Here is a 72,089-nt window from a genome sequence, read left to right as displayed (position 1 = left end):
AGCCATTAAAAACACAATCGGGCCTTTCCGCGGCTCCGGGGGGGAATTGGGGGTAGAGGTCCGAAACTTTCAGCATAGCTTGAGGGGACCCTTCTTGCAAGAACCCCCAAGTTTTGTAAAGATTGGGTCAGGTGGGGCTGAGATATGGGCCCCGAAAGGGGTCCCCCCTCCTTAATGTGCATCTCTGACAATGGGGGTTTGCAATTAGCAGAGCTTGCCACCCACTCCCAAAGCTCCCAGCCCCGACAAACAGCTGAGCTGTGGGGAGCAAGGGCGGGGCAGGTGCGAAGAAGTTTGCAAACCATGCAAAGCAACAGGTTTGCAACCATACAAACCATGCAAAGCAACACGTTTGCAACCATGCAAAGCAACACCTGACGCCTGGGAGTTTGCAAACCATGGAAAGGGACAGAGGCACGCTAAAGGAGCAGGAGGGGTGGAATTTCCCCTTTTGCATCGGACTTGGGACCAGGAAAATTCATTCTTTAAGTCACAATTTGAAAACCAGTTTTGAGCAAGCATCAAAATAGACCTAAACGATCTTATGAATGAGGGAAAACCTGAGGACACACAACTGAAGCCCCAACCCCTCAAACCAGGGAGAGAGAGACTCGAGGGGGCACACACACCCCAGGCAGAATGGGCTAAAGCCCCCTTTGGCTTCCCCCCCACACCCACAGAAACTGCTCCCTCCCCACACAGAGAGAGACTCTGCTTCCCCCCCCCCCACGCGCGCACGCACACACACAGGAGAAAAATTATAGAGAAAAGCCCCAAAACGGGTCTTACTGTGGATGTCTTCTGTTCCATCTTCTTCGCACCTGCCCCGCCCTTGCTCCCCACAGCTCAGCTGTTTGTCGGGGCTGGGAGCTTTGGGTGTGGGTGGCAAGCTCTGCTAATTGCAAACCCCCATTGTCAGAGATGCACATTAAGGAGGGGGGAACCCTTTCGGGGGTCATATCTCAGCCCCCCCTGACCCAATCTTCACAAAACTTGGGGGTTCTTTCAAGAAGGGTCCTCTGAAGTTATGCTGAAAGTTTGGGGGCTCTACCCCCAAAAATGCGCCCCCTGCAGCCACAGAATGGCTCGAATGTGCACATGCACACACCCCCCCCAAAGGGGATCTCTCTCACACACAAACAGATACTCTCTCTTTCTCTCCCCGGGCTGCGCAGCAGCTGGGCTCATTCACTCAATTGCGACTGATTGGCCAGAAGAAGACCCAGCTTGGCCACCGATTGGCCGTGGGACAATGCTGCTTACTAACTGACAGTTATGCTGCTGCGCCAAACCCCGAATTTGCCGAATTTATTCGCCGAACACCCCAAACTCACTGAATTCGGCTCCCCGTTTTCCTGCGTTTTTTTAGTTCGGTTCCATCTGAACTAAAAACCGCCGAATCAGGGGAAATTCGGCTGTTTTTCGGTTCGGGATGAACCAAATCAACAGCCCTACCAGGGAGATTTTGTTTTGTTTAGCTGCAATTGACTAACAGGCAGGATCAGCCCAAGGGTGTTCAGTACTTTAGCCCATCACTCTCAATTTGGCACCCTTCAGAAGAAACTTTTATTTAGTTGGTGATCTGGAGAACCAGGTTTGATTCCCCACTTCTCCACATGAACAGCAGAGGCTAATCTGGTGAACTGGATTTGTTTCCCCACTCTTCCGATGAAGCCAGCTGGGTAACCCTGGGCTAGTTACACTCTCTCAGCCCCACCCACCTCACAGGGTGTCTATTGTGGGGAGAGGGAGGGTGATTGTAAGCCGGTTTGATTCTTCCTTAAGTGGCAGAGAAAGTCAGCATATAAAAACCAACTCTTCTCTTTCTTCTTCTCTTGCAAAGTGACACAAACGAGTGTGCAAACTTGCTAGTTCTCCAGACTCTTCATCAGGCTTAGGTCATGATGTTAAGACTGAGGAAGTGTTCTAGATAACTTGAAAGCTTGCACATGGTTCTGTGTCATTTTGGGTAATCATAATAAAAGGTATTACACCTAGGTTTTGTCTTTGGATAGGATTACCTTTCAGAAAATTGTCCCTTGGACTGTTCAGAAGTATTTTGGAATGCACTTTGGGTGTCTTTGATATAGATTTTCTGTTTTCAGAAGTTCTATGTGTCTTAAGTTTTGCCTCCCCTAAATCTGACCTGTCAGCAGAAAGTTCAAACAGAAAAGCTGTCAAGGAAAACCAGCAAACAGAAATCTGTAGGAGGAGCATGGAAACACTGGATTTACACTCTCTTCTCCTTTTGGAAATTTCAGATGAAATGAAGCAGGCCCCATGAGACAGCAAATTGGGTGGGAATGTGCTGTTTAAGTCATAGCAAGATGGTATCAAGGAGAAGCAATCAGGAAACAACATGATATATTGTCGAAGGCTTTCACGGTCAGAGTTCATTGGTTCTTGTAGGTTATCCGGGCTGTGTAACCGTGGTCTTGGAATTTTCTTTCCTGACGTTTCGCCAGCAACTGTGGCAGGCATCTTCAGAGTAGTAACACTGAAGGACAGTATCTCTCAGTGTCAAGGGTGTAGGAAGAGGAATATATAGTCAGAAAGGGGTTGGGTTTGAGCTGAGTATTGTCCTGCAAAAGTATTGTCCTGTAAGTATCAAGATAATGTGCTAATGAGGGTATGGTATGTTAATATGGAACCATTGTATCCTGAAGTGATCTGTTAATGTGTGTAATCCAAAACTAATCTGTATGGCTATTGTTGAATGTTGTCTTTGTCTGGAGGTTTTTTCAGGGCTTCCTGCCCTGAAAAACCTCCAGACAAAGACAACATTCAACAATAGCCATACAGATTAGTTTTGGATTACACACATTAACAGATCACTTCAGGATACAATGGTTCCATATTAACATACCATACCCTCATTAGCACATTATCTTGATACTTACAGGACAATACTTTTGCAGGACAATACTCAGCTCAAACCCAACCCCTTTCTGACTATATATTCCTCTTCCTACACCCTTGACACTGAGAGATACTGTCCTTCAGTGTTACTACTCTGAAGATGCCTGCCACAGTTGCTGGCGAAACGTCAGGAAAGAAAATTCCAAGACCACGGTTACACAGCCCGGATAACCTACAAGAACATGATATATTCTTAAGGAACTGAGAAAACGTTGCCAACTGTTTTCCTTGGAAGAGTGCCAGTGCTTTTAAAAGATGCACTTGTGGGATAGGCTTGGCACCTGTAAATACTCAGCCAACTAGGCCCTAATTCTTCAATGTCATTTTTAATGTTCCAAACCCCCATTCATTTCAGTGGGAATTGCACAGGGGGAGAACCTCCTACAGGGTTAAATAGGATAGACCTGACCTTACGTACCATTTTGCTGCCCTGAATGGCACACAAAATCTGTGTCCTGATGCGATAGCTCATCTTGCTTCACAGTTGGGCTACCTCTCAACCTCCCTCCCGTGTGCTCAATCCTTGTGCCCAGTCCTTAATCCTCATATGATAATTTTGAGCATGATCGGTATGCCTGATGGTTTTTACTTTTCGTTTGTTTGTTTGTTTGTTTGTTTGCGGGGGGGGGTTGCCATCAAGTCATAGCTCACTTGTGTCAACCACGTAGGGTGTTCAAGGCAAGAGACAAACAGAGGTGGGAGGCTTGCCATTGCTTGCCTCTGTGTAGCAACCCTGGACTTCCTCAGTGGTCTCCCATCCAAATACTAACCAGGGCTGACCCTGTTTAGCTTCTGAGATCTGACAAGATCAGGCTAGCTGGGATATCCAGGTCAGGGCTTTTACTTTGTTGGCTCTTGATATTAACCGAGTACTACCATATCTCTGAATTGCACTAACTGGGAGGTTACCAAGACTGCCACCACTCTGTTCCATGGGAGGCCTTTAGTGCCTTTGACAGCTTCAGATCATGCAGAAAACCTATAGCTAAAGACACCCTTCCATTCTTTGGAACTGGACAGGGTGAATTTCTGCCTGATACTGCGTTACAGATACCGTGGATTGCCAAAAAAAAAAAACAAATCAGTGGGTTATACATCAAATGAAGCCTGAAATGACCCTAGAAGCTAAAATGGCTAAACTGAGGCTGTTGTACTTTGGTCATATTATGAGAAGACAAGAGTCACTGGAAAAGACAGTCATGCTAGGAAAAGCTGAGGGCAGCAGGAAAAGAGGAAGACGCAACAAGAGATAGATGGACTCTATAAAGGAAGCCACAGCCCTCAGTTTGCAAGACCTGAGCAAGGCTGTTAAAGATAGGATGCTTGGGAGGACTTTCATTCATGGGGTCGCCATGAGTCAGAAGTGATTTGATGGCACTTAACACACACACTGCTACAAAAGCAAATTTTGAATTTCTTTTTTGACCAAAGATGGAATTGATTGGAACAAGCTCCAAACATCTGAAAAAGAGGAAGGGAAATGGATTGTTGAGTTCTAGTGAGAAATTGGGGAAAGAGGAATTAAAAGAATGTGGAGAGAAAAGGCAGGAGAGCTCATTGGTTTTGAGCTGAGGGTTGGGCTCCATTTGGGGCTCTGAAGGCCAGACAAGTCCCTTTCCCATCTCTGTCTTCACATGAGAGATGGTTGCAAACGAACTTCTCCAGACAAAGATTGGAGGGAACCAGGGAATCCCCCCTCTTCCAACCAGACCCAACACGGAGCTCAAACAACCTCCAGTCTTCCATGATGCCACCACCACCACCACCCCAAGACTCCTGGTCTACTGCCTCTTTGGGTTGAGCCTTCATCCTGCTAGGAGGAGTCCACTGGGATTGGTACTGAGCCTGGATGCTTGCTAAGGGACAGGAAACAGCATGAAGCTGGTTTAGAGCATACTCTCTGCCAGCCACCACGCCCATCTTCCTCCTTGGTAGTCCTGCTAATCCTTGGGCCCTCTCAATCCCTCCCTCCATTGTGGGTGTGGTGCAGCTGGCACTGGCAAGGAGAAGTGCTCAGTTCAGGATAAGTGTGGAGTGAGCTTTTTGGCACCCTGATGAGCTTTCAGAAGCTGTCTACCTGGCCTCTAAGACTGAGTCAGCTCTAGGGTTGGCAGTCTCCAGGTGGTGGCTGGAGATCTCACACTAGTACAACTGATCTCCAGGTGACAGTGATTAGTTCCCCTGCATAAAATGGCTGCTTTGGAAAGTGGACTCCCACCCCAAACCCCACCCTCCTCAGGCTCCACCCCCAAAATCTCCAGGTATTTCCCAGCCCTAGCTAGCTCTGCTAAGTTTTCTCCACACTGCCATAGATACTGAAACACAAAGAACTGTGTGACTGTAAATCACTGTGTTGTGAGAACTACAGGGATAATACCTTAAGAAACAGCTGGATTGCCTCAATTCAGTTCTCTGTTGTAGATTCTTCTCATTCAGGTGTATCTAATCCTTTCCTATATATTTAACTCAGAATTGATTCCATCCCCCCAAATATCCTCCATGTCTCAGGAGCAGTTCTGATCAGGTTGGGTTGCCGACGCCAGGTGGGGAAATTCCTGAAGATTTGGGCATGGAGCCTGGGGAGGGCAGGATTGGGGGAGGTGATACCCCAGCAGAATATAACACCATTAAACCCACCCTCTAAAGCAGCCCTTTTCTCCAGGGGAAGTGATTCCCTGCAGTCTAGAGATCAGTTGTAATTCTGGGCATTCTCCAGGCCCCACCAGGAGGCTGGGCAGTCTATCATCAGGTGTGTTTTCAAAAACAATCTCAAACAGACCAATGTTATATGAAATATTTTACTTCTACTGAACCACACACAAAGTGGAGCAGTGCCAAATCTCTCAGTCTCTCTTGCATATGACTCCTCATGAGTGTTTTATGTGAAAATAATGCCCTTAAAAGGAATAAGCCAAAAACCACTTCCTTTATATTCCAAGGCAATTTCCTTCATGTTCTAAAACTACTTCCTCTATGGTCCCTGTATATATAAGGAACTTCACCGAGGGTACAATCACAAAGCAGCAATAATGGACCTTCTCTTTGTCTTCTCCTTCTCCGCTGCCATTCTATTCCTTGGAATGCACAGAGGTAAGTGTTGCATTACACTAATGGGGCTGCCCTGGAAACGTGTTTGGAGACTTCAGTTGGTGCAGAATGCTGCAGCTGGGATGTTGACTGGAGTGGGTCATGGGGACTATATCATTCCAGTCTTGGCCCATCTGCACTGGCTCCCAATCTGTGTCTGGGCACAATTCAGGGTGCTGACCTTTAAAGTCTTATATGGCTTGGGGGACCAACATAACTGTAGGATTGCTTATTCCCTATGAGCCTAATCAACTACTACAGTGATCTTCGGAGGCCCTGCTTTGGGTGCCCCAAAGGTGCGTGGCAAACCAAAACGGAGCCTTCTCAGTCATGGCACCAAAACGTTGGAACTCTCTCCCTAGGGAGATTCATCTGTCCCCTTCTGTTGCCTTCTTCTGCCAGCAGGTGAAGACTTTTCTGTTTTGTTTGGCATTCCCTCAGTGATCTCTCCTTCCTGCTCGACTTTTAAATTGTTTTTTATGTTTTTGTATGCGTACACATGAAGCTGCCTTACACTGAATCAGACCCTTGGTCCATCAAGGTCAGTATTGTCTACTCAGACCAGCAGCGGCTCTCCAGGGTCTCAGGCAGAGGTCTTTCACATCACCTACTTGCCTGGTCCCTTTAACTGGAGATGCCGGGGACTGAATCTGGAACCTTCTGCATGCCAAGCAGATGCTCTACCACTGAGCCATGGCGTATTTTTGCTTTAGTTTTGTGTTGATGATTTGTTTTTGTTTGGTTTTAATGGATTCTAAGATGGGATTTTATTAAGCATGTTTTCATTGTTAGCTGCCTTGGTGGCCCTTATAAGGGCAGGAAGGGGAGGTATAAATTTGGTGAAATAAATAATGTCACAGAGTGGCCAACCAGCTTCCTTAGATGGCCAACATACAGGGTATAGAAGCCAAGGCTTTCCCTGATGCTGCCTCCCAGCACTCCCAGCTTACAATGTCTGAATATGGAGCTTCCCTTTATTCACAGTGGCTACTAGCCATTGATGGACCTCTTCCTCCATGAATCTATCTAACCCCCTTTAAAGCCATCTGTTCTCGTGGCCATCACTATGTCCACTGGCAGTGAATTCCATAATTTATATCTGAACTTGCTAGCAGCGAAGGGGAGAGGGCCAGCTGGAGCTAGGGTTCCCAGACCCCCAGCAGGGGTGGGGTATCCCCCATTTGAGGGCTTTCCCCTGGCACCATTCAGCCAGCCAGTGGGAGGACTTACCAGCAGCAATATAAGGACTAGGCATCTGCCACCAGCAATGCGGCGATGTCACTTCTGGCACAAACCAGAAGTGACATCATGTCTTCCTCATAAGGAGCAAGGACTCAGGCCTGTTTGCCCTCATGCCAGCTAAGCTGAAGACCTAATGTGATATTAATACATTTTCCTCTCTAGTCTGAGGCCTGTCAAGACCCCAAGGGAGAGAGACTGGTGGACGTGTCATCTCCACCCAATCCTGACAGTGTGGCAGCTTACTCACAGTTTACTTACTCATTGAGTAAAGAAGTATTTTCTTTTGTCTGTCCTGAATCTGTTTCATATCAACTTAAGTGGGGTCCATCCCATGCTTTATTGGTTTTGTTTTCTTTGTTTTTACTGAGGTGGTTTGTCATTATTGTTTTCACTAGTGTTTCTCAGTTCTGTGTTACTGTCCTAGTTGTGAACTGTTTCCAGCAGATCTGGAGAGACGGCATCCAAACCTTCTAAATATATGTTTGCCTGTGCTATGCTCTTACCCAATTGCATTTCCTGTGGTGGAACGGAGTCATTTACACAACAGTGTGTCTGAAGCAACTTGTTTAGCTTGGCTTTTGTCTTCTTAGGTCACTGTGCAGATATCATTGGAGGGGAACCTTCGGTCCCGCACTCAAGACCCTTTATGGCTGCCTTAGTGAGAGGAAAGCGTTTCCAGTGCGGAGGAACTTTGATCAAAAGAAACTGGGTGCTGACAGCAGGTCATTGCAATGTGTAAGTTTGGAGAAATGTTCCTTCTTTATACAAAGTTTAGGCTAGGGTTACCAACATTGGGTTGGGAAAATTCTGGAGCTTTGGGGGTGGATCCTGGGGAGGGTGGCATCTGGGGAAGGGAGTGAACTCAGAAGGGATGTGATTAGGGTTGCCTGGTCCCTCCTGGCAACCGGTGGGAGGTTTAGGGAGGCAGGTTCAGGGGCAGCGATTGGCGTCACCTAGCAATGATGTCCCTTCCGATTTATGCGGAAGTGCCAGCATAGCGTGGGGGACACTCTAGCACTTGCAAAAACAACCTCTGTGGTTCTCCCGTGAGATGCTGGCACTTCCACATAAACCAGAAGTAGTCAAAAAGGGCAAGAGTCCAGTAGCACCTTAAAGACTAACAAAAATATTTTCTGGTAGGGTATGAGCTTTCGTGAGCCACAGCTCACGAAAGCTCATACCCTACCAGAAAATATTTTTGTTAGTCTTTAAGGTGCTACTGGACTCTTGCCCTTTTTGACTACTGCAAACAGACTAACACAGCTACCCACTGTGAATAAACCAGAAGTGACATCATTGTGCAGGGGATGCTGATCGCTCCCCCTCCCTTCCCCTGACCTGCTTCTGCCCATCGACTAGCTGAGAGTCAGCAGGCAGCCCAACTGCTCAGCAGGCAATGGCCCGCCGTTACCAGGCAATTGGGAACCCTAAATGTGATACGATAGAGTCTACCTGCCTAAGCTGCCATTTTCTGCAGGGGAACTGGTCTCTGTAGCCTGAAAATTGGTTGTGATTCCTGGAGAGTTCCAAGACCCACCTGAAGGCTAGCAACCCTAAGACACATTTCAAGACAGTTAGCCCATCCAGACCTCTTTCTGGCACATTTATTTATTGCGCTGAGTATAATGTGCAGTGAAGCCTCTGGCTCCATTTTGTCCTCTGTCAGGGTTGCCAACCTCCAGGTAGGTGCTGGAGATCCCCCAGAATTATAACTGTTCTCCAGACTGCATAGATAGCTTGCTTATTTGTTTGTTTGTTTGAAATATTTATTCCCCTTCTGGAGCAAGTGGCTGCTTTGTTTTTATTATTATTATTATTTAATTTTTTTCTATTGTTATTAAATTTTTAAACAAAAAGAAAAAACAATACAAACAACAACAAATACAAAAGAAAAAAGTATAACAATATAGAGAACTACATAATAAGAATGATATATCTATAAAAAGATTTAAAAAAATAAAAATTCAAAATACAATCATTACATTCTTATTACAATCATCTTACCCATTTTGTTCCCACCTCCCTCCACCAGTGTACCCTTAGTCACTCCCACCACCGTGTTGAACTTCCGGAGAAGTATCTAAACAGTTTATTACTAGATTATTTTAACAATAATTTATAGTACCAAATTGTATCTACAACTTGTTTACTATATCAATAAAATTCATTTTTGCCAGTTTATCCCAATATGCGAAGGCTTTTAACCACATAATTTTAAATTCTTCCACATCCTTCCCATGCGGGGAATCTGTTAATTTAGCCATCCACATATATAACCATAGTTTTTCCCTCCAGTCCTTAATTTGAGGTCTATTTACTGACTTCCAGGATTTAGCAATAATTATCCTAGCTGCAGCGAAACTATATTGACCTATGACTCTATCATTCTTATTCATATTATCTCTAGGGATTCCTATTAAACAAAAAGCTGGGTCCATATTTACTTTGGTGTTAATCAAATTGTTTGTCTCCCTTACTACTTTTCTCCCAAAAAAATTAATTTTTTTACAAACCCACCAGGAATGCATCATAAAAGTGATGTTAAGTAAATTTAAAACGGGAAATTCTGATTTATGTTGGAAATGTGGATTGGAAAAAGCAAATGGCTGCTTTGGAAGGTGGACTACACTATAGCCTACTGAGGTCCCTCCCGTCCCTAAAGTCCGTCCTCAAAGCTCCAGCTATTTCCAAACCTGAAGTTGACAACTCTATAATTTTCAACATCTGCATGAAACTGCTGGGTGAAGTCATCCAGATATTTGGGCTGGGCTGCCACCAATATGCAGCTGACACTTGGGTCTATCTCATGCTTCTGTCCAATCCCAGGGAAGCTGCAGAAGCCTGACCCAGAGGCTGGAGGCAGCTTTGGGTGGATGTGAGCAAATAAACAGAAGCTTAAATTCAACAAGTGGGTTGCCAGCCTCCAGGTGGCAATCTCCTGGAATTACAATTGATCTCCAGACTACATCATTTTCTTATTTAGCATTTATTTATTACACTTATTTATTACACTTACATTTATTACACTTCTCCTGGGGGAAAAGGGGCTGCTTTGGAAGGTGGACGGCATGGCATTATACTGTACTGAGGTCCCTCCCTAAATCCCATTCTCCCAGGCTACACCTTCAAATCTCCAGGTCTTTCCAAGCCTGAAGCTGGCAACCCTACTGACAAGTTTACACATTGGTGTGAACTTTGGGGTGCAGGCTGTGATAGAATAGTGAAGCCAACCTATGAGTGAAGGAGAATCTGAATACATTTGATGGTGCAGGAAGCGTGATTGATTTGACAACATATCATTCTTAACACAGTGATAGGCAAAGGGCCCTTCTTGAGAGGAAGATTATATTACCTGAAATTATTTATGCAAATAAAGTTCAACTTCCCATTGCCCTTGGTTATTATTCTATTCAAACTTGAATCCTGTATTTTGAGCCAAAGTGTAAAGTGAGCTCTACATCAATAATTGTTTGAAATACATTATCCTGTGTCGTTCAAGTTATTATCCTGTGTCGTTCAAGTTATATGTAGCTGCCCTTCTTGAATTTTCTTCTTTGATCAGTGGATTAGGCTATAGCAGAGGTTGCAGCTAGCATCTGTGGCCTTGATTTTGAAGTCCTGGTGTCAGAGGATATATAATGGATGCTTTCCCATGCCTTTGGTTTCAAGTAGGCCAAAGGATCTTTATGGGGGACTCACCATTACTGATTTTTACTGGGAGCAGCTTATGTAAGGCAACGCTACCCAATAACAGAGGCCAGGCAGGCAGCCTTCTGGAGCACCAGGGCTCACCGGTGTACCAAAAAGCTCACTTCGAACCCATTCATCTCTGAACTGGAGGCTCTTTCACACATGGAAGTCATAGCTTTATGTGTTATGTTGCAGTCCTGAAATGATGAGCTTGATTGCAGCAGGAATGGGACAGGTGAAGGATGCAAGGACATTTTGCCTTGCTTTGGTGATCACTGAGGTCAACTGATCAACACTGCAATCCTATGCAGAATTATCCTATTCTAAGCCCCTTGAATTCAATGGGCTTACACAGGGACCAGTCTGCCTAGGATTGCCCTGGAAAATTTGCTGGGCTATGGCTTTTTTATATAAAGATAGTGAAGATGTTTTATAAACCAGCTACAAAGCCAAGTATCAGTGCGAGGAATTTGTCGCGCATAGAATACTGATGCAGGATAGAAATGAACGGTCAATACGTATTGACTCTTCAAATGTATCCAATTTTTATCTTTCCAGAGATAAGGGAGATGAAGTTATCCTTGGTGTTCATTCACTATCTAAACCTGGGAGAGAACAACAAAATTTTCAGATTACTAATATGTATGTTCACCCAAAATATGTGACGACAAAGGAAAATGACATTATGGTTTTGCAGGTAAACGGAACAATTAAATATTATGTTTATGAGGTTTTTTTCAGTTGTATAGGATGCTTTCTCACTGAAAAGGTTATGTGAGTGAACACCATTAAAATGAGGGTGACTGGTACAAACCATGAATGCAAGAATCTCACAGAAGTGATCTCCCCACATTTTCCTCTCCCACCCCTCCCCCACAGCAGCCCACTGTTATTCCCCAAAAGCCAATATGGAGACTCAGGAGAGACTCAAAGAAATGCCATGTAGCATGAAGGGATCCAGTAAGGAGGAAGAATATACTGGAATCACCCCTTTGCTCTTCCTTCACTAGAAGAGAACACTTCCCATTCTTTTGTGGTGGTCTCAGTATTCTTAAACTTACCTTTACCTGACTCTTCACAAAATCCATCCCTTTACTAGCCATGGATAGACCCATCCTTTATGAATCTATCTAATCCCCCTTTAAAGCTGTCTCTGCTTGTGGCCATCTCTACATCCTCTGGCAGAGAATTTCCCATTTTCTCGTTGTGTATAGAAGTATTTCTTTTTGTCTGTCCTGAATCTACTGCCCATAAACTACTTGGATGCCCTCATGTTCTAGTATTTTAGAAGAAGAAGAAAAAGTTATCTCTGTCTTCTCTCTCTCCATTAGAAGAAGAAGAGTTGGTTTTTATATGACTATTTTCTCTACTTCTTAAGGAAGAATCAAACCTGCTTACAATCACCTTACCTTCCCCTCCCCACAACAGACAACCTGTGAGGTAGGTGGGGCTGAGAGAGCTCTAAGAGAACTGTGACTGGCCCAAGTTCACCCAGCTGGCTTCATGTGGAGGATTGGGGAATCAAACCTGTTTCTCCAGATTAGAGTCCACCACTCCTAACCACTGAAGTTGGGATGTTTTTGTTCCAGTGTGCATCACCTTACACTTACATACGCTGAACTTCATTTGCCACACTGTTGCCCACTCACACAATTTGTGGAGATCCTCCTGGAACTTTCCACAGTTGACCCTGGTTTTTATCTTCCTGAATAATTTTGTCATCTGCAGGCTTTGGTCACCACACTGCTCACCCCCCAGTTTCAGGTCATTTGTGAACAAATTAAACACCAACAGCCCTGATACTGATCCTTCTGGGACCCTACTGCTTATTTCCTTCCATTGCCAAAGCTATCCATGTTTTCCTGCTTTCTGCTTCTGGTCATATAACCATTTTTAATCCATAAAAGGACCTGTCCTCTTATCCCATGAATGCTAAGCTTATTCAGGAGTCTTTGGTGAGGCAGCTTGCCAAAAACCTCTAGAAAGTCCAAATGTATGATGTCCACCACTATTTGTTCACTTTCTCAAGAACTCCAAAAGCTGGTGAAATAACATGCCCATTGCCAATAAACTGAATATAACAAATCAAGCTGTACACCAGAAGCAACTATAAAACAGCAAAAAGAGAAGGAGCAAAATTTAAAGGAGCAAGACCTTTTGTAAAGCCTCAATACTGCTTTGACAGTAAAAACTGAATGGATGTGGTCTGTCCCAGAGAGGGTATTACAGTGTATAGGAAAGTTAGTGTAGGAGCAACCAGTAGCTGGGACTTCCCTTGTTTACAAGCAAACACTGTTGTTCTTTATTATTCTTCAGCTTAATAGAAGAGCAGTGCTTAACCAATATGTACAGACCATTCAGCTTCCCAGAAAATATGATGATCTCACAGCAGGCACACAGTGTCTAGTGACTGGATGGGGAATTTCTGAAAATGGCGGGCAGGTATCTGATACACTTAGTGAAGTTAACGTCGCTGTCGTGGACAGACGCATCTGCAATGACAGGAACCACTACAACTCCCAACCTGTTGTGACAATGAACATGGTGTGTGCTGGCGGATTCGGCAACCAAAGGAACGATACCTGTAATGTAAGAGCATTTGTTTACCAATCCTGATTGCCCATAGATTAAAGATTAGCATTAAGCTGGTATCAAATACATATTAATTAACTTTGAAGCCAAGGGAAAATAGTGATTAAGATGGAAGTTACAACTTTTTTATCCATAAATTCCTGATTGGGGGGATGATTTCCATTTGGGCTTCTGCTTACATGCCAGGTCTGCATCAAGCCCCGCATATCAGGGGAGGGGGGGGAAGTGCCATCAATTGCAGCCAACTTATGTTGACCCCATAGAGATTTCAAGGCAGGAGGCATTCAGAGGTGGTTTGCCATTGCCTGTCTCTGTATAGTGACCCTGGACTTGCCTGGTGGTCTCCCATCCAAGTACTAACTAGGGCTGACCCTCCTTAGCTTCTGAGCTGATGAGATCGGGCTAGTTTGGCCCATCCATGCATATCAGTAGCAACCATCAAAACTAGTTTATACAATCAAGTGATAATAACTACATTTTTGTAATCAAGTGTACTGCTGTATGTGCATGTGATGATAAGGAGGAGCTGTCCAAGCAACCCAACATGCCACTTGGGGCACCAAATGGGCAAAGCATGGCAGCGTGGGAGGAGATCACGGGCATGACTTTTGCCTGCCTTTGCTTCCCACACACATGCTGCTGCTGCCCAGACAACGGGCAGGATGCTGTGATGCTTCCTCTGGAACCTACTTGGATCCAGCCAGGGCAGCAAATAAGGAGGCGTGGGGCATGGTGATCTGTAGAAGTGCTGCCTCTGATGTTTATCTTGGGCCTGACCAGGGTGGCCCAGGGCTTGTACTCTTGGGGCAGCAAAGTGCATTGAACCAACTGCATAAACTGGCCCTGAGTGTACTTTGTATTGGACACAGAAGTCAGTAACAAACTATGAACCTTCTAGCCCTTCTAGTAGTAGATGAATACTTGAATGCTCCTCTGCCCCAAATTTCCCTGCGCACAGAAAACTATCATGTCACAGAGAAAGGTTTAATTAAGCCTTATCTCTGATAGTTTACTTTTAAGCGTGTGAGAGAAAATGGTCAAATGCAAAGTTAATGCATTTGCATCCAGAATAGAAATGAGGTTTTATTAGCTTTTTGAAAGAAGATGGCAGACAGAGGGTGTAGGCTGATCCATCTTCAGAGGTGTTAGCTGATTTTTGAGATTTTATATTATTCATGATTCAAAGAGACTATACAGCAAAAAGTAAGTTCATTTGTCGTGCTTCAGAAGGCGATAAGGCTGAGATAAAGTTTAGCTTTTTGAAAATACTTTCTGACAACTCTGTAAAAACATTTTCAACTACCCAAAAGTATTCAGGGCATCACTAAAGCACTTAGAACATGATTTGTTCCTAACTTTCCTTATACTTGTAACAGAAGGACCAAAGGAGGCGGCAACGGCATTTCAACTCTAGCGGATGATAATGTCAAATGTCTCTCTGTCTTTTCCCTAGGGTGACTCCGGTGGCCCTTTGATATGTGAGGGAATACAAAGAGGTATTACTTCTTTTGGTCGAGAGGGACAATGTGGTGATCCCCAGTTCCCGGGTGTCTATACTCGTCTCACAAAGGACAATCTTGAATGGATTAAGAAAATTGTGTTCTGGTGACCTCGGCAGGTTTGTTCTCTCAATATCCATTAATGTACCACCTTTTAAAAGTTTGTTTAGTGATTTATACTCATCTCATTAACTGATATGTCAGATGTCACAACTACAGTCTATTTTCATAGATGCACGAGGGAATGTGTGTGAGAGAGTGTGTCTCATTAAAGTCTAGGACGCTCCAATAATCGATCAATTGGTTCTGAAGTTCTCTCATGAACACATGAACACATGAAGCTTCCTTATACTGAACCAGACCCTTGGTCCATCCAAGTCAGTATTGGTTCTTGTAGGTTATCCAGGCTGTGTAACCATGGTCTTGGTATTTTCTTTCCTGACGTTTCGCCAGCAGCTGTGGCAGGCATCTTCAGAGGAGTAACACTGAAGGACAGTGTTACTCCTCTGAAGATGCCTGCCACAGCTGCTGGTGAAACATCAGGAAAGAAAATACCAAGACCACGGTTACACAGCCGGGATAACCTACAAGAACCAACGAACTCTGACCGTGAAAGCCTTCGACAATATTTCAAGTCAGTATTGTTTACTCAGACCGGCAGCAGATCTCCAGGGTCTCAGGCAGAGGTCTTTCACATCACCTACTTGCCTAGTCCCTTTAACTGGAGATGCCGGGGATTAAACCTGGGACCTTCTGCATGCCAAGCAGATGCTCTACCACTGAGTCATGGCCTAGCCCCACCAATCTGCCTTATACTGAACCAGACCCTTGGTCCATCCAAGTCAGTATTGTCTACTCTGACCAGCAGCGGCTCTCCAGGGTCTCAGGCAGAGGTCTTTCACATCACCTACCTGCCTAGTTGCTTTAACTGGAGATGCCCAGGATTGAACCTAGGAGATTCTGCATGCCAAGTCGATGCTCTGCTACTGAGCCATAGCCCCTTGCAAGAAGGATTCCACTATGAATCCTTATGTGCTCAGGATCAGATGGGAGATGATAAACTAGAGAGGGCCCATCCTCTCCAACAAACCATTACCCTTCTCTACGGCCTCCACACTCTCCTCCCAGCACCCACCCAGCTTTCATGAGGAACAAGCTGGCCACAGCAGGGTGGCGGTGAGTGTATACACTAAAGAAAATGATTCTTGTAGGTTATCTTTATACACTAAAGAAAATGATTCTTGTAGGTTTAGTGTATACACTAAAGAAAATGATTCTTGTAGGTTATCTGTGTGACCGTGGTCTTGGTATTTTTTGGTACAGCCCGGATAACCTACAAGAACCCATGAACTCTGACCGTGAAAGCCTTCGACAATTTTTTTAAGAAAATGAGATGGCCGAGGTACTTGTAGGAGAACACAGTGGCTGTGGAGAAAGGGAGTAACTCTTTCTCCACAGACATTGTGTGTTCTTTTACAGATACCTTGGCCATTTCACTCTCGCCTCAGCAGCTGCGCCTCATGCTGAGGAGAGAGACCGAAGGTAGTGAGGGAAGCCCTTGCCCTCAGTCCAGATACACAAGGGCTGCCTGTGCCTGAGGTTTCAGTGCTAGTGAGGAGAGACAACGCGACGTGCTCAGAGGTCCTTTAGTAATTTTAAAAGTTGTTGTTATATACTTAATTATTAATACTTATATTGGTGTGGGTGCATTTTGGGTGGTGCATACCACATATAATAATCACACGGATCTTTTAGCTGATGGTTAATGTGAATGTGGCTTTGTGTGAAACATAGAGTGTTTACCATTGCTCTGGCTAATCCAGAATTGCTACTCGAAAATGAAACCACAATTTTGGAAGATTGACAGGTTATGATTGCTTATATTTGGTAGTTTTTTATTTAGCATATTCAATCCCAGCTAGGGTTGCCAGCAGGAGGGTTGGGGGCAGAGACATGGTGGGCCCAGTAATTCCTAGAGCTACCCTATGCCACTTCTGGGTTTTCCCAGAAGTGATGTTGTGGTGCACAGCATGCTAAAAAAAAAATTCTCCCACCGCTGTGGGAACTGGCAATGAGCAAAGACAATAGCTACAGGGAGGCCTCCTGCCATAAGTGAAGGCCGGGCAGCTCCAAATCCCGCCTTTCTTTCATGGAGAACAGGGTGGTATACTGTGTTTTGTGCTCTATTTTATCCTTATAACAACCCTGTGAGGTAGGTTAGGCTGAGAGAGAATGACTAGTCAAAGGTCACCCAGCAATATTCGATGGCAGTATGGGGATTCATGCCTGGGTCTCCTTGATCCTACTGCCATTTCTTAGCCCCTATTACTCATCATATTATGCAGGCTTCCTTTTTCCTAGTGCATCATCTAAAATTAATGTCTAGATTTATTAATGTAATATGTATATTTCATCGGCTCTCAATCTTTTAAGGGAACTCTGAGTTCCATTTGACAGCAGAGAGACATTTGATCAACAACTGTTGTTTATATTTTCAGGGGGAAGCTGCCATTTTTCCCTTCTTCCCAGAAGGCCACAGGAGTAGCCTGACCACACTTCTTCCCAGCACCATTTGATCCACGCAAACCTGCTAGGCACTCTACTTAAGATACAGAGAAGAAGCCTGAAGATGACACTCAGAAACAACTTTTTCTCCCCCCTCCAGCCCCTTTTTAATGCTGATCCTGATTAAGAGTTCTGGAGGCCTCGACAGACTTCCGGATCCGGGCTGAGTCCCGCGGCAGCAGATTGCGCCCTCGGCTCGAGCGCAGCCCCGGGGGGGAGGGAAAATCCCCCCTTTGACATCGGGCTCGCGGCGCCCCCCGGGTGAGGGGGGGATGCTGACTGGCGCGCCGGCAGGCTCTTTGCCCTGGGAGCGGCCGTTGCCTCCACAGCGGCGACGGAACGCTCGGGCGAGTGAGCGGAGGAGCCGGCGCCATTTTTAAAGAGCCGGCGCGGTGCGGAGGCTTGGATCTTTCAAAAGGTTTTCTTTCTTTTTTAAAAAATAAAATTAAAACAAAATACACATAGAGGTGCCTGACAGTAAGGAAACAGTCTGAAAGCAAGCTGGATTGTATTCTGGACTCGCTAACGGACTGAAATTGAAACTTGGATTTTTGCCAGCTGTTACGCACTTGAAATTGCTTGTGCCAGGCAATCTAACACGATTGTGCCAAGGGAAATTCAGAAGGTTGCAATACTGGCAGGAAATAGCTGAATAAACAATAATGTGCTAATGTGCTACTCTATCTGACTATTGTCTAAGGCAAATGATCGCTAAGCTGATGATATAAACTACAGCTCCCCCCCCCACTCCTGTTTTTGTGGATTACCAGCAGCCAAGGTAAATCTGTCGCAAAGGATTACTAAGTGGATGATATAAATTACACCTTCTCTTCCCACCCTCTTGCTTTGTGGATTACAAGTTGTTAATAAGCTGGAATCTATTTGATTATTGTAGACTGTTTGTGGTAAAGGACTACTAAGCTAACGATATAAACTACAATCTCTTTTTCACATCTTCTGCTTTGTGGATTATAAATAGTTTCTGCAAGGGGGAATGGGAGATAAAGACAAAGAGAAAGAAAAAAAAGACTTAGAAAAGCATCCCAAAGGACTTATTAAAGAATCTAAACAGTTGCAGCTTCAACAGTCACTGTTGCCTTACAGAAGAGCCTCCATTCCTAGCCCTGCAGCTTCACCAGCTTCTTCACCAACAGCATTGGTCCCATTATCAGCAAAGATGTCAAAAAAACCGGATGCTACGTTGAACTCTATACAAGATATGCTGGCAAAAACTCTTCAGGAGGTGACAGCTATGAAGCAGGAAATGACTTCAGTAAAGCAAGAGATGACATCAGTGAAGCAGGAGGTAGAATCAGTTAAACAAGGCTTGCTCCAAAATACAGCAGTGATTGGGCAAAACACTGCTGCTATTTCAGCACTGCAAGACTCCATATCAACTCTGACAGTAAGACAGAACAACCTGGAAGAGAAAGTTCAGAAACATTCAAAAGATAATAAAGAAACCAGAAAAAGGGTTGACGGTTTAGAGATGGCAATGGAGGCGCGTGCTGAGAGAGAAGAAAGACAAGACGACCACACTGCAATGTTGGAACTAAAGATAAAGGAGAGCTGGATACGTATACGCGGTCTCAGAGAAAAAGTGGAGGGAAAAGATCTTAAAAATTATTTGAAAGGACTGTTGGCTGATTTTCTTCAGGAGGACGAAATGATTGTTGAAGGAATGATTATAACAGCTTACAGAGTTAACTCTGCATACGCAAAGAAAAACAAAGTTCCAAGGGACTGTTTGGTGCAATTTTTTTCCAGAAGTCATCGGGACCTAATTCTGAACAAGCATTATCAAACTCCACTTACTATAGAAGGTACACCGATGAGACTGATGAAGGAGATCCCGGGAAGATTGTTGAGAAAAAGAAAAGAATTTGCAGAGATTGTGGAAAGACTTAGATTTAATGGAATCCAACACAGATGGGAATTTCCGCTGGGAATCTCGTTTTTCTACAAAGCTAAAAGATTCAAGCTCACAGATACTGTAAAAGCGGATCAATTTTTGAGAAGATATGGAGGGGACTTACGTAAACCACCACAACAAACACCGAAAGAACTTGTGGAAAAAAAGGTTCCAGAAGAAGAGAAGGCCACAGAAGCAAGCGGGGGGGCCAAACAGTCATCGTCGGAAGAGGAAGATGATGGCTGAACCATGTTATAGGGAAAATATTGGAAGGGGGGGAGGGAAGGAAGGGGAATGATTTTAGAATAATAATAAAGAATAGGGTTTGACTGAATATCGAAATGCTCCAAATAATATCATGGAATGTTAATGGTTTAAATTCTCCCAACAAAAGGAAAAAAATATTTTATCATTTACAAAAGTTAAAAGCTAATATTTTTTGTTTACAAGAAACTCATATTTTACCAAAAGATATTGTAAGATTGGAACAGGCAAAATTGGGTAAACTATTTACATCATGTAATGAGAAGAAAAAAACAAATGGTATAGCTATGTATGTTCCCTTAATATTAGAACCCAAGAAGGTATATGCGGATAAGGAAGGGAGGATTCTTTTGGTAGAAATTGTCTCTGGTTTTCAAAAAATTTTGTTAGTTGGTATCTATGCTCCAAATACTAAGCAAAAAATATTTTATGAGAAAATAGCATTGATACTAGCGGAATATGCAAATGATAAGATGATATGGATGGGAGACTTTAATGGGGTTATGGAGCCTAGGTTGGACAGATCCTCAAAGAAGAAAAAGGGTAAATGCGAGGGTAAGCTACCAGATATTTTTAATAATCTTATAGAACAGTGGGAAATGTTTGATATATGGAGATTGTTAAATGGAAAAAAAAAGGGATATACTTTTTATTCATCTAGACATTCTTCTCATTCAAGAATAGATATGTTCTGGATTTCTAAAAGTATTACAGGACGATCGGAAACCCCGGAAATATTGCCTAAAGTATTGTCAGATCATAATGCGCTTTTGATTAGAATTCATCTTGAAGATAGAAGAAATAAACCATGGGGTATAAATGAATATTTACTGAAAAATAAAAAAATAGTGGACAAGTTAAAAGTAGATATACAGAATTTTTTTTTAGAAAACGTAGAGAATGGAGTATCAGATGAAATAGTATGGGATGCTAGCAAGTCAGTAATTAGAGGACTTTTGATACAGCAAAATTCAAGATGGTTCAAAGAAAAGGAGAGGCGAAAGAAAAAGATTTTAGATGAAATTAAACAAGGAGAAAGGCAGCTTAGAAAATTGCAAGATAAATTATTAAAAAAAGAACAGTTGGAAAATCTAAAAAAGCTACAATGTCAATATGAATTTTTATTAACTTCGGAAATAGAAAAAAAAATTATGTATAATAGACAGAAATTTTTTGAACATGCTAATAAAGCGGGTAAATTATTAGCATGGCAAATTAAATCTAAGGAGAAGAAATTACCAATATTAAAAATTAAGAGGGATGGGAAAATAATAACTGATAAACAAAAAATTATGGACATATTTAGAGATTATTATTCGAATTTATATAAACAAAATGTAGAGCTAGAGAGGGAAATAGATAGTTATTTAAATAAATTTAACTGGGATCGGATATCGCAAGAACATAAAGATTTATTGGATTCTGATATAACTATGGAGGAATTAAAAATGGCTATTGGAAAAAGTAAACTAAATAAATCACCAGGAGAAGATGGTTTCACAGCAATTTATTACAAAACTTTTATAGAACAATTAGCTCCACATTTGTTAAAAGTGATGAATCAATGTTTGCAGACGGGGTCCATGCCACAAACCTGGAAACAAGCAAATATAGTGTTAATCCCAAAACCAAATTCAGATTTACTGGATGTTAAAAATTATAGACCAATTTCCTTATTAAATAATGATTATAAATTATTTGTAGCTATTTTAGCAAACAGACTTAAAACTGTATTGAATCAGGTTATACATGAAGATCAGGCTGGCTTTCTTCCAGGAAGACAAATTAATCAAAATGTTAGAATAGTGTTAGATATTTTGGAATATGCAGAATCTACTACTGAACCTATTGCAATTATTTTTTTAGACGCAGAAAAAGCATTTGATAATGTTAATTGGAAATTTATGAAAAAAGTAATAGAATACATGGGTTTCGGAAAAAACTTTCGAACAGCTATTGATAAAATTTATACTCATCAAACAGCTAGATTGTTAATTAATGGGAGTATGACGTCGCAATTTGAAATCCAAAAGGGTACAAGACAAGGATGTCCGTTATCCCCATTATTGTTTATACTAATATTAGAAGTATTATTGTGTAAGATTAGAAACGATATAGAATTAACTGGTTGTAAAGTTGGGAAAAATTACTTTAAGGTTAAAGCATATGCTGATGATTTAGTTTGTTTTTTATCTAATCCTAATGATCAAATTGGAAAATGGAATAAAACTTTGGAGGTTTATGGAAAACTGGCAGGTTTTAAAATAAATAAAAGTAAAACGAAAATATTGGTGAAGAAATTGACGATATTGCAGCAGCAAGAACTATCACAACATTCAGGATTTTCAATTGAATCGAAAATAAAGTATTTGGGTATATGGTTAACCCCTAACAATCTTAATTTATTCAAAAATAATTATGTCAAAATATGGCAAGAAATTAATAAAGACTTAGAAAATTGGAGCAAAATACCATTAACATTATGGGGAAGAATTGCCGTGGTAAAAATGATGGTTTTGCCTAAAATGCTTTTTCTGTTTCAAAATTTACCAATTATAAAAGGGGTTAAAATATTTAAAATTTGGAGAAGAGACATTTTAAATTTTTTATGGGGAAAGGAAAAGCATAGGATTGCATACAATAATTTAATTGAATTAAAAGAAACAGGAGGGTTAGGGTTACCGGATTTAAGAATGTATTATGAAGCAGCTTGTTTTACGTGGTTAAAGACTTGGATATTATTAGAAAATATTAAACTTTTAGAATTAGAAGGCTTTAATCTACGTTTTGGATGGCATGCATATTTATGGTATGAAAAGGAAAAGGTAAACAAAGATTTTAATAATCATATTATTAGAAAAGGATTATTCCAAATCTGGAAAAAATATAAAAAGACTTTGGAATTTAGGACTCCAGGATGGATTAATCCAATTGAAGCATTTATGAAAAGAGGAACCCATCTAAACTTAGACATAGAAAGATATAGTGAAATTATAAAATTTACTGAAGGAGGATGGGAGTTAAAAAGTAAGGAAGAACTTAATATTAAAGATTGGTTTATGTATTATAAACTAAAAGAGATATTTAATAAAGATAATCAATTGGGTTTTAATAAATCTAAATCTAATTTAGAAAAAATATTAATGAAAGGAAATAAAGGCTTGATTGGTAGAATATACAAAATATTAAGTGAAATCAATTTAGAACAGGAAAGAATTAAACCAGTAATGGTGAAATGGATGAGAGAATTAGGATATAATATAGAATTAGATATCTGGGAAAATTTATGGAAAAGAGAGTTTAAATTCACAATTACGAATGAAATTAGGGAAAATTTATATAAAATGTTTTATAGATGGTATATAACACCGGTGATGATAGCTAAAATAAAAAAAGGGGAGACGGATTTATGTTGGAAATGTGGAAAGGAAAGAGGTACCTTTATGCATGCATGGTGGACTTGTAAAAAAATTAAAAAATTTTGGAAAAAAGTTGTTAGGGAAACTAACAACTTGATTAATACTACAGTGAAAAGAAAACCGGCATTTTGTTTAATGGGAATCCCACAAGGAAATTTGAATAATAATGATAGAATTATATGTCAATATAGTTTTGCTGCTGCAAGAATTGTAATTGCAAAAATTTGGAAGCAAGTGAATAAACCTCTAATAATTGATTGGAGAGAGAAATTATGGACATATATGAGGATGGCCAAATTAACGGAATTCCTTCATGGAAAGGATATGGAAGAATTTAAAAATATGTGGAAAAAGGCCGCCTCATATTGGGATAAAATGGCAAAAACGGATTTTATTAAATTATTTAGTGAGTTATAGAAATTAGCAATTTTAAAACATTTTTATATTTTATAGTAATAAATAAGTTTGAAACTGTCATAGCACTTCTTCGGAAGTCAGGTGAAGGGTCACAAAGGGTGGTGGGTGGTGGGAAAAGGGGTATCTTAATAGAGTTAATAGTGATATTTTTAATTGTATTATTGAATATATATGGATACTCCTGGTTTCTTCTTATTGTTACTTTGGTTATTATTATAATTATTGTTTTTTGTTGTTGTTATTTTTCTTTTTCTTATTTTTGTTGTTATAAAAAAAAAACTAATAAAAATTTATAAAAAAAAAAAAAGAGTTCTGGAGGCCTCAAAAGCTTGTACACTGTTGCATGTTATTTTGTCTGGTCCTAATAAAAGTATAAATCATTACACTTTAATCTATGCCATTCAATCTTATCATTAAATAAAATTGTTTTACTGCTCTGCTTTTAAAATAAGCTCATATGCATTGCACACCTTTCTCAGTTTGCTCTTTTAACATCTTTATGCTGTGTATCTGGTCTCTTCCTGTTACACTGAAGAACAGAAGAATCCTGCTGGATGGGACCAGTGATCCAATCCAGCCAACCATGGTGGCCAACCATTTCCATATCTAACAAAAGCCATCTATGTTAGTAGACTAATTCAAGTATCTTATTGAGGGCCCGGCTCATCAGTGTTCTTTAGAGTTTACCTTTAGGATGAAGGTATCTGCATTTGCAATTTAACTAATTCTAGCTTTCAATTTATTTCCTCCTGGGCACTGTTTTCTGTAGTAAAGAGATCAATTATTCTGGGAGAAATCCAAGGCCCACCTTGGGGTACAGAACCCTAACTTAGGCTATCATATAGGCAAAAAAAAATAGAAAGAAAGGTGGGGATCCAGTCCACCAGTATAAGATCTATCACACAAGCCCTCCTATTGGATGAGTATAAATCCACTGGGGCAGATTGTATGCACCCAAGAGTGTTCAAAGAACTTTCTAGAGAGCTTGCAGAGCCTTTGTCCATCATCTTCCAGACCTCTTGGAAGACGGGAGATGTGCCACAAGACTGGAGGAGGGCAAACGTTATCCCAATTTTCAAAAGAGGGAGGAGGGATGACCCAGGAAACTACAGGCCAGTCATGCTGACTTCTGTCCCATGTAGGGTTGCCAGGTCCCTTTTCGCCACCGGTGGGATATTTTTGGGGCGGAGCCTGAGGAGGGTGGGGCTTGGGTAGGGGAAGGACTTCAATGACATAGAGTTCAATTGCCAAAGCGGCCATTTTTCTCCAGGTGATCTGATCTCCATTGGCTGGATATCAGTTGTATTAGCAGGATATCTCCTGCTACTACCTGGCAGTTGGCAACCCTAGTCCCAGGGAAGATACTGAAGCAGATTTTAAAGAGATCAATCTGTGAGCATCTGGAGGACAACTTGGTGATCCGGGGAAGTCAGCACAAATGTGTCCCCAACAGGTCCTGCCAGACCAACCTCGTTTCCTTCTTTGATCGAGTGACGAGCGTACTGGATCGAGGAAATGCTGTTGATGTTGTTTACTTGGATTCCAGTAAACCTTTTGACAGGATTTCCCATGATGTTCTGATGGGTTAACTGTGGACTGGACTCTAGGATAGTTAGGTGGACAGGGAACTGGTTGGAGAACTGCATTTAAAGAGTAGTTGTTAATGGCATTTTATCTGAATGGAGGGAGGGATTCAGTGGGGTGCCATAGGGCTCGATTCTGGACCAGGTACTTTTCAATATTTTTTATAAATGATCTGGATGAGGGGATGGAGGGACTACTCATTAAATTTGCAGATGATATCAAATTAGGAGAAGCTCCCAGACGCAGATCTCCTCACATTTGTCCTTCCCCCAGCCCCTCCTGCTATTCCCAAAAAAGCCAATGCTGAGGTGGGGTTGAGAGCTCTGAAAAAAATGCCATATAGCACGAGGACAGTTTCAAAAGTTAGCTATGTTGGTCTGCAGTATTAGATTTGAGTCCAGTAGCACCTTAGAGACCATAAAGAGTTTCAGAGCATAAGCTTTCGAGAGTCAAAGAGACACAGGTCATTTATGCATGGGAATTTTACCTGAGGTTCATTGCTGACTGGACCCACACTTTCCTGTTGGGAATCTATGCACCAGCATAAAGGACCATAGAGAACTCCCTTTGTCAGACATTTCCCCTCAAGCATTTCCACTCTACTCCAATCAAGCTGATTACAATGTGCCTTGTGCCTCTGCGTCCTTTGCAAGCATTCTTTACAACACCCTTCCTACCTTCTGACTGCACTCTCATGTTGGACTGCACTCTCAAATACACAAAACAGTTTTACTTTTACCGAACCGAGCAGAAAGCAAAGCAGCGTCAACCCTGAGAATGCAAGTCAAGTCTCTCTCTCTTCCCTCCTTCTCAGTTGGTCAGTCTGGTTAATGATATGACAGACACTCTGATCAGAAATCGTATCTGTTTCCAGAAAGCCCAGAGAACAACTTGTGGGTGTTTCATGTGAAAACAATGACCTTAAAGACATAGACACCAAAGACCACTTCCTCTGTATTCCCCATATATAGTAGATCCTTCTCTGGAGGGAACACCAAGTAGCAACAATGGGCCTTTGGTTGGCGTTATCCTTCTCCACCGCCCTTCTTTTTCTCACAATGTACAGAGGTAAGTGTTGCATTACCTTAAATTGTTTTTCTCACTGTTGGACCCCATAGTTTTAGTGTGCAGAGTACAATGTGATATGATGAAACGACTCAATGGTCTGAAGTCCCAATGGGTTTTATAGATGAACAATTATTTGAACTTGTTGCCAAATAATATATCCACTCTATTATGCTGTCTTTCATACATGCCCACGCGTGTGCCATGTGCATGTGTGTGTAAGAGTTACAAGGTTCACACAAAAAATATGGAAGCAATAAGTTCTTCAGGAATAGATTTAAACCAGAGCAATCGGAAGGATTGAAAATACATCAAAATCATCAGGGAAACTGCTAAAACCAAACAGTTTAAGGATTAAATAATAGCACAACAGTCTTTGCCTGGCAGTCTCTCTCTGTCTCTCTCTGTCTCTCGCATGCCACTATATTGGAATTGCACTAGAGGACATTTATACACTCACCTCTATGTGGATGTCCCCCTTTAATCCGGAGGCTTCCTGATTTCCATACAGGGAAAATGTTCATGTGGAAGTGGGCAATCACACTGGCACCACTATGTGCTGGGAAATGTGCTGCTGGAATGTCTGGTGTATGATAGACTTCGGTAGGAAGAACATTCAAAAATTCTTGAGGCCACACAGATTCCTGACCACTAGGGAAGTGCACAAGGGAAAAAATGATATTTTTCAGATCCAGATTTCAGGGAGGGCATAATTATCAGTATCCCAGGTTATTTTGATCTCAAATACCTGTTTTGTATCCAGATTTTGGGGGTGGGTGGGTTAGGAGGATTCTGAAAATATCTGGGCCATTTATCCCCTAAGGAATTTGGTGGCGGGGGTGGGGACGACTAACTGTTTTTTAAGCAAATGACACTGAAATTGCACTGCACCTGATGCTGCCAGTCCACTAAAAAACTCCCAAGTTTCAAGTCGATTGGATCAAGAGGTTCAATTCTATGGGCCCTTGAACATTGTTTCCTATGGGAGGATCCCATGCTTTATCCATGGTAAAGAAGCAAAAAGCCAAATACACAAGAGCAAGCAGCTACCCCTGGCCAAATGCAATCAGAACCAACAATCCCGACAGAACCAAAGGCCGGTGTGGCAAACCTAACACATCCAATGCCAAACCAGAAAATTCAAGCCAAACCAAGGCAAGGGAAGTGACATTACTTCCAGCCCAACAGAGCCAAGGTAAAACCAGAGAATTACAGTAGAACCAATCTTGCAAGCTCCCCTAACATGTGATCCCATTTGCCTAACATGTGATCCCATTTGCCTGTGAGAGCTGCCAAAAGCAAAAATCTTAAAGTCTGGCATTTTCAACACCAGCCCTTGATATTCTTGAGTATTCTTGAATATTTCTGGGAACATTTGGGATCAAGATATTTGTGCAATTCTTAAATATCTATCCAGATCCTGAATATATCCAAATATACCAATACAGTATTTTGGGGTATATTTTCAGAATAGGTACAGCTGAGCGCACATCCCTTCTGACCACTTTTCAGCAGCCTCCATTTCATTCTCAAAGCCAGAATATATGCCCTTAGAAGAACCAGTGATGTTCCACCTTTCAGCAACATTCAGTTACTTTAAACTATTCTGTGTATATACTTGCCTGTTTTAACCTCTAGCCCAGATACATTTTCTGTACTGGAACTGGGTGGTAAATCTACACCACAGTCTGTACGAAGTAGCTGGGTTACCTTGGCTTCTTTCTACTTAGGTCACTGTTCAAGTATCATTGGAGGGAAAGAATCGGCTGCACATTCAAGACCCTATATGGCTGCCTTAATGAGAAAAAACGGTTTATTCTGTGGAGGAACTTTGATTCAAAGAAACTGGGTGCTAACTGCAGCTCATTGTCATATGTAAGTTCGGAGAAAGATTTCATTTTTATACACAGTTCTGCCTGAAGTTGCTTCTCAAGACTCTTTGGCCAATCCAGAAGAAGAAGAAGACAAAGAAGTGTTGGTTTTTATACCCCACTTTTCTCTACTGTCTCAAAGTGGCTTTCAATTACCTTCCCTTCCCCCTCCCCACAACAGGCACCTTGTGAGGTAGGTGGGGCTGAGAGAGTTCGGAGAGAACAGTGACTAGCCCAAGGTCACCCAGCTGGCTTCATGTGGAGGAGTGCGGAATCAAACCCGGTTCTCCAGATCAGAGTCTGCTGCTCACGTGGAGGAGTGGGTTGGTTTCCCCACTCCTACACATGAAGCCAGCTGGGTGACCTTGGACTAGTCACAGTTTTCTGAACTCTTACAGGCCTACCTACCTCACAAGGTGTCTGTTGTGGGGAGGGAAAGGGAAGATGATTGTAAGCCACTTTGAGACTCCTTATAGTAGAGAATCCCAACCTGGAGCTGGCAACCCTAGTTGCTGAGTCTAGCCTGGCAAACAGAAGGAGACTGGGGGTGACATGGGAAGCCATAGTCGGCAATGGCATGATGTCTCTTCCTCAGAAAACCTGGAAGTGACATCACACCTCTTCAGGAACTGCCAGAAATTCTATGGTAAGTGGCTGTTGGGGCAACAGTATGGCCTCACTTTAGGGGAAGTTTCCCCCAGAAGTGACGTTTTTCCCAGAAGTGATGTCATGCCATTGGCTCAAATGCCTTTTTAAAAATTTTCTGCCACCATCTTTCTGAGTGGTGGCAGGAAAAAAGAGCTGGGATGGGGGCTGGCAACCCTAGTTCTATCATATATGTGCAGTTCTAAATGTGAACAAGGATATGTAGAAGGTACTGAAGGAAAGAAAACAAAGATGAAAGACCATGCAAAGGGAAAATTCAAGATACTTAAGGGCAACATATTAGTGAAAGAAATTGGTTATACATGACTATCAATACAGACTAGAAGAGAACTTTGGTTAATACATTTGTGTGTGTATTTTTTGTAAGCCACTTTGGATCCCCATCAGGACAAAATCTGAATAAAATATATTAAATTAAAATCTAAATATTCACTTTTAAAATGTATTTCTTATCTTTCCAGAAAGGAGAGAATAACTGCTGTTCTTGGTGCTCACTCATTATCCAAAAACGAGGTAGAAAAACAGATTTTTAATATTAGCCAAGTTTGTGCCCACCCGAAGTATAACAGCAAAACAAAGGAAAATGACATTATGCTTTTGAAGGTACATTTCAAAAGAGCTTGCAAATGGGGGGGGGGGGTGTATGTTGTATTTATCTTTATGAGTATTTTTCTTTTTACATAAGTAATATGTAAGCTTTTCTGCCCCAAAAGGTTGTGAAAGGGAACTTCATTATAATAGGGTTAAATACTACAAACTACCAGCACATCACATCATGAGACGACAAGAGTCCCTGGAAAAGACAGTCATGCTAGGAAAAGTTGAGGCAGCAGGAAAAGAGGAAGACCCAACAAGAGGTGGACTGACTCGATAAAGGAAGCCACAGCCTTCAATTTGCAAGATCTGAGCAAGGCTGTCAAAGATAGGACATTTTGGAGGACTTTCATTCATAGGGTCGCCATGAGTCGGAAGCGACTTGACGGCACTTAACACACACACACAAGTATAGGAAGCTCACAGGAGCAAATTCCCCCAGTTTTCCCCTTATCCACTTTTCTCAAGATCCCCAGTCTTCAGGGTTGTGGGACTTCACATCCATGGGATTACAGCATTGTTTTCCTTGTTGTCCCTGGCCTCAACAGACAATGGGGAAATTGGAAGAAGCATTCTCTTTTTAGCCCCTCAGTCCTGTTCCTTAAAATTCCATGAAATATGACAGAAGACTGGTAGTGGAAACACTGGATTAAAGACAGAATTTATCTTAATCAGCATGTAGTCAGAGGATTCTATAGGTACTTGACATTCATTTGTAATGGTCACAGCATTCCTGATCTGAACCTTCATTAGTTCTGGTTCTAGGGGAGGGTTTTTTTCTCTCTCTCTTCGTTGCAAAACTGTTTGCCATTTTTTCCTTTTATTTTCCATTATTATTTAGTAAGAATTCAGTAATTATAATAAAAATAAAAGACAATCAATGAGCAATTGCTTTGGCTGCAAAAAGAAAAACCGTTCTTCAAGCCATCCATCAGCCCCCCAGGAAAAGAACTGATAACAATTTTTAAAAAAATTATTTATAACCAACCTTTCTTGCTGAGTCTCAGGGTGGATTTCACAGTGTAAAACAATGCAATCGAATCGCATGAGACATCCAACAAACCATGAAGCAAGCCTAAGATCATAAAAATGAGACACAATACCCAAAAAAGTACCATACAAAGAGGAGTGGAATTACAAAAGTAGAAAGCAATGCAATAAGAGAAAGATATTACATATGGTAAACAGTGGAATAGATTGCAATCATTTTTATTTTTTGCCATGAATTTACAGTCGACTTATGGCTACCCCCTAGGGTTTTTCAAGGCAAGAGATGTTCAGAGGTGGTTTGCCATTGCTGCCTCTGTGTAGCAACCCTGGTAGTCCTTGATGGTCTCCCATCCAAATACTAACCAGGGCTGATCCTGCTTAGTTTCCAAGATCTGATGAGATCAGGCTAGCTTGGGCCATCTGGGTCAGAGCAGATTACCAACATTCTCCATAAAAGATCTCCATTTTATGTAGAAATATCATACCTACTGGGAATAAAAAGAACAGAAAAATTTAATGGGACAGTCTCGATAGTGCTTTGCAGTAAAAACTGACTAAATTAATAAAGTCTGCATGGAATAGACCACATGGAATAGTGCGTGGAACAGTTAGTGTTGTAATAACAAATATCCAAGATCATCGTTGTTCTTTATTATTTCTTCAGCTTGACAGGAAAGCAAAGATTACTCCGGCTGTAAAAATCATCACGATGCCCAGAATGTATGATGATATCAAGGCAGGAACTCAGTGTCTAGTGACCGGATGGGGATTTACTGAAAATAGAGGGAGAACATCTGATTCGCTGCATGAAGCTGATGTCATCGTTGTGGACAGACACATCTGCAATGACCAGAATCACTATAAATCCCGACCTGTTGTTACAAAGAACATGGTGTGTGCTGGTGGTGTCAAAAAGAAGAGGACCGATACGTGTAATGTAAGAGGGTTTTTTTATGAACCAAAGAGAAAGTTGAGATTAAGATTGGTAATATCATTATGTATAGTAGCAATATAAAAGGTAAAGGTCCCCTGTGCAAGCAACAGGTTATTCCTGACCTATGGGGTGACGTCACATCCCGACGTTTACTGGGCAGACTATGTTTACGGGGTGGTTTGCCAGTGCCTTCCCCAGTCATGTTCCCTTTACCCCCAGCAATCTGGGTGCTCATTTTACCGACCTTGGAAGGATGGAAGGCTGAGTCAACCTTGAGCCGGCTACCTGAAACCAACTTCAGTCGGGATCGAACTCAGGTCGTGAGCAGTACTGCTGCAGTACTGGACTGCAGTACTGCAGATTACCAGACTAGATGGTCTGTATAGCCCCCTCCAACTCTTTGATTCTATTATTCTATATCGACAGAGGGAGGCAACATGGTAGGAGGTGACAGCTGCGTTTTGTACCTGTTTTCACTTCGCATTTCCATTTTGCTGCTGCTCAGGTCCATGGCAGACTAAAAAGACACTACCTCTAGGGTTGCCAGCCCCCGACCAGTGGGAGCGAGGATGCCCCCACCCTCAACTCCATTTTTCTGCCACCAAGACATGTTTTAAAAATGGCCATTGGGCCAACAGCTTGTTGTCACTTCCAGGGAAAACCCAGAAGTGACAGCGTGCTGTCACTGACGCTCTCCCATGTCCTTCCCTAGTTTCCTGCTGGTTGCTAGGCTGTGCCTGGCAACCCTATCTGGAATCCACCTTGTAGGCGACCAAAGCATCAAGGGAGAAGATGCAGGACTCCCACACCCATGCTGCTGCTGTTCAGGTCCATGGAGAGGGGAAGAGATGCTGCCTCTGGAGTCTACCTTGGGCCTGACCTGTGTGTTAAAAGCAGGAGTACACTTGGAGCAGCAAAATGCACTGAATCGACCATGGGTTGACTGTTTTGGGAGAATAAATTTCTGCTTGGTTTCTCAGATTGTATAAATTGGCCTACAGTATGTGTTATATTGGAATATATAAAAGTTAGTAACCTGAAACAATTAATCTTGGAGCACTTCTTGTAGTGGATGAGTTCTTGAATAGAGAACTCCTTGCCTAGAGATTTCCTTGCACATATAAAGCTAGCATGACAGGGAGAATGTTTTATCAAAGCCTTAAATGTGATATCCTATTTTTAGGTGTGCAGGGAAGTGGTTTTCAGTGTGTGTGTGTGTGTGTGTGTGTGTGTGTGTGTGTGTGTGTGTGTGTTCATAAACTGCAATGTAAATTCATGTTCCACTAGCACAGAATGGATGTGTTATTAGTTTTGGAAATTAATTTCGGACTTAATCACTTTGTAAATATCTTTTCAACAACCCTCAGTGTGACCATACAGTGCAGCTCTACAGCACTTAGAACATCAGCCTGTTCTGTATTTCATGTACAGCTTTAGTTAAAATATTTTATTTAATCATTAAATGCAAGAGCTTTGTTTTTCCTAATGCCCCATATAGTTTATTGCAGCCTGACCAAACAAGAGCACAGTTTAGTTTTGCCGGATGATAATGTCAACAGTGTCTCTTTCTTTTCCCCAGGGTGACTCTGGTGGCCCTTTAATATGTGGAGGAATACAAAGAGGCATCACTTCTTTTGGTATAAAAGGAAAAAGTGCTGATCCAAAGTACCCAGGCGTCTATACTCGTCTCACAAAGGACTATCTTGAATGGATTAAGAAGATTATTGGGGGAAATCTAGACTGATTTTATGCTTAACTCTCTCGATACCTGTTGATGTAGTGCCTTTTTAAAAAGCTTATTCATTGATTTATGCTCATCTTTGTATCAGATGTCATTATAATATTCCATTTTCATAGATGCACAAGGGAAAGAGACAGAGAGAGCCTCAACTAGGTATGTCAACATCCAACATTCATTTTATTGGCTGTAAAATTCCATCATCACCTATGAAAATCTTGTACTCTTTCCTATACTGTAAAGTCCATCCGAGAGAGAGGTAATTCTCAGTCTCTTAATCTGACTGGTCATTCGATGATGATGATGATGATGATGATTTAACAGTTTCACTTGAGTTACACAATAACACCAGTTGCTACATTTGTAAACACCAATGGCCCATTAAATGCCATTCTGATATCTTACAAGGAAAAGGATGCTTTTCTTTTCTTCCATAACCTGCCACAATACTAGTTACGGATGTTGCAGCACAATCCTAAACAGAGTTACATCATTCTAAGAGTTACCATTTTGCACCTCCTCCTTCTTAAACAAGGGCTTCCATAGAACTGTGCTAAAGACCCATGGATTTGGATACAACAAGTGACCATCCCTTTCTGGTTTGTGCCTGCAGTTACTCTTCTGACTGGCTGGCTACAGCCCTTCAGGTTTCTTAGGTTAAATGCTTGATATCCCAAGAAGTATTACTGCTTAGTCATTAAGCGTTGCTACCTTTAAAATATCATCAAATCCCCAGAAAAATGTCCAGAAAGTAGTAACCTTATGTGCACCGATGCTGTTTCTTTGTTCCCATCACTAATAATATTACCAATTTGGCTTCCATTGACTCTTTATGCCAGGGGTCCTCAACGTGAGGCCCATGGGCACCATGGCACCTGTCAACACATTTCCTGTCACCCAACAAGTGTTTTTGGAAAGTGGGCAGGGCCAGGTAGGACTTTTGCCCAGCAAGGCTTCTGATGGGCCACCAGAGATTTGATTTCCTGTGCACATATTTCTAAAACATTGTTTTAGCAGTGGCTGCCACCGCAGCTCATATATCTTCACTGCATGACTGAAGCTAAGCTGTAGCAGCCATTTTATGGCTGGTTACACCTGCTGCGCCAGCCATTTTGTGGCAGAACCCAATATGCTGTTTCAGGATTCAAAAGGTGCCCCACAGGCTCAAAAACGTTGAAGGGCCCTGCTTCACATAATATATCTTCTAAAATTAATCTCCAGTTGTATTAATATAATGACTGTTTCCTCTGCTCTCAGCCTTTTCAAGGTCTATTTGAAAGTAGAGAGCCATGTGCTCAACTACTGGTTGGTATATTTTCCATTGTACACTGCCATTGACCACCCCCCGGTCTTCCCCCCCCCCCTCAAAAGGCAGCCAGTGAAAGAAAGAACTTATCCGTATCAGTAGGGTTGCCAGCTCCAGGTTGGGAAATACCTGGAGATTTTGAGGATGGAGCCTGAGGTGGGTGGGGTTTGGAGAGGGAAGGGACTTCAGTGCCATAGAATCCAATTGCCAAAGTGGCCATTTTCTCCAAAGGAACTGATCTCGGTCGCCTGGATATCAGTTGTAATAGCGGGAGATCTCCAGCCACCACCTGGCAACCCTATGTATCAGTGCCTCAGTGATGGGGCAAGACAGGGGGTGGTATTAACCTTCCCCATGCATTCTTTCTGACTTAAGCTCTAAGGCAGTAGCTATTGTGCTGCTTCCTTCATTTCCCTTCAGTCTTCCTCTCCTCAACTGACTGAGGCAATGACTTCATACCACCTTTTGATCAGGCCCAGCCCACCGTACATACCACTGCCCCTGCTTTTCAATTACGTTATAACAACATCCATTTAAAAGCTTCAGAAATTCAACAGCACACTCATTATCAGAACAGAAACTGAATGAGTAATTTCCTGCCCTTAGACATCATTTTCTTTGTGACTTGTTTTGGTATTCATCATCAAAGCCATTTCGGGGGGGGGACTGTTTGATTTTTTAATCCGCTTTGAATTAGAACCACAAAGGAAACCCAGAAACCAACTTCTTCCTAGTCACAAGTACCATCACCACAACAAACATAAAAGTGGCATGTAACATACCGTCCAACTACACAGGTGAAATCCCGTCAGTGGAAAATAAAATGGCATGTGCAAACCCATATGAGGTAAATATAGTGTGTTAGAAATGTATATAGTTTGGATAGGTACATATATTTGGAGCCCTGGTTAGTATTTGGATGGGAGACCACCAACACCAGGGTTTCTGTGCAGAGGAAGGCACTGGCAAACCACCTCTGTTAGTCTCTTGCCATGAAAACCCCAAAAGGGGTCGCCATAAGTGGGCTGCGACTTGACAGCACTTCACACACACACACACATGTGGTTAATGGTATTTGACCAACAGCAGGCTTGTGACAGTGGGCTAGAAAAACATCTTTTAGCCTAAAAAAAAAAGTATGGTAGGTATAGGTTTATTGTACATGGCCATAGGCCTTTACAATCTAAAACATTATTACGACGAGTTAAAAATTATAAAACTAATACAATCCAGAAAATGATAAAATTCTCAAATTACAACCAACATTCCGTTTCTCAATAAAACAATATATATAAAGCAAGAAAGATAAAACTCGGCTCTAACTGTCTTTTCTTCACACACACAAAAAAGGTTCTATTCTTTTAATGGCTTTCTTTGCCCTAATCTTCCTCGCCACCAAAGCTTAAAGCGCCATTTTTGGGGAGACAATCTTTTAGACAGAGCTAACTACTCTTCTTCTCTTTCGAGAAAAGGTGTTTTCCACTCTGAGATATAGTGTTTGACTCTAAACCTCTTCATCTCTTTCTTCTCCAGTTTATTCAGAAGGACAGATAGACAAAGAGTTCAAATGGATGGATATCTGTTTCCCAGGAAGGATGCCTTGATGCTATCTCTGAAAAGAAAAATCACATCTTTCTTTCTTTCACATGCCTGAGCGCTTATGTAACTTACGGTGCCAGGCAGTACAGAATTCAGCGTGAGGAGGATTGGGAGTGAAATTTTTGTTTTGATATTAAATTGTGGGAACATGTTTGTCTGCCTGGTGCAGTCTGTGACCAATAAAACTACCACACAGGATGGTAAGGCAAAACAGAATTTTATTTGCAGTTGCCAGATAAAATAACGCTTGGGAATATCTTCCAAAGCAAGTGTGCGCAATACCAGAAGTACATCACCTTCTATACATTATCAAATTACATACTGATCGGCTCATATATGCTTTCCCTGTCATCTTTATCCACCCCTGCTAGCCATACTTGGGCATTGTCCACTCCCAGCAGTTCCTGGACAGATGTGAAATCTCTGTTCCTGTTATCTCTTTCCACTGACACATTGCATATATTTATTGGTTCTGTTTAACAAGAGCCTTCCTTCACAAATCTCCCTGTTCCCTGTCTTATCTATACCACAAGCCCAATCACAGAGCTATGCAAAGGGTCCCTCATTCTAAAAGTTAGCAGTCAGCAATCCTTTCTGCAATACTTAACATATAGCGATGTATAGATATCAATAAAGCACTTATAAGCCTTACTAACACTAATATCAATATTAAAAGAGACCAAATATGGCAGCAGTTTCACTGAAATAAAAACCAACTTGAGTATATATATTAAAAACACATACTATCTTTTCTGGCTACCTATAAGCAGGTTACTTTTTTCTCTCTTAGTACAATAGTCATTATTTCTTTAACAGTCTCACAACAGTCCTATAAGGTGGGTCAAGCAGAAAGACACAATAAATGAAGACAAATACTTTATGGTGGTGGAAAGTTAGGGTTGCCAGGTCCCTCTTTGCCACTGGTGGGAGGTTTTTGGGGTGAAGCCTGAGGAGGGCAGGGTTTGCGGGGAGGGACTTCAATGCCATAGAGTCCAATTGCCAAAGCAGCCATTTTCTCCAGGGGAACTGATCTCTATTGACTGGAGATCAGTTGTAATAGCAGATCTCCAGCTAGTACCTGGATGTTGGCAACCCTATGGAAAATGCTATCAGATCGCAGACTACCACATAGGGTTTTTAAGGCAAGAGTTGAACAGAGGTGGGTTGCCTGCCTCTGCATAGCAACCCTGGACTTCCTTGGCAGTCTCCTATCCAAGTACTAACCAGGGCCAGCCCTGCTTCGCTTCCAAGAGCTGACAAGATTGGGCTAGCCTGGATCATACAGGTGAAGGGGAAATTTTAATCTGGGTTTCACAAATCCAACTATGCCTGATCTTGACAAGAATGAATAGCAAGGAAACATCCAGATTAATTAAAACAATTCTCTTCCTGAAAATGCATTGTGTTTGGTTTCATCCTTCTGTACTTCCACACATATGCGGTCTCATCAGCTCCAGCAGAAAAGATCCTATTTCCTTCTGGACTCAGCGCCATATGCAAAACTCTTCCTTTGTGATCTACATTTAAAGAAAGATATCCATATGAAATATCAAACATGAAGCCTGCTATTGTCATTTACCTGGTATTGACATTTACATGCTGTTGCCATTGGGTGTGTGAATTCACTTTCTCCACTTAAGGATAGATGGACTTACATTCTAGCTGTATCTGAAGAAGTGAGCTGTGGCTCACGAAAGCTCATACCCTGCCAGAAATTTTGTTAGTCTTACAGGTGCCACTAGACCCTTGCTCTTTTCTACTGTGGATAAATAGTGAAACATCGCCATTTTCAAAGCTTGTGTTCATTACAGGCCTAGTCTGCTATAACCACAGCACAGGTGGATACAGTATATGTCTGGAGCACAACAACCTGAAAGCATATTTTAGCACTGACATGTCTTGATCTTCCTGGATCTCATAGGCATCCTCCCAGGCTCACCCATTATGGCTTTCCCTGAAGAGCCACAAACGGAGAAAGGCATTTTGGTAACCTCTGCATGAACGAGGCTGTAATTTTTAAAAAAATCAAACCCAAAAGGCCACTGGCAAGAGGTTCCTCCGGAACGGAACCTTCTGCTCACAGTAGGGTTGCCAACCTCCAGGTAGTGGCAGCACGGAGGCTCAAAAAGGACGAACCACACTGGAATTTGACAAATAAATTATAATAGTATAAAGGCATTAACCTCATGCCAATAACCAAGTAACATAAACATCATAGTCATTATAACAGCAAATGAATAATAACATAACAAAACCCATAGAGTGGCAGGAGAACAAAAAGCAAAAAAAAAACCAGGACAGGGGACTCCTGTCGGGGAGTAAAGAATCCAAAAATAATGTTCCACAAGTCAAAGCAAAGTCCAGGGAGGAGGTGAAATTGGAGAACGTGTGACTAGTCGTTGGCGCACGTTTCAAAAGCTTTCTTCAGCTCCAAAAACAACTTAAATGCAACGAATGCTTTTAAATCCAATTGGGAATAAGCGCGTTGTCCGTTGACCGTCAGCTGTGAAATTAACAAGAAATTATATACATGTCACAGTAACACCAATTGAATGCTACAGAATAAAATCGGACTTGTAATATAGAAACAATGTTAATACATACTTACACCTGCTTAACATTGTTTCTATATTACAAGTCCGATTTTTATTCTGTAGCATTCAATTGGTGTTACTGTGACATGTATATAATTTCTTGTTAATTTCACAGCTGACGGCCAACGGCCAACGCGCTTATTCCCAATTGGATTTAAAAGCATTCGTTGCATTTAAGTTGTTTTTGGAGCTGAAGAAAGCTTTTGAAATGTGTGCCAACGACTAGCCACACGTTCTCCAATTTCACCTCCTCCCTGGACTTTTCTTTGACTTGTGGAACATTATTTTTGGATTCTTTACTCCCGGACGGGAGTCCCCCGTCCTTTTTTTTTTTTTTGCTTTTTGTTCTCCTGCCACTCTATGGGTTTTATGTTATTATGCATTTGCTGTTATAATGACTATGATGTTTATGTTACTTGGTTATTGGCATGAGGTTAATGCCTTTATACTATTATAATTTATTTGTCAAATTCCAGTGTGGTTTGTCCTTTTTGAGCCTCCGTGCCGCCATTTCCTCCAATTGCATTAATTCTGGCACAGGTGTTTCCACTTATTGTAGTAGCAAGAGATGTCCTGCTATTAAAACGAATCTCCAGCCGATACAGATCAGTTCCCCTGGAGAAAATGGACGCTTTGGCAATTGGACTCTATGACATTGAAGCCCCTCCCCTGCCCAAATGCTGCCTTCCTCAGGCTCCGCCCCAAAAACCTCCCACCGTTGGCAAAGAGGAACCTGGCAACCCAGCTCACAGTCTCATGCACAATACTGGAGGCCCTTCCCAAAGATCCAATTTCTGGAGTGGCTGGCCCATCTGTGTGGTGAGCTGCTTTTGGAACAAAGGTGGCTTGAGTCATGCATAGCCCTTTGCATCATGGCCAAACTGACATTTTCCCCCTCAGCTCTACAACTGAAACGAGCTATCTTTCCATAAAAGCTAATTGTGGTTCTTCATCTTTTTTCCATGGTAAAAAAAACTATTGAAAATTACAAGAAACAAGCATTAAATATTTGTGATGAACAACCAATGTATCTTTCTTCTGCGGAAAGATGACTAAAAAAATTTGGGTGTTTTGCACATCCATTTTTCTCATACATGAGCCAGTGTCCTGGCTTCATTTGCACGGTTAGCAAAATCAGTGCAATCCTAAACAGTTACCCCCTGCTAAGCCCATTGATTTCAATATATTTAGAAGGGTGTAACTCTCTTTAGGATTGCACTATAAATGATTTTCTAGTCACAGGAATATTTTATATGCCAAACTCCCAAAATGGAAAATAAAGTATTTTCCTCTGATCAAGTTTAAAATGTATACACTGATATTGTTCAATAATCTTAAATCCACCAGCGGTTTAGGAAAGAAGCAAAAGTATCTCATTGCTCATTTTTTATTCTTCCTATGATGAATGAAATATTAACTTCCTTTCTTCTGTGGTTAATGCAAGAGCAGTTCTCATCAGTGGCAAGAATACCTACGCAGAATACCCAAAACAAAACTGAAAACACACTCACTACACCTGTGACGAAGACACTGAGCAAACATGAAATTAGATGAAACTGTTTGTGGCTATCAACATGCTTACCACAAAGTTCTGCTGAATTTGAAAGCATGGGATATCTCCAGACTGACATCTTATTCCAAGGATATCCTTCCCCGGTGATTAATTCTTTAGTGTTAGGTAACCAGAGCAGAGAACATATCTGGAATAATTTTTCAGAAACTGGTTTCATTTTTGTAGAATGAAACATATATTTTGACTAATTTTGGACCAAAATTAAATTTTAAATTAAATTGTAGGCATCCATAGTTGAAACACTGTAGATTAGGATAGCATAGTGGACATAAGGTATATTTCATCCTGGATTTATAAAAGATTACCATGGAATATAGGCAGTAGCTTTAGATTCTGTCATCTGTGATGAACAACTAAGGCTACTATCTACAACTAAATTTTATTTTCTTGATTTATTTTAGAAAATGTATAGCCTACCCTTTTGCCCTTTCTGCAAGGCAGCTAACACATTAAAAACATATACAAGAAAAACACATTTCAAATGGCTATTAGTCCTTTATCTTCTACAAGCCACCATGTAAATATAACCAAACTGTACTACGATTTTGAAAAGGTCAATCATAAATTATTGATTTGCACCAATACAGTGGCCTTGAACGTTTCTAGACCTGGGACCCACCTTTGATTCTCAGACAGCAGCACAGAACTCACTGAACTGCAAGCCTATGACAGGAAATCACATAGGGTTTCCATTTCCCTTCTTATGGTGGGAGACCTTCAGGTAATTGGGGCCCTTGGATGCAAAAGCTCACCTGATCAGTGGTTGGAAACTGAGGCTGGGGGGAGGTAATCATCCTGGGGAGACAAATTAAACAGAAAAATAAAGCCTCATCTAATTACAGGTAGTGTCAACAGTAGCTCTAGGAATTGCCAGGAACACTACAGTCAGAACTTCCTGTAAGTAGATAAGGCCTTATTTTTCTTCTTAATTTCACCCCCAAGACTAGGGTTGCCAAGTCCCTCTCTGCCACCAGCAGGAGGTTCTTTGGGTGGAGCTTGAGGAAGGTGGGGTTTGGGGAGGGGAGGGACTTCAATGCCATAGAGTCCAATTGCCATAGCAGCCATTTTCTCCAGGTGAACTGATCTCTATCGACTGGTGATCAGTTGTAATAGCCAGAGATCTCCAGCTAGTACCTGGAGGTTGGCAACCCTACCCAAGATGCTGCCCCTCCACAACCCTCCCACCAGTTGCCAGGCAACCCAAATAGTCACATGATTCAAAGAGGCAGAGCCAGAGTTATAAGCACATCAGCAGGAAGGGGGACAACATGCTGCAAGTCCACATAGAATATAGGAGGAATGACTGGTGGGGTGAGGGGATAAGGTGGGCCAAGGGATGACAAAGGAGGCAATGGAGAGCTTTTGTGGAGGGGTGGGGCAGTCTCTGAACCTGCCTGTGTTGAGAAGAATCCTCTCCAATGTTACATGACATCACCTCACTCGCTTGCTGCGTCTCTCAGTGTGCATGCGAAGAGAAAAGCTGGAGGCACAGCACCCTTGCCCTTTACACAGGCACACAAGCAGCATATCCCGGCATGAGGCAGCTCTTTAGGGGCTCATGACCCAGCAGATGGGGCTCTGAGAACCACTTGAGGGAATCCAACCAATGAGTTAAAGACCACTGCTCTAATAGAAGCACAAACATGGAATTCAAATCTATTTTCTTCCACACTGCACAAGAACAAAAGTAAAAGCAAAACCCTTGCAGGGGGATGAGCTGCAGTCCCCCAGCACCACCTTCTGAAACCACCAAGCCAGATAAGAGAGAGCATATCAGATTCAGCACATGGTGCCCTCATTTAGGAGAGAGCAGCACAGTCTACAAAGCTAAAGAATGCGGTCATGTTCTGATTTACCTGAGATCTTGTATCTGCCCTCTCAAGGCTTTTCATGCTGCTTATATTCCAGATGTGCAGCGTTCTGTCCTTTATTCCCCCTCCTGTGGCAATTACAGCAGATTGCCACGGGCACCACATCATTGCCTAATGAGAAACAGGAGCATCATGAATTTTAAAATCATAAGCCTTTTATGCATGGCTGTTTCCCTCGCGGTCAAACCCCCCCCCCCCCCGACTACTTTGGGGCTTTGTTTTGATTATGCATGCGTTATCCAACCGTCAGAGCAGACAACTAACAGGTTTGGTATGGGTTATTTCAGCTGAAATAGAGCTGAAAGGAAGAAACGTCAGAGAGAAAAGAAGTAAATTGCTTTTCTGCTTTGAACAACAAAGAATTTCCAGTTGCCCATTATGAGCTTTCCTGCATTCTTTTTTTCCTCACTTCTAAGTTCCTGTTTCTACCGGGGTGTGTGTGCGCTTTGAGTTATGCAAGTGTTTTGCTTCCTCTATTGATCAATTCGATATAACACGAGATTAAGTCTGGCATAAAAACCTGCAGTTTCAATCTCCAGGGAGATAAGCTTGACTTAAATTTGTTTTATATTGAATTGAACACTACACAGAGCAAAACACATGTGGGACTGACCCCCACCCCCCAAAAAAATCTTCTTGGTCTCTAACGTGCTTCTGGACTTGAATCTATCTATTCCACTGCAGACCAACACAGCTACCCTCTGAAACTAACTGTCATACATTTATCATTTAAAATACGGGTTCTTCCACCATCCTACCTTCACTGCTGAGGAATGAGATATGGAGGACAGTGGTCCTGTCACACCTGGATCATTAGGCCAAATATTCAGCAGACCATCACTAGAGCCACTTGCCAGGAGTTTGCGGTCTGGGGACCACTGCAGGCTACAAACACTCTGCTTGCTTTGCCGAACCCTTCCAATGTGATGCTGAGCTGCTCGAACATCATGATGGTGAATATAGCCTAGCCTTGAACCACTATGGACAAAAGAAAGACAATGCTATTCAGTGTGAAATAATTTTATAAATGTGCACACTTTTTTTTAAAGTAGTGACACAGATAAGCATGATCTTAGCACAGATGTTTGTTTCCAACTCCAGGACTAACAGCACAATCCTGTGCAGAGATACTCCAGTCTAAACCCATTGAAATGAATGGGCTTAGAGTGACTCTCTAGGATTGCACTGTAAATGCTAAAGCAAAAAGGACCTTTGAGCAAGCACAGAGTGCCTTTCCCACACCTCTGAATGATGATGTATAGAGGAAAAAGCCTCCATTTCTGATTCCACCCTCCCTTTTACCAACTCCCTACCACTCGAAAAACAAACCTGCATCATTAAAAGAATGTCGAGAACAGCAAAGATGAAGCATCAGAATCAATATTGTTAAAATTGAATCATCAGTGAATTAAGCTGTGTGTAGAAGGTAGGGGAGGGAAAATCCTTTCTTTCCTTAACAACAAAATGAGAGAAACAAGGAGAAGGACAGCTGTCCTGGATCTAGGCAGTGTCCCTCCCACCATGGTATCCTAAGAAGCTGCTCATATCTCTTGTCCAGATAACTAGTCTTGCGGGCTACCAAAGCTGAAATGGAGCCCACCTGAACTGGGACCCCATACATAAGGTCCAAGTGTGCCAGCAACAGGAAGACAGAGGTCTATGATAGCCCCTTCCCCGCCTAATCTGAAGCTCTGATAGGATGCTTCAGACTTGTCAGCCTTCCTCATTGTCTATCTTTCTTCAGGCTGAAGGGAGCAAACAAGCTGACAGTGATCTTTGGGACTCCCTCACACAAAGCCTATATATTTTCAACAGATGCAGCATAATCTACTGAATTCCATTAGAGTTTAAATAAGGTAATGACATGCAATACCTGGACGTTACTTAACTGCTGCTCACCTGCTAAGTATAGGACCATTCCAACTCAGAGCTCCAACTACTGACAGGTGACCAAACATAGTTCTCAGCCTCTTTTGGGTTTCAATGTCCCACAGCTGACAAAAAAGAGAGAATTTTATAAAGTAGTTCTCATTAACACATTGAGTTCTGAATTTTATTCCAAGTTGATTATTTGTGTCAGCAATTCCAGTTTCTTTTCTCTAATATTAATATGTTAACCTTAGCAAATGAGGTAAAGGTCCCCTGTGCAAGCACCGGGTCATTCCTGACCCATGGGGTGATGTCACATCCCGACGTTTCCTAGGCAGACTTTGTTTACGGGGTGGTTTGCCAGCACCTTCCCCAGTCATCTTCCCTTTATCCCCAGCAAGCTGATGAGGTGCTTGCACATAGGTGGTTGAAAGTACTGTCAAATTGCTGTGCCATAGGGGTTTTAAGAGAAGATATGAACAGATGTGGTATGCCATTGCCTGCCTCAACAGCATGTTACCAATTTAAAAACATATTCACATTTTCAGAACAACTCCACATGCTAAAGTTCACATCCTTTTATTCCTAAATATTTATTCACAAATAAATACTGCTTATAACAGTCATTAATTTGTTAGATCAGCCTTCTTCTTAGGATTTTCATGGTACAACATCCCATCAATGGGTGCCATGATCTCATAAGAGAAGTCAAGGCATAAAATCACCATGTGATTTCCTTGTTGGATAGGAATCGTATGCATCATGCTATACAAGGCATCTAGTACGATCCCCATTCGTGCAGTCAAAGATGGATATGCTTGCTTGTTTCTACTTATTTTGCAATGATAATGGAAATACATTTTCCAATAAACTTTCTCAGACTTTTAGCTGAACACATCAACTTTGTTTCATGCAGCTATAAATAGGTTGGGGGTGAGTCCGTGTCTCAGTGGCAGAACATCACCTTGGCCTGCAAAATGTCCCAGGTTCAATCCCCAGTATCTCTAGTTAAAAAGATCAGGTAGCAAGTGATGTGAAGGACCTCTGCCTAAGACCCAGATGGTCAGTTAGACCTCTGCCCCTAGATAGCCACTGACAATCTGAGTTGACGATACTGATCTTGATAGACCAATGATTTGATTCACTACAAAGCAGATTAACTCATAGTTTCTTTCTATTATGCTTTGAACGCATGAACACATTAAGCTGCCTTACACTGAATCAGACCCTTGGTCCATCAAAGTCAATACTGTCTACTCAGACAGGCAGCGGCTCTCCAGGGTCTCAGGAAGAGGTCTTTCACATCATCTATTTACCTAGTCCCTTTAACTGGAGATGCTGAGGATTGAACCTGGGACCTTTTGCACGCAAAGCAGAGTCTCTACCACTGAGCCACAGCCCCTCCCCAAGATCATGTCCATTTTGACTAAACAAAAGTTGGCAATTAATTGAAGCCAATTAACTATAACACACGAAGCTGCCTTATACTGAATTAGACCAATCAAGATCAGTCTTGTCAACTGGCAGCTGCTCTCCAGGGTCTCAGGCAGAGATTTTTCCCATCACTTTCTGCCAGGTCCTTTTAACTAGAGATGCTGGGGATTGAACCTGGGACCTTCTGCATGCTAAGCAGATGCTCTACCACTAAGCCACAGCCCCTTCCCATTGTTTTTACTATTATTATTTCTTGATAGAAATAGATAATATGAAAGTAAGTATCACCCAGTACTTGCACTTCTCCATCACTTGTTGCAAAAGCAAGCCAAGGATTCTCTCTCATCCACGCTATGGAGGCAACATAATATTTGCAACTGGAACATAAGTCTATGCTTTTGACATTTTGGTTGGTTTCTCCATTCCAAATGTACAGAACTGATCCTAGCGCAACTGCGAGAAGATTCCTGTGGCTCCAGTCCAGTAGGTTTAGATCTATAGGAAATTGACTCAAAATTAATGTTTGAGTTAAATAGTTCAAAAAATAGTTTCAGCAAGCTATCTCTTCATAATATTCATAACAATATGAATTAATCTAGGCTAAAACATGACAAAATGACTATTTCAAATGTAATATATATGACAATACTGATAATGAATTATTCATATCTAGTAACAACAGTATGCTGTTGGGAGGAAAATGTTCAGGGGAGAATTGTTTTATTTATTTCACTCAAACACCACTCGTTTCCTGATGAACAGAAAGTGGCTTTTATTTAGCATTTCAAGGGTATTTTCTCATTCAGGCAGCTTATAGGTCAGTTTAAGCTTCGTAGAGCTGCATCACATACTTTCATCTCATTCTCTAAGCTGCAATCAGATTCCCAGGTGCATATTTTAGCTGCAAAAAGGAAGATCTGGATCTTAAATCAGATTGTGGGGGGAGTCCGGTTAGGGAAACAGCATGGGGTCGGGGAAGAATTAAGCTCTGTCTTCCTCAATATCATGGGCCCAATTCATATTATACACACACAGAGAGGAGGGAGGGAGAAGGAGAGAGAAAACAAGAAGAAGAAGAGTTGGTTTTTATATGCCAACTTTCTCTACCACTTAAGGGAGACTCAACCCGGCTTACAATCACCTTCCCTTCCCCTCCCCACAACAGACACCCTGTGAGGTGTAACAAGTCTGGGACTTTGTTTAGTGCAATATCTTGCTAGATGGATCTTATGCTTTATTTATGCCAGTTTTGAGACAAAGGTATTTCAAGTTCCATTTTCATATGCAAGTATAGTGTTTGATGCCAGGAAATGAAACTAAACTTACAGTAGTCATTGCGTAAACCGCTTATGTGAAACCTAATTTCAGGCTCCAAAGGCAGAGATTTTTCTGTGCCCGCTGAAATGCTATGAGCATCATGTTCAATCTTGGTTCCATCCTTGCAACCTGAAAGTACAAATTAGGAGGATAAAAATTCATTTGCTCAGATTGCATAATAAGCAATTATATACTCTATATTGAAAAGCACCTGGCCCAGAGACACCCCACTGGACACCTCTCTCCATTCACATGAAATGCTATTGACTACGCTTTGAGTGCGGCTCTCCAACCAGTTCCCTGTCCACCTAACTATCCTAGAGTCCAGGCCACAGTCCTCTAGTTTACCCATCAGAACATCGTGGGGAACTCTGTCAAAAGCTTTACTGAAATCCAGGTAAACAACATCAACAGCATTCTCTCAATCCGGTAAGCTTGTCACTCGATTATTATGCAGAAGATCCCAAATTCAATCCCCAGCCACTCCAATTAAAAGGATCTGGTAGTAGGTGATGAGAAAGACCTCTGCCTGACCCCTGGAGAGCAGCTGCCAGACTGAATAGACAACACTGACTTTAATGGACCAAGGTCTGATTCAGTTTAAGGCAGCTTCATGTGTTCATTTAAAAGAATACTGTTGACATTCTGCAACCTGCTTCGTTGGGGCAGTTAAATGATCTTTCTCTTGTCATGGTTTGTACACCAAAGCTTAATATTTAATGCAGACTCAAAGCTCAGGTTTTGAGATGTCACAGAATTTTAAATTTCAGTAAACTTTCAGTTCTCTTCGCTTTATACACAGCTATCAAAAAATAAAAATCCAGGCATTTTCCAGTTCAGATTTTCGCAGGCTGTAAAACAGGGGTGTCCAATCTTTTGGCTTCCCTTGGCCACATTGGAAGAAGAATTGTCTTGGGCCGCACATATAATACACTAATACTAACTTAAACTGCACATAAAATACACTAATACTAACGATAGCTGATTCATAATGTTTTAAGTAAGTTTACGATTTTGTGTTGGGCCGCATTCATAGCCTTCCTGGGCTGCATGCAGCCCAGGGGCCGCAGTTTGGACAAGCCTGCTGTAAAGCATCTGTAATTTTCCTTCTCATTTCAATTGGTTTCAATATCTTTCAAAGTATTTGTACTCGTGAGACTTCTTAAGATACCTCTGGAACCTCAAAACCACAACAGACACTTAAAGTATTCTACTACTAAATAGACGCAACTGTTGGTTTAAGTTCCCATCAAAGAGTCCCCCTAAATGCACAACCCTCAGGAAATGGCTTCCCACATCACACCCGCCTTTCACATCTTTGATCGACACAGTCTATGAAGATAACAGCATGACTAACTGAAAAAGGCCAAATGACCACGTAACAGCAAACAGATCAGTCAGCCTTGGAACGGCTATGGTGCTTTGCTGCTGAGATATTATGACCTAGACTTCACCATTTCTATAACAAAGTGATAGATTGTTTTTGCAACTTGGTATAGTTTGGTCTGCAGAAATTATTATGTAAAGTATGAAAGCAAGGGTGCATATTTGAGCTGTTCCTTCTGTTCATGAATTCTGATATGGGATTGGGAACCCAAATGATCTGCAATACTGATATGGAAACCATTTCCAAAATCTGAATCCAAAAAATGCTGGGGCAGTTTTCAAGTGCACATCCCTAACCATACCTTTCCAAAGGCACTTGGGTTTCTCACAGATCCTGAAGCCCTCTTGTTCTGAGATGCCATGCCTGTTCTCTTTGGTGACCATCATCTGATGAAGACATTTCTGTAGGGCAGGTGATAGGAAAATATTACTTGGAGGAAAAATACAATTTTTTTCCTGCAATCCCATTCTCTATGTAGCTAGGGCTGCTTCCATACATAGGCCATTTCCAGATGATGTTGTTTAAGGAGTGACTGGTATGCTGATTCGAAGCAACGTGAGCCCCAAAAAAGGCATTCAGATGGGGAAAAGATGAAAATCCCCCTTCCAATTCCCTCTAGTTCACATGGACCAATGGCATGGGTGGTGGAAGATTTGTTTGTTTTGCCATCAAGTTGTAGCTGACTTATGGCCACCCTGTAGGGTTTCAATATGGTGCACAGTATAGTTAAAAACACAGGGCCTGTAGTGTAGGCTAACTATTCCCAATAGATAAATACATGCCTGTTGATGTATACACATCCTTAGACCCTGACATTATATACAAGGTGTCAGATAAGAGCCATGTTCTAATATACATAGAATAAATATTTTTACAAGAAGCCACATAAAAAACTGCTTTTATATATTTTTCTCCTTGTATTATGAGATTGAATATGTTATGATGTATACTATACTATAATGTTATTTATGACCACTGAGAAAGGCCTATATGAGGCCAAAACGTTTCTGATCCTAGTTTGGTCATTGTATGGATAAGCATCAACTGTGCATGTATCATATGTATTTATCTATTGGGAATAGTTAGCCTACACTATAGGCCCTGTGTTTTTAACTGTACTGTGCACCATATTAAAACTTATATATTTGTTGTTGAGCATTGTTCAGCTCAACCCTTTTAGTTTTGATTCAACTTTCAGGTTGAGTTTGCTTTCCCCCCTTTTTTGGGGGGAGGGAGTTGATTCACCCTGTAGGGTTTTCAAGGCCAGTGAGGTTCAAAGGTGGTTGGCCACTGCCTGCATCGGCTTAGCAACCCTAGACTTCTATGTTTAGCTTCCAAGATCTGATGAGACTGGGCTAGCCTGTGCTATCCAGGTCAAGGCATAGAAGGCTATTTGTCTATGTAAAGTGCCATCAAGTCACAGTCGACTTATGGCAACCCTGTAGGGTTTTCAAGGCAAGTGACTACAGAGGTTGTTTGCCTTCCTCTACATAGCGACCCTGGTATTCCTTGGTGGTCTCCTGAGCAAATACTAAGCAGATCAGATGAGATCGGGCTGGCCTGAGCTATCCAGGCCAGAACATGGAAGGTTATAGCTGTACCATAACAGCAATGGTATCTCATAACTTACACAATAAGAAATATCTCTTTAGAGACATACTTTCTGTTTCAGAGGATTCCTTCCTGCTGTTGCTTCTAGCAGCAGAATCTTAAAATTTCCTAATTCTTCTTGTAGGAGAAACTGGGGATCCATGCTTATCTGAAAGGGGCCTTCGTTCTAACTGGAATGTTGTGTTACATACCTGTTTCTCTGTTTCACTTCCTTCATTCACGTGAGTGGTATTAGTAAATATAATGGGTTCACCAACAGTGGTTTCAGTAAGCCTCCTAGAATACACTGGAAGAAGAAGAGTTGGCTTTTATATGCCGACTTTCTCTACCACTTAAGGAAGAATCAAACCGGCTTACAATCACCTTGGCCAGGTGGCTCAATATTTGTTAAAAACAGGGCTGACTCTATGATGAGACACTATGAGGTGTGGCCTCAGGCAGCAGATCTTGAAGGGCTGCAGCCTAGGCTTGCCAACCTCCAGGTAATTAGCAGCAATAGACACTTCTGTGTATATAATAGTTACAGCCAAGTAGACACAGAAACAAGCGCTTACACAAATGTAAGAAATTCTATATTATACCACAACAATTCTAAACATCATACAAGCTCACAAAAGTACAAATACACACTTCAAAATACAAAATACAATTTTCCAAAATCCAATATGGTATATAACCGACACAGGTAATAGCTGGAGATCTCCTGCTATTACAACTGATCTCCAGCCAACAGAAATCAGTTCACCTGGAGAAAATGGCAGCTTTGCCAATTGGACTCTGTGGCATTGAAGTCCCCTTGCCTTGCCCCCCTCTCTCAGGAATCACCATCCTCTCAGCTGAACAGCTAGCCCTTCTTTCTTCCTGACTTCCCACCAGGCATCTTTCAGGGTGGCAAGCTATGCATGCCCAATATGTTCTTTGCTTGAGATCCCCCAGCTGTCATTGTTCACTGACCTGGAATTGTTGTGATCCTCCCAAATGACTCCGTAAAATCAGATCTGTCCTCTAAGGTAGGGAATTCGGACGGACTGCATTCTGCAAAGGTTTGCTCCGCCTGGTTTCTGGTGCACTCCTGCCGCCGCCTTGTGGCAATTGGGCTACTAGCAACAGGAATTTGAGATGCCAGTTTCTTCACAATGCAACTTTTAAATTGTGAGTATGAGGTCTTGCCTGGTGTCTGTTTAAGAAAAATAACAAACTTTTGTTGTGGTATTTAAAACTTTAAAGTTTTTTGTCTTCTTAAAACATGCTACAAACTACTGGTGGAGGCAAATATGCTTCTAACAAAAACTTTATTAGCATGATAATACTGAATCCTGTTTCAAACATAACATGAAACCACTATGATAAGCTAGTGGAACGAGAATTCGGCTGCTTCCGCAAGGAGGTTACTGGAAGATCTTGGGCTAATCATTGCCTCTCAGCCTAACCCATGAGCGCATGATGCTGCCTCATACTGAGTCCATTGGTCTATCAAGGGCAGTACCTACTCACACTGACAGCAGCTCTCCAGGTTCTCAAGCACAGGTCTTCCACATCACCTGATTCTTTTAACTAGAGACGCCAGAGATTGAACGTGGGACCTTCTACATGCAAAGCTAGGGTTGCCAGTCTCCAGGAGGTGAATAATGATAAAAAGGGAGGGGGGGAATCAGGTACTAAATGTACAAGACCAACAAAATATAAAATAGTACCCAATTATTGGTGTGAATTTATATTCAAGGGTCACAATGTATAAAAGAATTGCTTTATATTCAGTCTGTATTCTAAGGTGTCATTTTGTAAGACTTTCATTACAAGTGTAATATGTACCTTGGCTACTGCTGAATTCATATTTATATACAAATACATTGTGAGTCGAGTATAAGTTCACCCCAATAGTTGGGTACTATTTTATGTTTTGTTAGTCTCCAGGAGGTGGCTGGAGATCTCCCGCTATTACAACTGATCTCCAGGTGACAGTTCAGTTCTCCTGGAGAAAATGGCTGCTTTGGAAGGTGAACTCTATGGCACTGAAGACCCTCCCCTCCCCAAACCCTGCCCTCTCCCAGCTCCACCCCCAGAATCTCCTGGTATTTCCCAACCCGGAGCTGACAAAGCAGATGCTCTACCGCTGAGCCACAATGCCTCACTTCCCCTCTCACCTTTCTCACAGAGGGCGAAAATGCATGGTCGCTTTAGCCTCCTTTATTCCCTGTTTCAGCCAGGATTCAGCCAGGATCGAATGCATGCGTTTCGCCGAACGTGAGTTTGATCCTGGCTGAATCCTGGCTGAAACAGGGAACAAAGGAGGCTAAAGTAACCTTGCTTTTCGCCCTCTAGAGTGTTTGTTGTGATGATAAGATGGAGGAGAGGAAAACAATGTTATAACCAACTTGGGTTCCCAATGGGGAGAAAAAGCAGGGCATAAATATCTTAATAAATCACCTATCCAGTGAATATAAGTATTGTATGGATCTGAACAGCAGCTTTTCCATAACAACTACAACCAGATCCATTGTGAGCATAAAATTCTCCCGAAATTATGACTGATCTCTGGACTACAGAGATCAGTTACCCTGGAGAAAATGGCAGCTTTGGTGGGTAGACTCTATTGCATCACATACCCAAGTTCCCTCCTTTACCACAACTCTACCCTCCACAATCTCCATCCCTAAATCTCCAGGAATTTCCCAAGCTGGAGTTGGCAACCTTAGCTGTATCATTCCAAACAGCAGTGATGATTCTAGGGTTCCCAGCTCTGGGTTGGGAAATATCTGGAGATTTGGGGGGTGGAGTCTGGAGAGGGTGAGGTCTGGGGAAGGGAGGGACCTCAAGGAGAGATAATGCCACAGAGCCGCCCTCCAAAGCAGCCATTTTCTCCAGGGGGACTGATCTCTATAGTCCAAACATCAGTTGTAATTCTAAGAACCCACCTGAAGGCTGACAACCCTATAAGGCTCATATAATTATAAATTTCTTCATACCAAAACAAAAAAACAAAACTTTCCTGCACACCAACGACTAAATATGAGGCAGAAAGCTACCGTAGGCCACAACCTTTCTACCTGACTATATATATTTTTAATGATGAGCAAATTTTGTTTTGTATGAAAAGGCATTTACTCATGTATTTATAATAAATAAATTATATTCCTCTCTGAGCTCCTTGAAGGCAGAGATCAATGAAATCAATCAAGGTGTTGAAAGTACAGAAAGACATTAAACGCCTTGTGAGCTGGACTGTGTTAGTAGGAAAGGGGAAAGGAACGGAACAGCCTGCTTTACTACTGGACTCTTCAAACAACAGAGGCTGCCTGCAGTTGGTATTGATGCCAGTTCAATGTCAAATATTTCTGGTAAAGCGGTGTATATATTTTCACAAACTGATATCTAGAAATTGTACTATTGCCATTGAGCAAAACATGGGATTCAGAGGGAGGCTGGAGCAGCCAGTAGACATTTTTCCCCCAATTTCGGAGTTGCTGTGGGTTTCGAGTTTCAGCTCCTCCTCACATTCCAGGCCTGCTGAGACTTCCCCTAAAACTGTCCAAAATGGAGCTGCCGCTGCCTCTTACGGCGTATTCTTTCAAAAACTCCATGCTTAAAACCCGGGTTTTAATTGTTTTCCTCTCCATGGTTTTGTTCACTACCATGCTGGGCCTCCTGCAACTGAAGTTCTTAAGAGCCAAAGTCAAAGACTTTTATTCTTTTGAAGCAAAAGATATGAAGGGGAGAACCATTTCCTTGGAGAAGTACAGAGGCAAAGTAAGTAGCATCTTTTGTTCCTGAAATCCTTTAGGCCGCCTGTGGCAATCGTTCCCTTTTGTAGCACCATAACATTCTGTATTTTGCAGAGCTGGGAGAGGCAGTTCGAAAACTGTTCTACTGTAGACTCTGAACATGAGCATTTTGCCTGGGGGGAACCTCCAAATTTCAAAAGCAAAATAATCACTTCATCATATTTGCCAACGTAAACTTGGCAGCAGGGCATCTGAGCACCAAAAGCTAACCAGGGGATAACCAGGGGAGGACTGTTATTAGTGAGAACAACAGTGAGAATTGCCAGGAGCATCTTGCTGTTAGGTTGACCTTTGGGCTGATCCAGCAGGCAAATTCATATGTAAATCTGTATGCTAATTATTCCGCAATTTAATTACAGATGTGGGAGAAAGTTGTGAGATCCAATAGACCTGTGTTGTGAAATGTGCATAATTAATACATTGGATTCTTTAACTTTTCACCATTAACCTTAATAGTCTTGTCCGTCAATAATTGTGTGTGTTGCTGCAAACACCAGAAATTGGACATTGTTCTTACTGGGTGAAATCCAGCCAAGGTTAAACAATTTTAAGTCTTTTTTATTTCAATGGCAACGTTCTGAAACTGAACAGATATAGGGGAATTGGGGGGGGGAGTAATTCAAACAGGGGAGAGGAACAGGATGGGAGGTTATATGGTTGCTATCGACCTGAGCTGCCACTCACCCATTCTTTCCAATGCTTCTGTCTTCCCTCTGTCTGAAGGCATCTCTGGTTGTAAACGTGGCTAGCCACTGCCAGCACACAGACAAAAATTACATCATGCTGCAGGAACTGCACAGAGAATTTGGGCCCTCTCACTTCACGGTGCTAGCCTTCCCCTGCAACCAGTTCGGGGAGTCAGAGCCGGGCACAAACCAAGAAATCAGCGCATTTGCAAAAACAAATTATGGAGTCACTTTCCCCATTTTCAGCAAAATAAAGATTCTGGGATCGGAAGCATTGCCAGCATTTAAATTTCTCATAGGTAAGCCTGTGCCATTCTCTTATGCTGTATGCTGGGTACAGACCTTCAGTAATGTTACTTTTTGGGAAGACTGTAGCCAGGAAAAGAAGAGGTTTACAGTTAGGGATGCCAGCCTCTAGGTGGGACCTGGGATCCCCTGGAATTACAGCTAATCTCCAGACTACAGAGATCAGTTTCCCTGGATAAAATGGATGCTTTGGAGGGTTAAGTCTATGGCATTGTACCCCACTAAGGTCCCTGTCCTCCCCAAGCTCCAACCCCAAATCTCCAGGAGTTTCACCACCTGGATCTGGCAACCCTACCCCCCATCCCCCGTTGGTAGCCAGGAGAGACCTGGCAAACCCATTTACAATGTGTGCAGAGTTGCCCCCTTGTAAATCCACTGAAGTCAGTGAGATTAGAAGGCTGTAACTCTGTTTAGGATTGCATGGTAAATCTTCCAGTGTGGTGTAGTGGTTAAGAGTGGAGGTTTGGAGTGGTGGACTTTAATCTGGAGAACCAGGTTTGATTCCGCACTCCTCCACATGAAGCCAGCTGGGTGACCTTGGGCCAGTCACAGCTCTCTTAGAGCTCTCTCAGCCCCACCTACCTCACAGGGTGTCTGTTGTGGGGAGGGGAAGGGAAGGTGATTGTAAGCGTTTGAGTCTCCCTTAAGTGGTAGAGAAAGTCGGCATATGAAAACCAACTCTTCTTCCTCTTTCATTTAAATAACCTTCTAACCCTTAAGAATGCAAAGATAGGATAACGTGCAGGGCCTACTGAAATCCCAGAAGCGAAATGATATTGCAGTGACGGAGGCGGAGCTGCAAAGTCCTTTTCCCTCCCCTAAAACCAACATAAACGATGGGGGGGGGAGTTAAAATTGCATGCTGAATAATTGTGCACAATAATGCAGAGATTATGAACGTGCACAAATTTCTCAACTTCTGCCTGTTGCAGAAATCAGCTTTTTTTGGGTACAATTTTTTTTTCTGGGTGCAGGTTTTAAATTTTTCCTTCTTTTAAGATGGACTACACACAAGCTATCAAAGTGGGAATCAGGAAGATATTCAGGTACTTTTATGCATCCCAAGCTATTTACTTTGAATCTTGTGAATGTGAGCATTCATCTTTCAAAAGAAACTACAACGTTTCTAATCGTATGTTTACAGATAAGTTTGTATGGATTCTATTGTATTTTGATATATTTTATGTGATATATTTTATGAGACATCGTGTCAATTACTTAAACAAATAGCATTTTGTGTCATTCTTTCAGAGTCCTCCAAGAAAGAGCCTAGGTGGAATTTCTGGAAGTATCTCGTCAGCCCTGAAGGTAAAGTTGTGAAATTCTGGAGACCTGAAGAGCCCATAGAAAGCATCAAGCCAGATATAGCTGCTCTGATTAGACAGATCATCGTGAAGAAGAGAGAAGACCTGTGAAGAGCCAACACGTTGTGTTGCGATTTCTTTATCACTACATCGCCACATGGCCTCAGTACCTTGCTGCTCAATAACGGTAAAATCTAGAGGATCTGGAGCTTTTCCTGCTAGGACATTTCAGTGCCCCCTTGGACAGAAAACACTTCATTTCAGGGCCAGCTCCAACTTGTTACGCTGTGCTGTTCACTCAGCCCGGGACATGGCCCCATTCCCCGTAAAAGAGCATAACAAAGGAAGCACTTGCATGTTTCAAAAAGACAAGAGGTCTAATGTGAACAGCAAGTGTTTAGGGTGCTTCCTCGAGTCAGTAGCTGCTATATACCAAACGAATTCCAGTCACCTGCACTAGAAGAAACACTTTGAGAACTTTCAGAGCTCTGACCTGTTTTTACTGAAAATTATCTGGGCAGCAAGTTTACTGTGCTAAGTAGCTGAGATCCATTTCCATGGTGTCCCACAGCACATTCCTGCACTGTTCCCAATAGCTTTGCTGGACTTTGGTTGACCTGGGACAGCTGCAACCCCTGGGAACAACACAGGTAACATTCTAGGAGACCTGTGCATTTTTTTAAAAAACCACCCCTGCATTTAGGAGTGTTGGAATACAGCCTACCATTTTGATACAGGTATTAAACAGCACTTTTGCAAATCCCCTAGTTGCAAATCAGCATTGGCTCTTCAGCCACGACCCAGACACTGGCTGTTACCGCACTTGTATGCCCAGTGATGTATTAAGAGTTTGAAAATGTTATAAAAAATACTGTTCGCACTTTCTATGTATTCCCACCAATGTATTAAGAGTTTGAAAACGTTATAAAAAATACCGTTCGCACTTTGTTTGGCCCCCTTAGCTGTGAAGACGTCTTCCAACCATTTATAAGTTGTGGTATCCAAAAACCCTTTTAAAGTGATGTTTTTTACAACATTTTCAAAATCTTAATACATCGCTGGGAATACAAAGTGCGGTAACCCCCACTGTCATCATTTCCAGCATGCAGGGGCTGCAGCATTATAAAGAAACAGCATATTATGATAACGTTCTGAGTGGCAATTCACAAATCAATTATTCCGGCAGGGGCAAATAAAGATGATGGTAATAGCAATAGTTGATAAGGGTCAGGAGCTAAATGACAAGTAATTCATTCCTGCAAGAAGTGAAAGACAGGCGAAGGGCTACAGAACGCCTTCTGCCACACACGAACAACAGCAGAGGCTTTGGCAGAGTCCTTCCTTTATGAACTTCAGCTGCAATCCTGAGGGGGAGAATCTCCTTAGGAGCCAACCGATGCAGGTGCCACTTTATCACGGGATAAAGTGGCAAACACAGTGGGGGGAAACACGCTGGCATCCAGGAGCAACGGAGCTCTAAATCCCAGAAAAGAACGGCCGTGCCAGCGTGGGGGAGGCATTCCTGGGGCATTCTCATGGGTGAAGCTGCCTTTGGGCAGCTTCTTAACCCTGTTCGCCCTGGGAAGCCCCCTTGAGCGGCTTTTTTGGTGGCACAGCTTCGCTGTATTCAATGGGGCATTTCCCATTTTTCCTTTTTAAATTTTTTAATACCCTTTTTTTCTCTGCGGCAACTGGGAAGCCTCTGAGGAAGCAGCGTGGCTCCGTCACTCCCAGCCACCATGGATCTACCCCCACCCTTTAGGAATGGGCTGCCCATCTGCTACTCTAACAACCCCAGCTTCTGTTTACATGATAAAGAGGTGAAGTTAGAGATCCTCGCTTGTTTCTTGAAGTGGGAAGTGAAAAAGCACATAAAGGGTAAGCTGTACCCAAACATCCATTGTGTTCCCAATGGGGAGAAGGGTTAAAGAGTTCTTCGCCCACTTCTTGGCTCACAAAACAAGGAAGCAGCTGAGGTGCATAAGAAAGGACTCCATGGCATGAGGACTATGCTGAGGTCCAGCTCTTGGGTGCCATATTGAGTCATGAGACCGCCAGCTGCCTATCCCTGAGGTAATCTAAAGAAGTATCCTTTATTTTCTGTCATTTAAAAACACTTATTTACCAAGCATGAAGTTAGACCAGAAATTTTCCAGCCGATCAATCTGTTTAAAACTTTAAACTCCTCAAGATGCCAGCTTGGTGCCAACAACAGCAGGAAATGGGTGCGTTGTGAAAAAAACACCCCCTCCAAAATGTAAATATTTTTATTAAGATGCTTTATTTTAAAAGAGAGAAAGCAAATCCAAGCCTGTTCTGTGTATATTTTTCATATGTATCACAGGGTTCTGTCAGACATGACATTCCGTTATTCTCTAGTGTGACCAAGAAATTGAACCCTTCAGCCAAAACATAAAATAGTAATTCTCCATTTTATATTGTGTAGAAGTGGGATGGTTGCTAACAGTTCACACTGCAGTATGCACAGTACAAAGAATCCCCCTTTTTCTGCACCTCAGTTACCTGAAACTCTTGATTCTCCCCATGCAAAGGGTGTCCATCAGGCAACTTCATGTCAGGATAGCCCTGTGTAAATAAATTTAGTTGAGCTTTTGGTCTGGATATTTCTCTTCCCACATACTCTGCAAACATATGAGGAAAGGTTGAAGGAGCTGGGTATGTTTAGCCTGGAGAGGAGACGACTGAGAGGTGATATGATAACCATCTTCAAGTATTTGAAAGGCTGTCATATAGAGGATGGTGCTGAGTCATTTTCTGCTGCCCCAGAAGGTCGGACCAGAACCAGTGGGTTGAAATTAAATCAAAAGAGTTTCCGGCTAAACATTAGGAAGAACTTTCTAACACTTAGAGCGGTTCCTGGGTGGAACAGGCTTCCTCGGGAGGTGGTGGGCTCTCCTTCCCTGGAGGTTTTTAAGCAGAGGCTAGATGGCCATCTGTCAGCAATGCTCATTCTATGACTTTAAGCAGATCATGAGAGGAAGGGCAGAAAGGGATGAGTCAGTGCTCGGCTTTCATGGCCTTTCCTTGCATTCCCAGGGTAGTGCCGATTGCCACTTTGGGGTCAGAAAGCAATTTTCCTCCAGGCCAGGTTGGCCAGGGATCCTGGAGGGTTTTTTTGCCATCTTCTGGGCATGGAGTAGGGGTCACTGGGGGTGTGTGGGGAGGTAGTTCTGAATTTCCTGCATTGCGCAGGGGGTTGGACTAGATGACCTTGGAGGTCCCTTCCAACTCTATTATTCAACTATTCTATATTGTCCGATATCACATCACAATGAGGTTGGGATAAAGTTTGTCACTATTCTGCACTCCCCAAGTTTTGAAGAAACAGTCTGTAAAGGGTGTTGCAACATAGTACTGAGCCTCTCTTACACAGAAGACAAACTGAATGCACATTATAACCAGTATCAGCGTTTAACATTCGGTGTACAGATTGAAACCACTTGAAGTATCACTGGCAAAAATGCCCTTTATGCAGCCCCTGTGCTTTACTGGGGAGACAGAAAGAGCAAGTTAGGGCACAAAGCAGACTACAAGAGCACAGATGAGAATATTGGAGTCAACACTGCATGGTGATGAGATGAAAAATTTGGGTCCGCTTCAGCATTATAAAATAGGGCTCTTAGCACCGGCTTAAGAACAATTCAGAAGAAGCAGAAGTTGCAGAGAAGTCAACCCCTTCAGCTCCTGAACCCATGCTTCTAACGGAATGAGCAGGCATATATACCTCGCATGAGTACTCGCTATCACCATGAGTCTTCACTTTGTATGTTATAATACAGAAGTAGAAAAACTCGTCTAAAATCCTGCCTTATTCTGAACAACCATGTCAGCAATAAGCAGAGCCAGCCCAGGGCTGCTTATTCTACCATGGTTAATGGCCGGCCTTTATACCGGAGGATCTCAGCAAGCGAAAAGAGTATTGCGTCGGCAGCTGCCCAGTCCTGTGCCAGATACCGATATCACCATGAGATTCCCATAGTCTGAAGTTACTTCTATTTCTTCCTTCCCCCCTCACTCTCTGGCAATAAATTAACTTCAGCAGACAAACTAGTCTGGAGAAGCCAGGCCCCGCACAGACGCAAAACTGAGAAGCAGCAGAACAAATGAGCGAGGCGTAAAAAGGCTCTGCTTGAACAGAAATAAAACAACCACCTAGTGCACACTTGCACAGTACTAAGGACACTGTTGGGATGACACATGGGCACTTTATGCAGGGCGGTTTCCTGGCGGTCACCCTGCGGTCTACTTCGGGGCTTTGCTTTGATCATACTTGCATTTTCCAACCGTCAGAGGCTGCCTTGCTCTCCCCACGCGTTTCTCCGTTTTCTGGATACTGGCTAAAAACAAATCCAGAAAACATGGGCAAAATGCATAGAAAAACACGGGGAGACTGAGGCGACCACTGACAGTGAGAAAATGCAAGCATACTCAAAGCAAAGCCCTGAAGTAGTCCGCGGGGTGACCACCAGGAAACAGCCATGCATAAATAACCATGGAGGGCTGCCACTGTGACAAATTCAAAGCATTTACCTAACAATGATGCCAAGTCATGTGATAATGTGGAAGTGTATTTAGTTGCTGGAATATGGATAACAGCTACTAATAGTACACTGCCAAACCATCCCACAAGACAATGCCGATGGTCCCTTGGACAGTAGTTTCATTCACCAAAAAAGTTTATAAGAATATGACAAAAATCACAGTAACTGGAGTTTTGTTTTAACATAAATAGAAAAGGTCTGCGAAGTTACATTTTTGTCTTGATTCCATTTTTTTTCCCCGGTTTGAAAATTGTCTACCAGTGCCCTTAAATTACATCTCAGTTGAATAACTACCAACAGGAGCTTCGTGGTCGGGGTTTAGCAGAAAGTAAGAAGTCTGAAAAGCCAGAGCTGCAAATTGGGGAACATTCTTTCTAACTTAGAAAATGGAAGTTCTGTTAGGATTTCGGTAATATAATGTTTTCTTTGCTTTCTAATACAGCAGTCAGGCTATCGTGGCAAATCATCATAGAAACTGAGCCTTTGACCCGGACGCTGTTCCCTCAGTTCGACAGTAGTTCCTCCAACAGCATGGTGTTTCAGATTGTGGAGAAGCGGGGAAAGATGTTTACCATTTCCTCCATCCTTCTGCAAGCTCCCAGTTTTAGCACACGCACATTGCTCCAGGGGGAGTCCGCTGACTGGCAGGACTACAATTTCAGGGAGCACAGGAAACTGTGGTGGGAGGGGGATAGGAGGAGGTTTTCTTTCTCAAGTGTGACCCTGCTCATGTTGTCAAATCTGATCAGTGCATATTTTACACTGAGGTTGCCATCTGTCAGCAATGCTGATTCTATGACCTTAGGCAGTTCATGAGAGGGAGGGTAGGAAAGTTTGCATCAGTGCTTGACTCTCGTGGCCCTTTCTTGCATGCTCAGGGTAATGCTGATCGCCACTTTGGGGTCAGGAAGCAATTTTTCCTCCAGGCCAGATTGGCCAGAGATCCTGGTGGTTTGGGGGTGGTGGTTGTCATCTTCTGGGCTTAGAGTAAGGGTCTCTCAAGTTTATTAATACGGTCAACTGACCAATCACATGCCAACACATCAAAATTTCCAAACACAATAGTTTTGCACCGCAGAATCACAGAATCAGAGTACATATAAGGGTGTACGGTCAATAAAAGCAACCCCTGGTTAAAATTATTATATTAAAATTGATAAAATTGTAAAATATTCTAACAATCATTCTCTAATAATGCTCTGTGTATTTTAATAGCAACAGCGCAGAACTTGGCAGTTTGGAGAGTAAAATGAGGGTCTTCTCCTAATAGGAGCTTCTTTGCCAAAAGCTAAACTGACTCATCAGGGAATTTACCAAGTAGGGAGGAAAGGAGTAAGGGTCACTGGGGTTGTGTGGGGGAGGTAGTTGTGAATTTCCTGCATAGTGCAGGGGGTGGACTAGATGACCCTGGTGGTCCCTTCCAACTCTATGATTCAAAGCTGGCCTGCAGCGTGATCAAAATATGTGCCGTAGTCTGGCAGCTGAATGTCAGCTGGTGTCCTTCCAATATTCAGCCAGCTAACAGTACACTGCCATTCCACCACACACACACAGCTTCACGGTCTTCTTGTTCAGACACTGAACCTCTCCTGCAGCAAGTAACAGTGCAGTAGTGACTGCTGTAGTCAAAGCAAAGCAGCCAGCTAACTGTACACTGCCTACCAGACACAGGCAGCAAAAGTATTAAATCCAAGCAACTCGTCTGAACTTTAAAAAAGTAAATACTCTATTGATTCAACGACGACTCTTGTGGCACCTTAATGACTAACACGTTTACAGTTGGATAAGCTTTCAAGAGCCAAAGCTCACATTGCCAGATACAAGAAGAGCAGTTGGTTTTTATACCCCACTTTTCTCTACCTTTAAGGAATCTCAAAGCCGCTTACAATCCCCTTCCTTTTCCCACAACAGACACCTTGTGAGGCAGGTGGGGCTGAGAGGGTTCAGAGATAACTGTAACTGGCCCAAGGGCACCCAGCAGGCTTCACGTGTAGGAGTGGGAAAACAAATCCAGTTCACCAGATTAGAGTCCACCACTCAAGTGGAGGAGTGGGGACTCAAACCCGGTTCTCCAGATTAGAGTCCACCACTCTCAATCACTATACCACGCTGGCTCTCAAGTGGGATCTGGCGTAAAAAGCATGTGCAACAGTAAAAGATTTTAGTCCTTACAGTGGCACAAGAGCTAGATTCGAGCCCAATAGCACCTTACAGACAACAAAATGTTTGGAGTATGAGCTTTCGAGAGTTTATCAGGTCTCCCTTCATTAGATACTAAGGCCTTTTATGCAGGGACATTTCCCCGCGGTCACCCCCGCCGACTGCTTCAGGGTTTCCTTTTGATTATGCATGTCTTTTCTGCCCATCAGAGGTCACCTCGCTCTCCCCATGCATTTTGCCCGTGTTTTCCAGATGCTGTTTTTAACCAGAATCTGGAAAATACGGGCAAAATACGGGAGAGCCAGCGTGGTGTAGTGGTTAAAAGCGGTGGTTTGGAGCAGTGGAGTCTGATCTGGAGAACTGGATTCGATTCCCCACTCCTCCACAAGAGCGGCAGAAGATAATCTGGTGAACTGGATTTGTTTCCCCACTCCTACGTACGAAGCCATCTGGGTGACCTTGGGCTAGTCACACCCTCTCAGCCCCACCTACTTGTCTGTTGTGGGGAGGGGAAGGTGATTGTAAGCCGGTTTGATTCTCCCTTAAGTGGCAGAGAGAGTCAGCATATAAAAACTAACTCTTCTTCTTCAAAACGCACGGGGAGAGCAAGGCAACTTCTGACTGGCAGAAAAGGCATGCATAATCAAAAGGAAGCCCTGAAGCAGTCGGCAGGGGTGACCATGGGGAAATGTCCCTGCATAAAAGGCCTGGGACACAAGACTCGGTTGTTCCGGCTGTGACCAGCATGGCTACCTGGATATAATTATTTCCTAGACTGACATCCCGTACTGCTCACAAGGGGGTGCACTTCCATTACTTTTGGGCGCTTCGGAAAGCAACACTGTGGAGTGCAGCTAGTGACTGTTATACCCAAACAGCCAGCTAGTACAGCACTGCCAAAGTGACACATTCCTCTGGGATTGCCTTCAGCACTTGCTTCTTCTCATTTTACAATACAGGCAGACTTCCATCGGTGCACTTTTAAGAAGTGAGCCTTCTCGACAGTGTATTTAAGCAGTAATAAATAAATCCATGCATTGGCACCTGGTGTTTTTATCTGCCGTTAGGCAGCTTGGTTTAATGCTGGCCCAGAGTCTTCCTTTACTTTGACACCCACCCTCCCCCCCCCAAAAAAATCCTGAATTCCACAAAAGACTTTGAGAAAGAAATCTGGGAAGCAGTGGGAGTAACAGTGATTTTAGCAATGAAAGCACGGGTAGGGGCTGTGGCTCAGTGGTAGAGCATCTGCTTGGCATGCAGAAGGTCCCAGGTTCAATCCCCAGCATCTCCAGCTAAAGGGACTAGGCAAGGAGGTGATGTGAAAAACCCCTGCCTGAGACCCTGGAGAGCCGCTGCCAGTCTGAGTAGAGCAAGAGTCTGATTCAGTATAAGGCAGCTTCATGTGTTCATCTGATGGTCAAATATACCTTGTGCATTTCCAGAGACGCTGTTTCAAATGATGTCAAACCTTTGTTTATTGAAATATCTTTCTCTGAGCCTCTACTGAACATGTTGGCCCATTCGCACCAGCTCAGCCAACCACAGTCTGCTCCATCATTCCTTTTATTTATTTTGTTTTTAAAAAACAATTATTTACCAAAATATTCTATTTTGAAAGGTATTACTTTACTCGCTTAAAATATACGCTGCCTTTCTGCACTTGCATCCAAGACAATTTGCAACATTCTTTATTTCCAGTGACCAGGCCCCATCACTCCGTGATGAAATGGGGAAACAAGTATGACCCATCATGTATGTTCAGTCATGAATATGCATTGCATTTCTCACACATAAATAATAAAGAAAACTCTAGTTCTTCAGAGCTAGTTGTGTTATCAGAATTGCTTTGGTTATAATGATACTTAGGACCGATACACAGTTGTATCCTGTGACTCTTTCTGGCCAATGGTGGAGCTTTCCTCCAGCAGAAGTGTATCACACTGGTGCACAGCCCCTTGTGCCGAAGGAAGGCTCTGCCACTAATAGAACCATGACCATATGACCCCCCCACACTTTTAAGTGTTCAAAGATCTTCACAGTAGAGATGCCAAAAAGTGGGGGGAGTGTGTCCTGGTTTTGTACCTGTAATGGATGTGTGGAAATCAGCCGGTGACGTGTTTTTTTTTTTAACCAAAACATGGAAATAAACCTGATAAGTGCTGCAGCTCAAGCATCAGTTAAATGCACAGGTAAAAAGACAGCTGGCAAATTAGAGGCTCTACTTCACATATATTAGCTCAGCATTCTTCACAACAATCATGTAACCAATAGTCAATACTCCCACGTTACAGGTGGATAGGTCTGGCTGAAGGAGAGTGTCTTGAAGTGCAATATTAAGCAGAGTTACACCATTCCAAATCCACAATGGACTTAGAAGGGTGGGACTCAGTTTAAGAATGCACTGTTGATCATCCAGAAGAGAGATGAAAGCCACTGAGAAACACTCGCTCCTTTTCCCATTCTTTTCTTTCTCATTGGTCTCTTCACGAGGACCACATTTTTGCAGAAAAGGGTGAAACAATCTTGTAGAAACTCACAAAAGCTTACCTTGGTCAGCATTTGTAAACTTTGCTTTCTGATCTGTCTGAGGTCTGTCCCAAGAGCCTTCATTATTTTCCCCTGTAAGCAAAGAAACAGATGGAGAAGATGTCGGTTTATTTTTTAGACCTCAGATCTGAGCAACATAAAAGTCCACCCACTTTCTTAAAAACCTGCTGTGACAAACCGAATTTTATTTATCCATATCTAGTGGTTGCCAATCCTACACCATCTGATCAAACATTTAAGTGTAGGCCCTTTGTGGGGTCACCAACCTTCAAGTGGTGGCTGGAGATCTCCCGCTATTACAACTGATCTCCAGGTGAAAGAGATCAGTTCCCCTGGAGAAAATGGCCACTTTGGCAATTGGACTCTATGGCATTTAAGTCCCTCCCTTCTCCAAACCTCTCCCTCCTCAGGCTCCACCCCTAAAATCTCCAGGTATTTCCCAGCCTGGGGCTGGCAACCCTAGCCCTTTGTAATCTTACACAAAGATACCTTCTACATAAGCTGAAATCCTAAAAAAACACACACACACACTAGAGAGGAAGGCCCAGTGAACACAGCCAGGTTCACTTCTGAATCAACACACTTGGGATCACACTGTAACTTGAACGGGGAAAGTGTAAGCATTTCTTTTACTTGGCAATATAACACACAATAAAGTTAGTATATGCCTCTTAAACTTTGCATTTCTAAAGAGCCCCTTTAACGAGACCTTTGGGTTTGCTCCGCCCCCACCTCGAAGAACCCCCTCAAGGAAGCATGCAAAATCATAGCTGCTAGTCAGCTCTGCAAACGGCGATTGCTAATGGCTTTTGCATCGGGAGCTTTGATGAGCATCAAAATTGACCCTGCATAAATGGCCCAAGGGAAGGTCTCTCTTTCAAAGAAACTGACACACATATACCCATGACAAACGGATAGGCCAGGAGGATCTTGGGCTAACCCCTGGTTTCCTGATCTCCAAAAGGCCCGTTGACACTTGAAGTTTTAATCTAGCATAAACTAAACACGAGTCAAGGGGCACCTTGATAACAACTATGGCCATTTCCTTCAACATCAGCCTCCATGGACCAGTGCCCAGGCCTTCAGGCGCAATGCAGCGGTTTTTTCGCCGCATCGCATCCCAGAGAGCCCAGCCGACGCTTTCCCCCCTGCTGACCCTCGGGCCGACTCCTGCCCAGCCCCGCAAAGCTATGGGTGTGTCGGTCTGGACGGGAGGATCTCGATTTACCCACAACACCTCTTCGTCCGTCTTGACCTTGCGCCCGGCAGATCTTTCTAACTTCCACTCCATCTGGGGAGAGGGGTGCCTGCCTTGCTGTTCCCTTTTGCCGGGGCCGAACAACCCCGCCTCTTCCCTGATCCACCCCTCTGTGGAATGCAAGGAGTGAATCTTCCCCGGCAGCCTCGGATTTCCCCCCTCTGCTCCTCCTCCTCCTCTCCGTGCATTTTTAAGGTGCATTAAGGTGCATTTTGTCCTTTGCCCCCCTCGTCTGTCTTCGCTCGGCACCCCGCAGCCTCCTAAGAGGCCTCCCTGTCCCCTCTGAGCTCCCTGCTCGGCGCAACCGTTTAAAGAGACAGGGCAAGCGGCAAGAGGCGCGGGAATCCCCGCTCCTGGAGTCCCATTGGCTGCCCGGCCCTGTGACGCGAAGGAGGTTCCCTTCCTTGGAACGCGGCGGCGCGGAGCGCGCGCGCGCGCGGGCGGCGGGGCTGTTGCTGCAGCGGCGGCAGCGTCTTTGCGCCTGAGAGGCTGCAAATCGCGGGCAAAGCCCCGCTTCGGCTGGAGTGCGCGGCTGCTCCGCCATTGTGTGCCGCCGGGCAGAGCGGTTGCCAAGAGCGCCAAAGGCTGCAAGGGCGGGCACAGAAGCGGGGAAGAGAATTGCTCGCCCCTTCCCCTAACGGATCCAGGAGAAATTCCTTTCTTATAGTCTGGCAGTGCATTTCAGATTTGGGGGGAGGGTGCTAATAAAAAAAAAAGGCAAGGATACGTTCAAGGTTAAAACGCACTTTTTATTTTACCTTTTTTTAATAGTCTGGCAGTGCATTTCTGATTTGGGGGGTGCTAATACAAAAGGCAAGGATACGTTTAAGGTTAAAACACACTTTTTATTTTACCTTTTTTAATAGTCTGGCAGTGCATTTCTGATTTGGGGGGTGCTAATACAAAAGGCAAGGATACGTTCAAGGTTAAAACACACTTTTTATTTTACCTTCTTTTCTTTCTTTTTTTTAAGCAGTGTATTTCTTTTAAAGAGAAATTGTTGTGATGGTTTTGTGTCCATTCCTGTCTCCTGTCATATAGAATCAAGCAAAGTTTAAACGGGTGAATATATGTGATTAATTGAAGCAACCGGATTTGTGCTTGTGCCATGCGTGCCTGGCACGCCGAACCAACCCTACTTTGAGCAAAGTGAGAGCCACCACTTCGAGTAGTGATTTTCTGGCACCACTGCCCAGCAGCAAATTGTCATAGTTAAATTGTGGAACTCCCTGCCCCAGGATGTGGTGATGGCTGTCAACTTGGAAGGCTTTAAGAGGGGAATGGACATGTTCATGGAGGAGAGAGCTATTCACGGCTACTAGCTAGTAGTAAAAATGGATACTAGTCATGATGCATATCTATAATCTACAATATCAGAGAAGCATGCCTATTATATATAAGGCACTTTGGAACACAGGCAGGATGGTGCTGCTGCAGTCGTCTTGTTTGTGGACTTCCTAGAGGCACCTGGTTGGCCACTGTGTGAACAGACTGCTGGACTTGATGGACCTTGTTCTGATCCAGCATGGCCTTTCTTATGTTGTTATGTTCTTATGTCATGTAATTAAACCTGGCATGGGGAAGGGTATTTAGCTTTTCCACCCTTGGTGCCCACAAGTTGTAGATCAATCTTGCTAGTGCACACATCCGGTTAATGTATGATAGAAGCCATTAATTAATAGGCCTAAAGGTAAGGTAAAGTGTGCCGTCAAGTCACAACCAACTCATAGCAGCCCCATGCAGTTCTACCTTATGGGGTTTTTAAGGCAAGAGATGATCAGAGGTGCTTTGTCATTGCTTTCCTCTGCAAAGCAGCCCTAGTCTTCCTTGGTGGTCTCCCATCCAAGTGCTAACCAGGGCCAATCTAACCTAAAATAACCTGTTCAGAGACCGTCAACCTCTGAATCTCAGTGCAAAGGGCCAACATCAGGAGAAGGCATCAGCCTCTATGCCCTGTTGCTGGATATCCAGAGGAACTGGCTGGCCCCTGTGTGAGACAGGACACTAGACTAGATGGACCACTGCCGGTCTGATCCAGCAGGGCTCTTTGTGTGTTCTTCATCCTGCTTAACTTCTGAGATCAGGCTACTTTGGGCTACTAGGGCTGCTATGATGAATCGGCATATGGGTCCAAAATATGTGTTCTCCTGTTGTTATTGAAGTGCCCATGTTATTGAACAACCCTCTGTTTCGTCTAGGAGCCCTGTGGCGCAGAGTGGTAAGCTGCAGTACTGCAGTCCAAGCTCTGCTCACAACCTGAGTTTGATCCTGACAGAAGTTGGTTTCAGGTAGCCGGCTCAAGGTTGACTCAGCCCTCCAACCTTCTGAGGTTGGTAAAATGAGTACCCAGCTTGCTGGGGGTAAAGGGAAGATGACTGGGGAAGGCACTGGCAAACCACCCCGTAAACAAAGTCTGCCTAGTAAACGTTGGGATGTGGCATTCTCTCATGGGTCAGGAATGACCCAGTGCTTGCACAGGGGACCTTTACCTTTTGCCTGTTTCGTCTGGGTGGAAACTGGGGCCAAACAGGGGGCTCAATCATCCTGGGGGGGGGAATAAAAACCGGGCCTTGTCTACTTATAGGACATTCTGGTCACAAGTTTCTCACAATTCCTAGAGCTTCCCAGAAGTGACAAGGGTGGCTCTAGGAATCACCAGAAACCCTGTAAGTAGTTGATTTGAGTTTTAGAATTCACAAAAAAGTAGATACTGGGTAGAAGAAAAGATAGGGTATACAGATAAATACAATATGGATGCAGTTGTGAAATAATGTGTTTGCTCTATACATGCACATAGGGTGGGGGGAGAGGAGCAGAGCTATAAGGGGCGTTGTTTGGGGGCTCAAATAACCTACCAAAGCCATTGATGATTAGGCCTATAGCCTAATAAAGAATGGGAAAATTTATAAGAAGCCACACCCACATTCAGTTCTTAGAAACTAATTATTTTAATGGACAAAGTTATCTTGATCATATTAAAGCCCCACAGATTAACCTGTAAAGGTTGACTCTACACCGTTGCCAAATAATGGAATAAAGACAGGAATGGCAATAACGGGTTTCTTGCACTATGATGAAATATGCATTTCTTTGTTCTTAAAAAGAATGACGATTGTTTATTATGTGGGTAGTGTACAGTTTATTATGCCCTTGGTTCTCGTTTCCGTGTTTTAAGTACTTGGCTCTTTGTAAGCGATGTGACACCTAAGTTCAACCTTGTCGCTGAGGAACCTTAACCAGTTTTTGGAACAAAGTGGTGACAGTTTGAGGTTTGGAGAATGGTAGAATGTGGTTAAACGACAAGAATTAAGTGACTATTCACAATAGAACGGCATATATATCTGGCCCTCGCTAACAGTGATCGCAGTGCTATGGGATGGCTGTTCTTTTTGACATGTACATGCTCTCTTCCTGCCTCCGAACTCCCTTTGCTATTAAAGGTGAGTCATGCTGATTCTGCTGAGCCTTTTCTTGTTTCTCCAAGCTCTAATCCAGTAAAACTGATATTGTCCCTCCTATGCCTGATTTTGTTTGCTCTCTCCTTCAGGTACAATTTCTCCAAAGAAAGTCAACGTATGCTATGGGAATTAGTCCAAACCGGCAGCCCATTCCTGATCTCCAAGGATGAAAGCCCTTAAGAGGGCAAAAAGGGGCTGCGCTGGCATTGGGGACTGCTGCGCTGGCACCCGGGCTACTTATGCTGCGCAGAGTGGCCCCAACGCTGGCGGGGAGGCCCGGACGCCGTTCTCCTGGCGCTGCCGCCCAGGGACGCCAGCTGGGCCTTCCGCTGGCATCCCACCAAGAAAAAGCCCCACGCCGGCATCCTGGGAGACATTCCCGGAGCGTGCCGGAGGGCAGAGCTGCCAGTAGGCAGCTTCCTGACCCCTTTCAGCCTGGCACGCCAGTGGGGAGAACTGCGTTGCTGTGTCTGCTTTTTTGCAGGCACAGCCTCACTGTTCTCAATAGGGCAAAATGCCACATTTAAAATTTAAAAAGCTGGTGAAAGGCTTTTTAAAGCCTTTCAGCAGCCAGGAAATGGCTTTGGAGGTGCTGCAGCAGCGCCTCAGCCATGCCGTCCCTGGCCGCCAAAAGGGGAGGAATGGGCTGTTAAGTCTATTTGTTTAGGATATCAGCTGAGTTTACATAGGACCCCATGCAATTAGAACAGTGCGCTGTATGAAGTCAAGGCAAAGATGTCTCTGACATCCGACAAGGACAGTTCTTCTGCTGTCCTTTGTATACTCACATGCCAGCCTTGGGTTTAGAAAGGAAACAGACTGCCATTATCTCCATCACTTGTCGTCAATGCCCCTTTGCACCTGAACATCATCCAGGTAGGGCAATCCCTATGAAAGAGACTAGATGGGGAGGGATCAGACACTGAGAAGGAAGTGTCCCAATGAGCCGCCTGTTCTGACCCCATTAAATCTCTGGTCTGCTGATCGAATTAGCTGATACATGTACTGGGTAGTGTAGTGTTCTCTGACGTGCTAAATCTAATTCAAAAATAAGTCCCATGTGGAAGACCCACCCCTGCCCTGACCCACAGGGCCACATCCCCTACTTAATTCAATGGTGAGGCAGCTCTGAGCATCGCTCCACTGTAATGTCCGGAAGCTCCATGCATACAGCAGCACCCTCACGCCCATGTTGAATTTCTGGATCAAGGGCATGAGAACTAAACTATATGTCACATGCAAACATAACTTGCAATGAAAAGCAGCTTCTGGAGGGGATGACCCTAACAACTTTTTCCTGGGTGGTGGAAAGTGGCATCAAGTTGCAGCCAAATTATGGCAACTGCATAGGGTTTTCAAGGGAAGAGATGAACAAAGGTGGTTTGCTATTGGATGCCTCTGTGTATCAAACCTGGACTTCCTTGGTGGTATCTCATCGAAGTACTAACCAGGGCTGACCCTGCTTAGCTCCTGAGATCTGCCTAGATCAGGCTAGCCTTGGCCATAAGCCCTAATTTAATCAACACAATTGACTAAAAATGCTTAGGATTGCTCCCTAAGAATGCAGAGGTATCCGGCGGGAAGTGAATGCTTAATCCTGTCTCCATCTGCTACTTTTCCATTGCTCTCCACCAAGGGACAGAATCTAAATAGTGAACTTGTGATTTGTCTCTGGAACACTGTTGCTTCTCTGCTGTAAATCACCCCCTCTCAGAACTGCTTTACACTACAAGAAGGAACCACCTAGCCTTAAGTACACACTTCTGGGGGTAAAATATATTTTGGCTATGGGTTTCAGTTGCAATTACTCTTCTTGCTACTGCTGACAAACACCACCATTCTGGAACTCTGTATGTGGTTCTACCAGCACTAGGTGGTGCTGATTCTTTGTGTTTAATGTACAGCATAAATACAAGCACTAAAGGGAAACTCTTCAAGAGAACTGATTGCAAATCCTGATTTGCCCTTTTCTTTTTGTTTCTTGCTCCAACAATTTTCAGTATAAAATGTGTAGAACATCCATTGCCGTCCCAAAAAAACAAATTATGAGGGAATTTGCTAATGAACATCGAATGCTGTGATATGCTACAATCAGATATAATGAATTCCTTCACACAACTAGTATTTATAACAGCAAAATACAAGCCAGCAGATGATGTGTAAAGTGCCGTCAAGTCGCAGTCGACTTATGGGTTTTCAGTTGGGTTTTCAAGGCAAGAGATGTTCAGAGATGGTTTGCTGTTGCCTTCCTCTGCATAGCAACCCTGGTATTCCTTAGTGGTTGCCCATCCAAGAACTAACCAGGGCTGACCCTGCTTAGCTTCTGAAATGTGATGAGATCAGGCGAGCCTGGGTCATCCGGGTCGGGGCCAGCAAATAATACCTCGACAGAAATGCATATTAATTTAGCAGGAGTT

General features: G+C 42.9%; 2 protein-coding genes across 2 annotated transcripts; one reads left to right on the top strand and one right to left on the bottom strand.

The window, feature by feature from the left end:
* Window positions 1-37,321: 37,321 nt before the first annotated feature.
* Window positions 37,322-68,757, bottom strand: CDC20B (cell division cycle 20B). The gene is made up of 14 exons (XM_056849041.1): window positions 68,704-68,757; window positions 65,858-66,799; window positions 64,957-65,028; window positions 58,202-58,273; window positions 50,564-50,786; window positions 49,801-49,895; window positions 48,300-48,399; window positions 46,621-46,740; window positions 45,590-45,789; window positions 43,891-43,985; window positions 42,750-42,969; window positions 41,977-42,102; window positions 40,130-40,247; window positions 37,322-37,470 (listed from the first exon to the last, which is right to left on the bottom strand). Exons 1-14 carry the CDS (start codon window positions 68,755-68,757, stop codon window positions 37,322-37,324), a joined length of 2,586 nt encoding a protein of 861 aa, XP_056705019.1.
* Window positions 53,143-55,849, top strand: GPX8 (glutathione peroxidase 8 (putative)). Its single transcript, XM_056848299.1, has 3 exons — window positions 53,143-53,356; window positions 54,115-54,376; window positions 55,635-55,849. The coding sequence occupies exons 1-3, from the start codon at window positions 53,144-53,146 to the stop codon at window positions 55,796-55,798; spliced, it is 639 nt and encodes a 212-aa protein (XP_056704277.1). The 5' UTR covers window position 53,143; the 3' UTR covers window positions 55,799-55,849.
* Window positions 68,758-72,089: the final 3,332 nt, after the last annotated feature.

Source organism: Euleptes europaea, chromosome 4, assembly GCF_029931775.1.
Source record: "Euleptes europaea isolate rEulEur1 chromosome 4, rEulEur1.hap1, whole genome shotgun sequence".
NCBI lineage: Eukaryota > Metazoa > Chordata > Lepidosauria > Squamata > Sphaerodactylidae > Euleptes > Euleptes europaea.
This window is presented reverse-complemented; position numbering and strand designations above follow the sequence as displayed.

Coding starts and splice junctions, on each gene's coding strand:
- CDC20B (XM_056849041.1), bottom strand. CDS start 68,757: ATGATTGAGCCCCCTGTTTGGCCCCAGTTTCCACCCAGACGAAACAGG. Junction 66,800..68,703: donor CCAGACGAAACAGGCAAAAG/GTAAAGGTCCCC, acceptor CCGCCCTTGCAG/CCTTTGGCGCTCTTGGCAAC. Junction 45,790..46,620: donor CGGTTTACGCAATGACTACT/GTAAGTTTAGTT, acceptor AATTTCCTATAG/ATCTAAACCTACTGGACTGG.
- GPX8 (XM_056848299.1), top strand. CDS start 53,144: ATGGAGCTGCCGCTGCCTCTTACGGCGTATTCTTTCAAAAACTCCATG. Junction 53,357..54,114: donor TGGAGAAGTACAGAGGCAAA/GTAAGTAGCATC, acceptor CTCTGTCTGAAG/GCATCTCTGGTTGTAAACGT. Junction 54,377..55,634: donor AGCATTTAAATTTCTCATAG/GTAAGCCTGTGC, acceptor TCATTCTTTCAG/AGTCCTCCAAGAAAGAGCCT.